Genomic DNA, 72,089 nt, shown 5'->3' on the forward strand with positions numbered 1-72,089 from the left:
CGAAGACAGTTGTATAAAAATGTAGCTTATGAGGGGTGACAATGGGATTGGGAAAGCCATAAGGACCACACTCCACTTTGCCTAGTTTATGGATGGATGAGTAGAAAAATAGGGGAAGGAAACAAACAAACAAACAAACAAAGGCACCCAGTGTTCTTTTTTACTTTAGTTGCTCTTTTTCACTTTAATGATTATTCTTGTTATTTTTGTGTGTGTGGTAATGAAGGTGTCAGGGATTGATTTTGGTGATGAATGCACAACTATGTAATGGTACTGTGAACAATCAAATGTACACTTTGTTTTGTATGACTGTATGGTATGTGAATATATCTCAATAAAATGAATATTAAAAAAAAAAAAACCTCCCAACAAAGAAAAGTTGAGGGCCAGACAGGCTCACTGAAGAGTTTTACCAAACATCCCAAGAAAAATTAACATGAATCCTGCTCAAATTCTTCCAAAAAATTGAAGAGGAGGAAACACTTCCTAACTCGTTCTTTGAGAACAGCATCACCCTAATACTAAAGTCAGATAAAGATTTCAAAGAAAAGAAAATTATAAACTAATATTCCTTGGGAACATAGATGCAAAAATCCCCACAAAATGCTAGTGAACTGAATCAAACAGCACATTAAAAGAATTATACAATGATCAAGTGGGATATATCCCAGGAATACAAGGGTGATTCAACATAAGAAAATCAATGTGATATATTACATTAATAGAATGAAGGAATAAACCACACAATCATCTCAATTGACATGGAAAAAGCATTCAACAAAATCCAGGACCATTTCTTGATAAAAACACTTAGAATACTAGGAATAGAAAGAAATTTCCTCAACATGATAAAGGTCATATGTGAAAAACCATCAGTTAATAAGTCAAGGATGACCACTGTCACCACAATTATTCAACATGGTACTGAAAGTTCTAGTGAAAGTAATTAGGGAAGAAAAAAGAAATTGAAGGCATCCAAATTGGAAAGGAAGAACTAAAACTTTTGCTATTTGCAGATGATGTGATCTTATATAGAGAAAATCTTAAAATATCCACAACAAAGCTATCAGTGCTAATAAATGAATTGAATTCTGCAAATTGGCAGGGTGCAAGACACACAGAAATCAGTGGTGTTTCTATATGTAGTTACAACAACAACTAAAAGAATCAAATATCTAGGATAAATTTAACCATGCTACATGCTACAACATGGTTGAACTTTGAAAACATTATGCTGAGTGAAATAAGCCAGACATAAAAGGACAAATATTGTGTGATCACATTTATATGAAATACTTAGAGTATGCAAATTCTATGAGTCAGAAATTAGAATACAGATTACCAAGGCACAGATGGGGTAGGGAATGGTAGAAGGGGGGTGTGCCAGTTTGAAAGTATTATGTCCCCCAAAACACCATGTGCTTTGATGCAGCCATGTGGGGGCAGATGTATTGGTGTTGTTTAGATTGGAATTCTTTGATTGTTTCCATGGAGATGTGACTCAATCAACTGTGAATGAAATGTTTGGATAATTTCCATGGAGGTGTTACCCTGCCCATTCAGGGTGGATGTTAATTGGATCACCAGAGTCATATAAAGGAGTTCACAGATAGAAGGACCTCAGAGCAACTGAGAGTGACATTTTGAAGAGGAGTGCAGCCTAGAAAGGAATGTCCTGGGAGAAAGCCATTTTGAAACCAGAACTCTGAAGCAGATGCCAGCCACGTGCCTTCCCAGCTAACAGAGGTATTCCAGACACCATTGGCCATTCTCCAGTGAAGGTACCTGATAGTTGATGCCTTACCTTGGACACTTCATGGCCTTAAGACTGTAACTGTGTAAACAAATAAACCCCCTTTTATAAAAACCAATCCATTTCTGGTGTTTTGCTTTCTGGCAGCATTAGCAGACCAGAACAGGGGGGTTAATGCTTAGTTGGTACAGCGTTTCTCTTTGGGGTGATGGAAAAATTTTGATAATAGATGGTGTTGACAGTAGCACAACATTATGAATGTGTTCAACACCACTGAATTGTATATTTGAAAGTGGATAAAATGATTAAGTTATAGAGATTTTAACAGAGTAGAACTATACAATGCAAAGAATGAACTGCAATGTAAACTATGGACTATAGTTAATAATATAATTATTATAATGTTTCATTGGTTACAATGAAAGTAACACTAATACAAACTTTTAACAGAAAATTGGAGGAGGGGTATATGGGTACTCTCATGATTTTTCTGTAAACCTACAACTTAACTTATCTAATTAAATAAACAAATAAATAAATAAATGTGGCAAGTTGGTGATTTACTGATTGATATGATGAGATTTCACCTAATCTTCATGACAATAATCTTGCAATTTTTCAAAGTGTCACTTAAAAAAACTCATTATTTTCTAGCTATTTCCATTAGAGTAAGGATAGACAATAGAGAGTGGGAAATATTTGTGACATTGAAACTAATAATATAATTCCCCCTTTTAACTAAAATCTAAAATCACCTGACTTTAAATATGTTATGGCACAATATTAGGCAGCAAAGCTCAAATTGCATTTTAATGGGTGTGCTAGTTTGGAGGTAGGTATCCCAGAAAAAATGTTCTTACACTTAATCCACTCCTGGGTGTGAACCCATTGTAAGTATGACCTTTTGTTGAAGTTACTTCAGTTAAGGTGTGACCCACCTCATTCAGAATGGGTCTTAATCCTATTACTGGAGTCATTTAGAAGCAGAATGAAATTAAAGAGAGATGTATTGAGAAAGCCACAGGAAACAAGAAGCTGAAAGTCAAGAGAAACTGGAAGAGAAGGAGGAGGCCAGGAGAGGCTGCCACCTGCATTGCCATGTGACAGAGAAGCCAGGACTGATAACTGACAGCCAGCCCCAGAATGCCAAGTCTTTGAGAAGAAAGCATCACCAGGTGATGCCTTGATTTGGACTCTTTTCTAGCCTCAAAACCTTAAGCCAACAAATTCCCATAGTTTAAGCCAACCCATGACATGGTATTTGCATTACCAGCCAAAAAACTAAAACAATTAATTTTCATGAACTAGACCTCAGGATCTTACATGGACTTATAAAATCTGAGTTAAAACTCTTAAATATAAGGAAAGGAAAAGATTTTTCATTCCATGGAAATAATGTCTTGCTGCACTATTATTTTTTTTTTTAATCTTCATTTTATTGAGATATATTCACATACCACGCAGTCATACAAAACAAATCGTACTTTCGATTGTTTACAGTACCATTACATAGTGGTACATTCATCACCCAAATCAATCCCTGACACCTTCATTAGCACACACACAAAAATAACAAGAATAATAATTAGAGTGAAAAAGAGCAATTGAAGTAAAAAAGAACACTGGGTACCTTTGTCTGTTTGTTTCCTTCTCCCATTTTTCTACTCATCCATCCATAAACTAGACAAAGTGGAGTGTGGTCCTTATGGCTTTCCCAATCCCATTGTCACCCCTCATAAGCTACATTTTTATACAACTGTCTTCGAGATTCATGGGTTCTGGGTTGTAGTTTGATAGTTTCAGGTATCCACCACCAGCTACCCCAATTCTTTAGAACCTAAAAAGGGTTGTCTAAAGTGTGCGTAAGAGTGCCCACCAGAGTGACCTCTCGGCTCCTTTTGGAATCTCTCTGCCACTGAAGCTTATTTCATTTCCTTTCACATCCCCCTTTTGGTCAAGAAGATGTTCTCCGTCCCACGATGCCAGGTCTACATTCCTCCCCGGGAGTCATATTCCACGTTGCCAGGGAGATTCACTCCCCTGGGTGTCTGATCCCACATAGGGGGGAGGGCAGTGATTTCACCTTTCAAGTTGGCTTAGCCAGAGAGAGAGGGCCACATCTGAGCAACAAACAGGCATTCGGGAGGAGGCTCTTAGGCACAACCATAGGGAGGCCAAGCCTCTCCTTTGCAGCAACCGTCTTCCCAAGGGTAAAACCTGTGGTAGAGGGCTCAACCCATCAAACCACCAGTCCCCTATGTCTGTGGTCATGTTAGCAACCATGGAGGCGGGGTAGGCGAATACCCCTGCATTCTCCACAGGCTCCTCAAGGGGGCACTACATCTTTTTTTTTTCCTTGTTTTTCTTTTTTTTTTTTTTTTAACTTTCCCTTCTTTTTTAAATCAACTGTATGAAAAAAAAGTTAAAAAGAAAACAAACATACAATAAAAGAACATTTCAAAGAGACCATAACAAGGGAGTAAGAAAAAGACAACTAACCTAAGATAACTGCTTAACTTCCAACATGTTCCTACTTTACCCCAAGAAAGTTACCTAATATAGCAACATTTCTGTGAACTTGCTCCTACTATATCCATCAGAAATTAACAGACCATAGTCATTCCTGGGCATCCCCAGAACGTTAAATAGCTTATCTGTTCTTCTTGGATTATTGTTCCCCCTTCCTTAATTGCTCTCTATTGCTAGTTCCCCTACATTCTACATTATAAACCATTTGTTTTACATTTTTCAAAGTTCACATTAGTGGTAGCATATAATATTTCTCTTTTTGTGCCTGGCTTATTTCGCTCAGCATTATGTCTTCAAGGTTCATCCATGTTGTCATATGTTTCACCAGATCGTTCCTTCTTACTGCCGCGTAGTATTCCATCGTGTGTATATACCACATTTTATTTATCCACTCATCTGTTGAAGGACATTTGGGTTGTTTCCATCTCTTGGCAATTGTGAATAATGCTGCTATGAACATTGGCGTGCAGATATCTGTTCGTGTCACTGCTTTCCGATCTTCTGGGTATATACCGAGAAGTGCAATCGCTGGATCGAATGGTAACTCTATATCTAGTTTTCTAAGGAACTGCCAGACTGACTTCCAGAGTGGCTGAACCATTATACAGTCCCACCAACAATGAATAAGAGTTCCAATTTCTCCACATCCCCTCCAGCATTTGTAGTTTCCTGTTTGTTTAATGGCAGCCATTCTAACCGGTGTTAGATGGTATCTCATTGCGGCCTTAATTTGCATCTCTCTAATAGCTAGTGAAGCTGAACATTTTTTCATGTGTTTCTTGGCATTTGTATTTCCTCTTCAGAGAACTGTCTTTTCATATCTTTTGCCCATTTTATAATTGGGCCGTCTGTACTATTGTCATTGAGTTGTAGGATTTCTTTATATATGCAAGATATCAGTTTTTTGTCAGATACATGGTTTCCAAAAATTTTTTCCCATTGAGTTGGCTGCCTCTTTCCCTTTTTGAGAAATTCCTTTGAGGTGCAGAAACTTCTAAGCTTGAGGAGTTCCCATTTATCTATTTTCTCTTTTGTTGCTTGTGCTTTGGGTGTAAAGTCTAGGAAGTGGCCTCCTAATACAAGGTCTTGAAGATGTTTTCCTACATTATCTTCTAGGAGTTTTATGGTACTTTCTTTTATATTGAGATCTTTGGTCCATTTTGAGTTAATTTTTGTGTAGGGTGTGAGGTAGGGGTCCTCTTTCATTCTTTTGGATATGGATATCCAACTCTCCCAGCCCCATTTGTTGAAAAGACCATTATGACTCAGTTCAGTGACTTTGGGGGCCTTTTAAAGATCAATCGGCCATAGATCTGAGGGTCTATCTCTGAACTCTCAATTCGATTCCATTGATCTATATGTCTATCTTTGTGCCAGTACCATGCTGTTTTGGCAACTGTGGCTTTATAATAAGCTTCAAAGTCAGGGAGTGTAAGTCCTCCCACTTCGTTTTTCTTTTTTAGAGTGTCTTTAGCAATTCAAGGCATCTTCCCTTTCCAAATAAATTTGATAACTAGCTTTTCCAACCCTGCAAAGTAGGTTGTTGGAATTTTGATTGGGATTGCATTGAATCTGTAGATCAGTTTGGGTAGAATTGACATCTTAACGACATTTAGTCTTCCTATCCATGAACATGGAATATTTTTCCATCTTTTAAGGTCCCCTTCTATTTCTTTTAGTAGAGTTGTGTAGTTTTCTTTGTATAGGTCTTTTACATCTTTGGTTAAGTTTATTCCTAGGTACTTAATTTTTTTTAGTTGCTATTGAAAATGGTATCTTTTTCTTGAGTGTCTCTTCGGTTTGTTCATTTCTAGCATATGGAAACATTACTGACTTATGTGCATTAATCTTGTATCCCGCTACTTTGCTAAATTTGTTTATTAGCTCTAGTAGCTGTATCATTGATTTCTCAGGGTTTTCTAGATATAAGATCATATCATCTGCAAACAATGACAGTTTTACCTCTTCTTTTCCAATTTGGATGCTTTTTATTTCTTTGTCTTGCCGGATTGCCCTGGCTAGCACTTCCAGCACAATGTTGAATAACAGTGGTGACAGCGGGCATCCTTGTCTTGTGCCTGATCTTAGAGGGAAGGCTTTCAGTCTCTCACCATTGAGTATTATGCTGGCTGTGGGTTTTTCATATATGCTCTTTATCATGTTGAGGAAGTTTCCTTCAATTCCTACCTTTTGAAGTGTTTTTATCAAAAAGGGATGTTGGATTTTGTCAAATGCTTTTTCAGCATCTATTGAGATGATCAATTGATTTTTCCCTTTTGACTTGTTAATGTGTTGTAATACATTGATTGATTTTCTTATGTTGAACCATCCTTGTATGCCTGGAATAAACCCCACTTGGTCATGGTGTATGATTTTTTTAATGTGTCTTTGGATTCGATTTGCAAGTATTTTGTTGAGGATTTTTGCATCTATATTCATTAGGGAGATTGGCCGGTAGTTTTCCTTTTTTGTAGCATCTTTGCCTGGTTTTGGTATTAGATTGATGTTAGCTTCATAGAATGAGTTAGGTAGTGTTCTATTTTCTTCAATGTTTTGAAAGAGTTTGAGTAAGATTGGTGTCAGTTCTTTCTGGAAAGTTTGGTAGAATTCCCCTGTGAAGCCATCTGGCCCTGGGCATTTATTTGTGGGAAGATTTTTGATGACTGATTGGATCTCTTTGCTTGTGATGGGTTGGTTGAGGTCTTCTATTTCTTCTCTGGTCAGTCTAGGTTGTTCATATGTTTCCAGGAAATTGTCCATTTCTTCTACATTATCCAGTTTGTTGCCATATAGTTGTTCATAGTATCCTCTTATAATTTTTTTAATTTCTTCAGGATCTGCAGTTATGTCACCTTTTTCATTCATTATTTTGTTTATATGGGTCTTCTCTCTTTTTGATTTTGTCAGTCTAGCTAGGGGCTTGTCAATCTTGTTGATCTTCTCAAAGAACCAACTTTTGGTGATATTTATCCTCTCTATTGTTTTTTTGTTCTCTGTGTCATTTATTTCTGCTCTAATCCTTGTTATTTCTTTTCTTCTACTTGGTTTAGGATTGGTTTGCTGTTCATTTTCTAGTTTAGGATTGGTTTGCTGTTCATTTTCTAGCTTCTTCAGTTGATCCATTAGTTCTTTGATTTTGGCTCTTTCTTCCTTTTTAATATATGCATTTAGTGCTATAAATTTCCCCCTTAGCACTGCTTTTGCTGCATCCCATAGGTTTTGGTATGTTGTGTTCTCATTTTCATTCATCTCTACATATTTAGCAATTTCTCTTGCTATTTCTTCTTTAACCCACTGATTGTTTAGGAGTGTGTTGTTTAACCTCCAGGTCTTTGTGAATTTTCTAAGTCTCTGATGGTTATTGACTTCTAATTGTATTCTATTGTGGTCAGAGAATGTGCTTTGAATAATTTCAATCTTTTTAAATTTATTGAGGCTTGTTTTATGTCCCAGCATATGATCTATTCTGGAGAAAGTTCCGTGAGCACTAGAAAAGTATGTGTATCCTGGTGATTTGGGATGTAATGTCCTGTATATGTCTGTTAAATCTAATTCATTTATCAGATTGTTTAGGTTTTCAATTTCCTTATTGGTCTTCTGTCTGGTTGATCTATCTATAGGAGAGAGTGATGTGTTGAAGTCTCCTACAATTATTGTGGAAACATCAATTGCTTCCTTTAGTTTTGCCAGTGTTTCTCTCATGTATTTTGTGGCACCTTGATTGGGTGCATAGACATTTACGATAGTTATTTCTTCTTGCTGAATTGCCCCTTTTATTAGTATGTAGTGGCCTTCTTTGTCTCTCAAAACATCCCTGCATTTGAAGTCTATTTTATCTGAGATTAATATTGCTATACCTGCTTTCTTTTGGCTGTAGCTTGCATGAAATATTTTTTTCCATCCTTTCACTTTCAGTTTCTTTGTGTCCCTGTGTCTAAGATGAGTCTCTTGTATGCAACATATTGATGGTTCATTTTTTTTGATCCATTCTGCGAATCTATATCTTTTAATTGGGGAGTTTAATCCATTTACATTCAATGTTATAACCGTGAAGGCATTTCTTGAATCAGCCATCTTATCCTTTGGTTTATGTTTGTCATATTTTTCCCCTCTGTCTATTAATATCCTTTTTTGTACCCATACCGAATCTCTTTAGTACTGAACCTTTCTCCAAGTCTCTCTGTCCTTTCTTTGTTTCTCTGTCTGTAGGGCTCCCTTTAGTATCTCCAGTAGGGCAGGTCTCTTGTTAGCAAATTCTCTCAGCATTTGTTTGTCTGTGAAAAATTTAAGCTCTCCCTCAAATTTGAAGGAGAGCTTTGCTGGATAAAGTATTCTTGGCTGGAAATTTTTCTCACTCAGAATTTTAAATATATCGTGCCACTGCCTTCTTGCCTCCATGGTGGCTGCTGAGTAGTCACTACTTAGTCTTGTGCTGTTTCCTTTGTATGTGGTGAATTGCTTTTCTTTTGCTGCTTTCAGAACTTGCTCCTTCTCTTCTGTGTTTGACAGTGTGATCAGTATATGTCTTGGAGTGGGTTTATTTGGATTTATTCTATTTGGAGTTCGCTGAGCATTTATGATTTGTGTATTTATGTTGTTTAGAAGATTTGGGAAGTTTTCCCCAACAATTTCTTTGAATACTCTTCCTAGACCTTTACCCTTTTCTTCCCCTTCTGGGACACCAATGAGTCTTATATTCGGATACACTATTATTAACAAAGGACCCCTGCCTACTCTATTTTGCATCTAATAGTAAAAGTTACTATATTTAATTTTTAAACTTTTCATTAGAGAAATTTCAAAAAGAAAAATTTCAGTTAAAACAGAATAGAAAAGTAAGCTACATTTTCAAATCACCCAATTTCAAAATTATCAAGATGGCCAATCCTGTTTCTTCTATCACCCCTGTTGTAGATTGAATTGTATTCCCCCAAACCACATGTTCAAATCTTCACACCCAGTCCTGTGAATGTGAGAATGTGAACTTATTTGTAAATAAGATCTTTAAAGATGTTATTAGTTAGGATGAGGCCAAGCTGGATTCAAGTGGGCCCTAATACAATATGACTTGTGTCCTTATAAGGAGAGGAAATTTGGACACACACACACACACACACAGAGAGAGAGAGAGAGAGAGAGGAATGGGGAGAGAGAGAGAGATGGCCTTGTGGTGGAGGCAGAGATTAAATTATGCCGCCACAAACCAAGAAGTGCCAGGGATTGCCACCCACCCCCAGAAGGCAGCTGAAAGGCAGGGAGCAGATTTTTTCCCCTCAGGAGGAGGTATGGCCCTGCTGACTCCCTAATTTCAGACTTCTAGGCTAGAGATAATAAATTTCTATTGTTTAAGCCAGCTAGTCTGTGGTTCTTTGTTACAGAAGCCCTGGAAAATAAGACAAATCTCATTCCCAGCCCCTAGATTATTTTCAAGAAAATTCCAGGAAAATATTTCATCCATAAATATTTCATTATTCAACTTTAAAAGATAGGTATTCTTTAAAATAAAAAGATATCTTTATCACATCTAAAAATAAACAATTCCATAATATTATCAAATATCCTGTCAGTGTTTATATTTCTCTGATTTTCACATATATATATACATATATATGTCATATATATATATATACAATTTGTTTTTTAAATCAGGATACAGGGTCTATACATTATAATTGTTTGATGTGTCTCTATTTCTTAAATTTCTGATAAATTTTTGAATTTTTTAATCCTTCCATTTGCAAAAAAAATCAAGGATGGGGTAACATACTTTTCCATAGAATTAAATAATCTTAGTATTTCCATACCTGATTTAGCATGTAAGCAGTGCAAGCACTTGCCCATCTCTGGATTTGAAATGCCCTGAAATATCACCCCAGTTATCTTAAAGGAGAGCAACAAGTGCTCCAAATGTTTTCAAACCAAATTATATTCAATTACTCTTAATTACAAGAAATTCTTTATTGGGGTGTAATATTGCAAAAATATATAATAAAGATAGGTATCAAAATTTCCTTTTGAAAATCATTGCTTTTCCCAGAACATTTCCTTTTATAGTTTTTAAGGCCCATTTCCTTTTATGGTTTTTAAGGTCCATGTTGTATATTTTGACACTTAAGTCCAAACCCAAATGTGTGGTTTACTTCACCAACCATTAAAAAGTTTTCTTTGACTAAAAGTGCTAACTGCTTCTATTATCCAGGTGCTAATACATAGAGAAAAAGTAATTTGCACTTTCCTTCCTCTCCCCTATTTATTCTCTGTGCATGTCCATGTGTTTCCATATAAGTTTATAAAATGTTATAACATTTTCTGATGTTAATATAACCACAGCAACTTTTTCAAGATTAGAATTTGTTATGGTATACCTTTTTCTGTCCTTGTACTTTCATTCTACCTTTTTATTTAAAATATGTCACTATAAACAGCACTTGCTTGGATCTGGTTTTCTCACAGTCTGACAATCCTCTTTTATTTAGAGTACTAAGACTATTTATATTTAATATTACTCTGTTATTTGTTTTCTATTTGTCCTATATTTTCTTTTCTCTATTACAGTTTTATTGAAGTATATTCACATACCATACAATCCACCCAAAGTATACCATCAATGGCTCCCAGTATCATCACATAGTTGTGCAATCATCACCACAATCAATTTTAGAACATTTTCATTACTCCAATAATAATAATAATAGTAATAATAATAATCATATAAAATAAAACCCCAAATATCCCATGCCGCTTACCCCCATCCCCATTGTTGACCCCTAGTATTGATGTGATACATTTGTTACTGTTGATGAGAGAATATTAAAATATTACTGTTAATTATGGTTCATAATTTGCAATAGGTGCATTTTCTTCCAATTACCCCTCTGTTTTTAACTCTTTGTAATAGTATCATACATTTGTTCTAGTTCATAGAGACCTTTTTAATATTTGTACTGTTAATCAAGTTGTCATCCACTAGAAGATTCACTGTGTCATATATTTCCATGTTTTCACCTCTGGCTTTCCTTCTGTTAACATACATTACTCTAAACCATCCCTTTCAACCACATTCACTCACAATTCAGCACTATTAATTACACTCACAATATGTGCTACTATCACCTCTGTTTCAAAATGTTTAAATTCAACCTAGTCAAACATTCTGCACATATTAAGCAACATCTCCCCATTTTCTAGCTTCATTCTATCCTCTGGTAACCTTGATTCTAGATTTTATGTCTTTTGAGTTTACATATTACAATTTGACCCTATTAGTGAGATCACACATTTGTCTTTTGGTCTGGCTTATTTCACTCAACATAATGTCCTCAGGGTTCATCTATGTTGTCGCATGCTTCAGAACTTCATTCCTTCTCACTGCTAAAAAATATTCCTTCCTATGTTGTTCTGGTTTGCTAATGCTGCCATTATACAAAATACCAGAAATGGATTGGCTTTTATAAAGGGGTTTATTTGGTTACAAATTTACAGTCTGAAGGCCATTGAAATGTCCAAATTAAGGCATCAACAATAGGGTACCTTCACTGAAAAACACTGATGGTGTCCGGAAAACCTCTGTCAGCTGGGAAGGCACAGGCACATGGCTGGCACCTGCTCCAGGGTTCTGGTTTCAAAATGGCTTTCTCCCAGGATGTGTCTATCTAGGCATCTGGGGATGTTCTCTTAGTTTCTCCCAGCAAACTCCAGACTAGCAAAAGTCTACTTTCAATGGCCATCTCCAAAATGTCTCTCTCAGCTGCAGCACTGAGCTCCTTCTGTCTGAGCTCTTACAGGACTCCAGTAAGCTAATCAAGACCCATGCTGAATGGGTGGGGCCACATCTCCATGGCAATAATATAATCGGAATTATCACCTACAGTTGAGTGAGTCACATCTCCATGGAAACTTCCTAATCAAAAATTCCAACCTAATCAATACTAATACATCTGCCCCCACAAGGTTGCATTGAAGGACACGGTGTTTTGGGGGACATAATACATCCAAACCATCACGTATGTATATACCACATTTTGTTTATCCTTTCTTCTGTTGATGGACACTTGGGTTGTTTCCATCTTTGGGCAATTGTGAATAATGCCACTATGAACATCAGTGGGCAAGAGTCCCTGCTTTCAGATCTGGGAATATCCTGAATAGTGGAATTGCTGGGTCATAAGGCAGCTCTATATTTAGCTTCCTGAGGAACTGTCAAACCATCTTCCACAGTGAATGAGTGTTCCAATTTCTTCACATCCTTTCCAACATTTGTGATTTTCTGTTTGTTTAATAGTGGTCATTCTAGTAGGTGTGAGATGATATCTCATTGTGGTTTTGATTTGCATTTCCCTAATAGCTAGTGAAGTTGAGCATCTTTTCATGTGCTCTTTAGTCTTTCAATACTTCCTCTTTGGAAAAATGTCTATTCATGTCTTTTGCCCAGTTTTTCATAAGGCTATTTGTCTTTTTATTGCTGAGTTGTAGGATTTCTTTATATATTCTGTATATCAAACCCTTACCAGATGTGTGGTTTCCAAATATTTTCTCCCATTGAATCTGCTGTCTTTTCACCCTGTTGATGAAGTCCTTTGAAGCACTGAAGTGTTCAATTTTGAGGAGGTCCCACTTATCTATTTTTTTTCTTCTGTTGCTTGTGCTTTGAATATAAAGTCTAGGAAACTACTTCCTATCACTAGATCTTGAAGATGTTTCTCTATATTTTCTTCCAGGAATTTTATGGTACTGGCTCTTATATGTAGGCCTTTGATCCATTTTGAATTAATTTTTGTATAGAGTAGGAGATAGGGGTTCTTTTTTATTCTTTGGATATGGATATCCAGTTTTCCCAACACCATTTATTGAAGAGACTATTCTGTCCCAGTTGAATGGATTTGGGTGTCTTGTCAAAAATCAGTTAACCATATCTTTTCTGGAGGAATGAAAATGTTCTAAAATTGGTCATGGGGTTGTATGCACAACTATATGATGATATTGTGAACCAGTGATTGTATACTTTTGGATGGTTTGTGAATATATCTCAATAAAAATGCATTAAACAAAATCAAGTGACTGTAGATCTGAGGGTCTATTTCTGTACTCTCAGTTAGATTCCATTGATCAATATGTCTATCTTTACGCCAGTACCATGCTATTTTGACCACTGTGGCCTTACAATATGCTTTAAAGTCCAGAAGCATGATCCCTCCCTCTTCATTCTTCTTTTTCAAGATGTTTTTTGGCTCTTCTAGGCCCCTTACCTTCCAAGTAAATTTGATCATTAGATTTTCCATTTCTGCAAAGTAGGCTGTTGGAATTTTGATTGATATTCCATTGAATCTGTAGATAGATTTGGGTAGAAATGATATCTTAATGACATTTAGCCTTCCAATCCATGAATACATGATGTCTTTCTATTTATTTAGGTCTTCCTTGATTTATTTCAGCAGTGTTTTATAGTTTTCTGTGTACAGGTCCTTTACATCCTTAGTTAAGTTTATTGCAAGATATTTAATTCTTTATTTGCTATTGTAAATGGAATTTTCTTGATTACCTCCTTGGATAGCTTATTACTAGTACACAGAAATCTTACTGGTTTTTGTGTGTTGATCTTGTACCCAGCCACTTTGCTGAACTCATTTATTTGCTCAAGTAGCTTTGTCATAGTTTTTTGGGGATTTTCTAAATAAAAGATCGTATCATCTTCAAACTGTGAAACTTTTACTTCTTCCTTTCCAATCTGAATGCCATTTATTTCTATTTCTTGCTTAATTGCTCAAGCTAGAATTTCTAGCACACTGTTGAATAACAGTGGTGACAGTGGTCATCCTTGTCTTGTTCCTGATCTAAGAGGGAAAGCTTTCAGTCTTTCACCATTGAGTACAATGTTAGCTCTGGGTTTTCATATATGCACTTTACCATTTTGAGGAAGTTTCCTTTGATTCCTGCCTTTTGAAGTGTTTCTATCAAGAAAGGATTTTGTCAAATGCCTATTCAAATGCATTAATTGAGATGATCATGTGGTTTTTCCCTTTCAATTTGTTGATGTGATGTATTATATTAATTGATTTTCTCATGTTGAACCACCCTTGCATACCTGGAATAAAACCCACTTGGTCATGGTGTATAATTCTTTTAATGTGCTACTGGATTTGATTTGCAAGTATTTTGGTTATTTCACAGTCTGACAATCCTTTCTTTCATCTAGAGTATTCAGACTATTTATATTTAATGTTATTATTTATATGGTTGGGTTCACATCCACCATTTTGCTATTTGTTTTCTATTTGCCCCGTATATTTGCTTCCTATCTTTTTTTGAATTAAGTAATTTTTGAATTAAGTATTTTTTAATGGTAATTTTAGTGGTTACAATAGTATCATTAATTTATCACAGTTTATCTCTTTTTTTTTGTTCTACATCTGTTATATTAATAAAGAAAAAGATGATTCTGAGAGAAAATAACTAAGCCCATTGCTCTGTAGTCCTCTAAACAAAGCAACCTGATATTGAGCTGAGGGTAAGTATTACAATGTTTTTTTTCAGTATAGTTCAGTGACTTTCCATTTTTTTGGCAAGGATAAGCCTTGTTCTGGTTTCTTTTTAGGAGGGATATATCCACTGAGATGAGAAGCCAAACTCCATTTTTCATAAGATGCTTTTACTTTGATCTTCATTTTCTTCTTGTCATGATCATGTACAATAGCATGCCTAGTGAGACTTTGTTTCATTGCCAACCTTTTACTCAGCCAGCATATTCACACATAAATGGGCACTTTTCCTCATGAAAAGAGAAAATGTGGCTCTGGAGATTGAACACAGTGTGTAGGTTCTCCCACAGCCTTCCCTGGGACAGTGACACACATCCCTTTCTAGGGCATGAGTCTTCATATGTTGCTTCAGATAATCCTTGTGTTTGAATGTTTTTTGGCATGTTTCACAAGTTGTTTCCTTTTTATGGGTTTCTCTCCCATGTTTCAGAAGCTCCATCCATGTTTTTGCCACAAAGGATCATCCCTCTTTGATTCCTCTGCAGAAGTGTTATCTGGTCCTCTGTCTTGGCAAACAACCAACATGGGGTCTCAATAGTTTCAGTGTCCACAACCTAGCTTTCTTGAGTCTACCAGTTTTGTTTCATCCTTCTCATGTGGCTTCAACCTGCTGGGTTGAACCAAAGGGTTTTCCACATCTTTCCTGATTGCTCTTACATAGTGGCTCATTGGTATGCTGACACTGGTGGATTTTCAGCTGCTCATGTTTCTTCAAGGTCTTCTAACAACCTTCAAAATCGCATATGTGGGTTTTTGCTGATTTTCATTTTGCCCTCAAAACAGGATCCTAGTTGGATTTTGTGTCGAATTTTTGATCACAGCTACTAGTTCACAAACAAACGGCTTCTCTCCAGTGTGGATCAGGATGTGGCGGCTCAGATGGTAGACCCTAAAGCTTCACCACACCCTCCATAGTCACAAAGTGTCTCTCCCCTGCCGTGTGCTTGCAAGTCTTGTGGTAGTTGGCGCCTCAGTCTCGGAAGGACCAGACGAACCTCCAGGGGAGCAAGGGGGCTGCCTGGGTGAGGGCTGGGCCCACGCCGGGCTGTGTAAACGCATCGGGGATGATTGGGAATAACTAGACCGAGGTTGGCGGCTCCAGGGCCACCTGCCACCGCATCCCGCCGCCGCGCCAGGGTCTGGCGCGCAGCCACGGAGTGTGAGGCAGAGAGTATCACAGTCCATCTCAAACGAGTGATTTAATGAAAACACTTCACATTCAATGTAAGAAACTTATGACAGTATACTTTCCATTTGCTACCCTAGCACATTGTGTTATTGTTGTCGTATATTAAGTCATAAACCCCACAATACATTATTATTGTTGCTTTTAACAGTCAATACACTTTAAGGAAATCATGAAAACCCATCTTTCATGTTCACCTATATATAGTTTTTAATTCTGAAATAAATTCAAAGTTATAGGAACAGTTGCAAAAACGATACTAACCCCATACACAGAACTCCATCATATCCTGACCCCTCTCCCCGGATAGCCCAACCCACCAACTTTAACATGCTGTCACATCGCTATTTTTTTCCCTCCCTCCCTCCCTGTCTATCATCCACCATCTATTGCTCTGTCTTCTGAACATATGAGAGCTAGCTGCACACATCCTTGAACATACACTATAATTCACATATACACTTCCCATGAACAAGAACATTCTTTTATGCAATCCCATTAAGCACAGCTAAGAAGTACAAGAGATTCAACAATGATAGAAAGCTTACTTTCTATATTTCCTTTTCCTTATGTCTCAACTGTGTCCCTTTGAGCCTCCTGTCCTCCATCCTCCACTCCCTTCCAGGTTCATCCTTGGCATTCAATTGTCATCTATTTAGACTTTTTTTTTTTTTTTTTTCAATTGTGGAAACATACATGCAGCCTAAATCTTCCCATTCCACCCCCTCTCTAGCATTCCATTAGTGGGATTAGTCACCTTTAGAATGTTGTAATGCTCTTTCCCACCATCCATTACTAGAAATTTCCCTTCACCTCAGACAGCAACCCTACACTCATTTCTTAACTCCCCATTGCCCCTTCCCCCATTTCTCTTAACCCATACTCTACTTTTCATTTCTATATGTTCACCTATATATTTAATTTCTGGTGCTCTTTATTTCTTCTTGCAGAATTAGATTTCCATCTGGGATCATCTCCCTTTAGCATTTCTTTTAGTACAAGTGTGTTGGTGCCAAATTCTCTCAGCTATTTTGTTTTTCTGAAAATCACTTTCTTATCCCTCATTTTTGGGGGCTATTTTCACTTGGTATAACATTTTAGGCTGCCAGGGCTTTTCAAGTACTTTTAGTACTTTAAAGATGCCATTACATTTTCTTCTGGCTTTCCTGGTTTCCAATGAGAAATCGTTTATCATTCTTATTGTTCCACTGAATGTACCTTTAAGATTTACTGGTTTTCAGTTATCTGACTCTGATATGTCTCAGAGTGTCTTTTCTGTGTGTTTTTCCTAAATGTGTTCATTTAATTTCTTGGATCTGTGACTTTATGTCTTCCATCAATTTTGTAAAATCTTTTGTAAAATTTTGCCTAATCTCTTCAAATATTTCTTCTGTCCTATCACTTGTCTCTCTTTCTGGGACTATACTAACATGGATTTGCAAACATTTTATTTTTTCACACATTGTGGATGCTCCTATATTTTTTATTTTCTGTGTTTCAATTTTGTATTCTCTATTGAACTGTCTTCAAATTAGCTGATCCTTTCTCTCCTGTATCCGTTATGCTGCTGAGTTCATCCATTGAATTTTTCATTTTAGATGTGGTTTGTTCTTTTTTTTCACTTCAAGAATTTTCATACTGTCCTTTTAAAAATAGTTTCCACTTCTCTACTGAGAATTCTCACCTGCTCACCCATTTTGTCCATCTTTAGGTTTTTTTTAATATTTATACTAACTGTTTTAAAGACTTCATCTTTTAATTCCAATATCTGAATCATCTGTTAATCTGCTTGTTTTGACTGATGCTTCTCTTGATTATGTCTCACATTTCCTGCTCTTCTGTATATTTAGTGATTTTTTATTATATACTTGATGTTATGGATGATACATTGTAGAGAATCCGTATCCTTTAAAAAGTATTGACATTTATCTGTTTTTCTGGCAGGCAATTAAATTTTTCGCAGAATATCTTGATCTCAGAGATAGTTGGTTTTAATCTTTGATAGGAGAAGTCAGTTTTGTTTTGTTCCTAGCCCTAGTGTGTAGCCCTTAGTCCTGAAATGTTGTCCTTAGTTCGGTGGAATGCCACAGGTGTTTACCAAGCCCTTTCAAGTTGATGGAACTTGAACTCAAAACTGTCTTTTCAGCACTGGGCAACTGCTGAAAAAGTTGCTTAGCTTTTTAGCTTTCTAGCTGCTGATTTCTGCTTGGTTCTTTAGGGTTTCACCCTGCACCTGTGCAGTTTTATGAGTCAGCCAAGAATGTGAGATTTTTTTTTACACAGATTTAGGATCTGTGGATCCCTCCTTTATGGGATTTTCCTTTCAATTTCCAGCCATTCTGATAGCCTCAAACTTTGAATTCTGTCTCTTCATCCCAGTAAAATTGCTGCTTTTTGTATAAATTTTATTTTACATGCCCTGAGTGAACTTGGGAAAAAAGCCAGATAAAAGCCACCTAGTTTGCATCCATTCTTTCAAAGATTATGTCCTCCCAGTTTCTGTCTGCTTATGTTTGCTCTATGATGTTTTCAAACAGTTGTTCTTAATATTTTATACAGATTTTATAAGTGATATAAGCAGAGGAGTTTTTCCCATAGAAATAACTTTGCAAAGGCCTAAAACAGATCTTGCAAAATATTTTCTCAGTGTTCAAGTGCATTCAGAACATAGATCAACATAGAAAAAAGTCCAAAATCCTTACCTATTGAGAAGAAATTATTTGTGCACTGATAGGACAAAATAATTTTGGTCACTTCTACTTCTTACTATCCCCAAGTTATATAAATAGTTATAATATAGTTGACACATTCTACATAATTAAAGAGCAATAATCCAGTGTACTTTCTTCATCCTTTACATCTTACCTTCCCTATGTTTAGTATCTATGACATTATATTGTACTTTCTAATAATTCACTTGTTTATAGTGACAACATAATTTTATAAACATGCCAACAAGTAAAAGGAGAAGTTATTTTCCACATTTTGATATGTGAAACAAAGAGAACCCTTGAAATTTTCAATAAAATGAAAGTAATTAAAATTAAAGAACAAGTTGCTTCTCCAAAATTTTGTAATAACCCTTTTCTAAAACCATTACTGGGCTTGAATAATTGCCAAAGGAACTGGGCATGAAACACTGCCTGGGCAGCTTAGTATATATGTGTGTTTGTTAATACCATTTTAATTGGTTTTTGCAAATAAAGAAAATTTCACCTGACACATAGCAGAGCAATCACAGGAAGATAATCAAGCCAAATGAAACACTTGGAGCACTACCATATCCTGTAATAAAACTTTTAGCTTGGTTTGGAAATGATATTTGCAAGGTTTCCACTCTTCTCAATCTATTTTTTTCATTTCTATTTCCCCCAATTCTTCCAGTTCTACTTACAGTATTTACTTCAAATTTCTTGTCTCTTGATGCTCAGTCCTCTCTTATAATTATCATGAAGAAAAAGAAAGTAAAACATAGTTCTTAGACCCCAAGTGGGGGAAAAAACATCCTTTTCTTTCAGAACAACCAAAGCTGACACAGCTTTGAAAATGAGTTCAGTCAGCCATTCTAGGAGCCAGAGTAAAATAAACACTTCATTTTTCCTTCAATGCAAAGTGCTATGATACACAGAAGTCCTGATGATTGCTTTGAAAAGACTGCTGGGTAAATATTTACAAACTATTTAGAATCTCAATCCTACTCCCACTTTTGAGCGAGGGTTTCCAATGATTCATAGAATCACAGAACCTCATATTTGGAAGAGATGGTAGAAATCATTTAATCTAATTGGTAGCACCCATCATGAGAATTTTCTTTAAAACACCACTGAGCTATACAAATGTATAGCTATTAATCCATAAATACAGATGTGCAAGAATGTGTAACTCTTCATTTTTAAAGATCAACTTACACACATATCAGTGCCTCCTTGTGACAACCCATCATCAAGTTCCTAGCCTTTACCCCCAAACCCTGTGAACATAAAAAGTTTTCAGGGATTTATGAAGTGCCAAATATTCAAGGACATCCTTATAGTACCACAAAAAAATGCCCATGTTTGCTTAATTTCCATGTCCAGTTTTGGGGCTGTTTTAGGGAGGGCGCAGCCCACAGACAAACCATTCAGCCTCCCCTGAGATCTTCCCGCCTTCCTGGGGTACTTTTATAGAGTGGGAATCAGGTTGGTTCTAATTTGGGGGCAAGCCACCCTTCTATTCCCTTTGCAGTCTTCCAAGATAAGTCTTTCTCTCCTAAACCTTAAAAGTATTACTTCTCTCTCTCCCCTACTACTGGAAACCATTCATTTGGTTTCTTTCAAGCTTTCCTTAAGGTCAGGAAGAGCCCTTATCATCAATCTTCCCTGCAAATACCCTATTCAAACAAATTGAAAGCTTGAATACCTACCTGAAATGGGGTTGGTTGGCAGGGAAGACCAAGAAAAAAGATAAATATAGGAAGAACAAATGGAAGTTTTACTGCCATACCTAGTAAAATGAATTTTTTTCTTAATTTCCTTCCCAATATTTGAAGATACCTGTCATGTTTGCCCTAAATCCTATCCAATTAAGAAAACATCCAATTTCCTTCAATTTCCCCCCTAAAACATAGTTGACAGAATTTTTACCCCCATCTCAACCTGCTGTTGTATGTCCTGTGTCCAAGTCTCTCTTAAAATATACTGCCAAGACCTAAACACAATAGCTCACATGTGATCTTACCTAAGAAGAACGTAGTAAAGTCATTGTAGTCATTGTTTTGAGCAATACACAATTAATAACATTTAAGATAATATCAGTTTCCTCCCCCAAACACATCATACTGTTGACTTGTATTGAATTGGCATTCAAAGTAGAATTATTTGGTGTGTTATTCTTTTTCTAACATTTTCTCCATAATGTATGTACACTGATGCATGAAGTTGTCAATATATAAAGGAATTCACTTACATTGCTACCACAAATTCTGAGAGAAGTTGTCATTTCTTCCCAAGGATTCTATCACTTCATTTCATCAGCCATGTTTTTCTTTGTGATTCAAAGGAATTTCAGCTTTTTGAGAGCTCTTCAACAAAGCAAGGGAAGAAATGATCAGATGCTGGCTTTTCCATAGAATCAGATTTACAACAGCTGATTAGAAAGTTGAAGTCTCCCACCTTTTCAATAATTTGCCTTTATGTTCATTTGATTAAAGGGCCCTCATTAAAATCTTCTTCCTGTATTTATGGAATTAAGATGTCTAAGGTGGAGTAAAGCCCCACCAATTTAGGCTAATTAGAGGAAAGGCCAGTGGAATTAGAGGAACATCAAGTATATTTACTAACCAAAAATATGCTAATAAGTAGAAAAAATTCTTTGGAATTATTTTAATTAGCATACAAATAGTTTGTATGCCATTTTTATAATGTTTGCCCTTAGTTTTCTCTTAAGTAGCATTATTTGCTTAGAAAGCATTTTTACCATTTTACTGCAACTTAAGTCCGGTGTGATTATTACAAATTACAACACAATGCATGGCACATTAAAGATGATCAATAACTTTTAATTATTCTCTACTTCCCCTCTTCCTTTCTAAGATACCTGATCAACACAAAGGACAATAGAATGCTTACATTCCAAGATCTAGACATTTTGCTTCTCAGTGAAAAAGTTTAAGAGATAAGAATGGTATGGCCCTGAAATTGTAGTCAAGATAGACAAAGTTTTCTTCGTAGGCAATTGTAGGCCCACCAGAAATTTCTAATTCACTGGTTCTTAACTTTGGCTGCACATTACAGTCATGCAGGCAATGTGCAGGCAAAGGTGAGAACCAAAGAGTGAATTCAGTTTTTCCAGAGCAGTGTTTTCTGCTACTGCCACAAATCAAAGGGCGATCATCTTGTGTACAAAATGTAGACCAAGTGGCAGATTATCCATCAGCCTAGTGGGGAGAGATACAGATTAAAACAGTAGTAACAATAATTCATTCACAAAAAGAAAAACAAAGTATGCAAATCAAGAAAATAAAGTGGTATCCAATTAGCCTATTGATGTATCAAGGGAAAAAGAAAATCAGGTTATAAATTCTACTAAAAAGAGAGCTATAATTTAACATAAAGTAAAAGTGAATCCTTAATTTTGACAAAACTTCCATAATATTTGAGCTGATGGACCCTTCGTTATACAAAGACAGTAAAATATTACAGATATTATCCTCATTGTTATTAACAATTCTAACAGTTTCATAATGGAGGCCAAACTGTGACTCCAGCTGATGAAATGGAAACTTTCAACAGAGAGAACTGTGAAATAGTATTTCTGAGTCATAGTATTTCACAAAAATGCTGTTCCAGAGACAAATGAAGATGAATCAAAAAATAATTACACACAACGCCACAGTAGCATCCCATTTCCTCTTGTCTTCAAAATAGGGTTATCCTCTTCCTGTTTATGGTGGAATCTGATTTATCTTGACCTATCAAGAGTAGAGCTCAGTCACCTTCAAGAATTTGCTTGAGAATAATTTAAAACAGCACCGCTGTCTCTCCACCTTAGCGTAACAGACTACCTGCAGAGACAGCACAGCCAGAATACCATAGAGTGTCAAAAGCCCAAAAGTCCTGAGGTCAGAATTAGAATAAAAATCCCCTTGGCCACCTGCTTGCTCTGTTACCTGGGGCAAGTAACTTAATATCCTATTACTTGTGATTTCATCAACCACAAAATAGGTATCATATTATAAGTATTATAATAACAATACCTACTTCCTCGGGGTTTTGAGGGAATTACCTACAATCATGTGTATGGAAACATTCCAGCACAGTGCCAGGGACATAGTAAGCATTCAAAAACTGCTTTTTATTATTTTGTCATGGATTAGGAGGCCATTTCTGAATAAGCATCAGGACATTTGTTACTGGAAATGCCAGTGGCAAAACCTTGTGTTTGATTGTGTACGTGGCAATAGTAAGCAGAGCAGAGCTTCATTTGTCCTCCAAGACCCCCCTTTGGTCCCCCATCACCAACACAAAATTGCCTTTCTCTTATTAATTAAAATTTTGTTTTATCATACATGCACAATTTTTTCTAGTTTATTTTGACAAACAGTTTCAATAATAAATAAAATAATTTTTAAAGGAGGCCATGCATGTGTGAGTGGAGAAGGAATGCCATAATCCAAAGATTATAATTAATACAATTCTGTACACATAAGATAAAAAAAAAAAAAACACAAGTTGCAATGGCACCACTCATCCACCGACTTCCTGCTTCCTAGAGGCCATCTCTCTTTGTTTTTCTTTAACGGTTTTATTCATACATCACACAGTCCATCCTAAGTGTACAATCAATGCCTCTTGGTATAGTCACATAGTTATGCATTCACCACCACAGTCAATATGAGGACATTCTCATTTCTTCTGAAAAAAAAAAAAAAAAAAAATCCCATACCCATTATAGCCCCCATTATTGACATGTAGCTTCAGTATAGTGCCTTTGTTATCATTAATGAAAGAATATTATAATGCTATTAACTATAGACCTTACTTTGCATTAATTGTATAGTTCCCATATACCACCCTATTATTAATGCCTTGTAATAATGATGTATGTTTGTGCTAGTTCCTGTAAGAACTTTCTTATATTTGTACAAATAACCACCATCATCAGTCATTTTAGATTTCTCAAAGTTATACAGTCCCAGTTTTTATCCTCTAGCTTTCCTTCTGGTGACATACACGATCCTAGGCTTCCTCTTTCAACATATTCACACTTACAGTATTGTTAATTACACTTACAGTATTGTGCTACCATCACACAGTATTGTGCTATATCCATTTCCAAACATTTACAATCAAACTTACTAAACATTCTGTACTCTGTCAGCATCAGTTGCCCAATCTCTACCCTCATTCTATCTCCTGATAACCTGTGCTCTCAAACTTAACTCAGAGTTTGCTCTTTGTAATTAGTTCATATTAGCAAGACCATGCAGTATTTGTCCTTTAGTTTCTGGTTCATCTCACTCAACATAATGTCCCTCAAGGTTTATCCCCATATTGTTGCATGCATCATGATTTCATTCCTTCTTAACAGCTGTATAATATTCCATTGTATGTATACACCACAGTTTGTTTATCCACTCGTCAATTGATAGACATTTGGGTTGGTTTTATCTACTGGAAATCATGAATAATGCCATTATAAACATTGGTGTGCAAATCTATTCGTGTCCCTGTTTTCAGTACATCTGAGTATATACTTCAGATGCTTTTTATTTCTGTGTCTTGCCTAATTGCTCTAGTTAGAACTTCCAGCACAGTATTGAATAAAAATGGTGACAGTAGGCACCTTATATTGTTCCAGATCTTAGAGGAAAGGCTTTTAGTCTTTCCCCATTGAGTGTGATGTTAGCTGTGGGTTTTTCATATATGTCTTTTATCATGTCAAGGAAGTTTCCTTCTATTCCTATCTTTCAAAGTGTTTTTATCAAGAAAGGATGCTGGATTTTGTCAAATGCATTTTCTTCATCAAACAAGATAATCATGAGCTTTTTCTCCTTTGATTTGTTAATGTGGTGTATTACATTAATTGATTTTCTTGTGTTGAACCACCCTTGCATCCCTGGTATAAAACCCACTTGATCATGGTGTATAATTCTTTTAATGTCCTACTGGATTTGATTTGCAAGTATATCGTTGTGTATTTTTGCATCTATATTCATTAGAGAGATTGCTCTGTAATTTTCTTTTCTTGTAGTATCTTTGTCTGGCTTTGGTATTAGGGTGATGTTGTTTTCATAAAATTAGTTAGGTAGCTTTCCCTTCTCTTCAATTTTTTTGAAGAGTTTGAGCAGTATTTCCCATTAATATTTCTTGTAGGTCATGTCTCATTGATGAACTCTCTCAGTTTCTGTTTCTCTGAGAATATTTCAAACTCTTCCTCATTTTTAAAGGACAGTTTTTCTGGATATAGTATTCTTTGCTGGCAGTTTATCACTCAGTATCTTAAATATATCATTCCACTTCCTTCTGACCTCCATGGTTTTTGATGAGAAATCAACACATAGTCTTACTGAGCTTCCCTCATATGTGAAGGATCACTTTTCTCTTGCTGCTTTCAGAATTCTCTCTTTGTCTTTGGCATTTGACAGTCTGATTAGTAAATGTCTTGGAGTAAGTGTATTCAGATCTATTTTGTTTGGGGTACATTGTACTTCTTTGAACTGTAAATTGATATCTTTCACTAGAGTTGGGAAATTTCGGGCTATTATTTCTTCAAATATTCTTTCTTCCCCCTTTCCCCTCTCTTCTCCTCTGGGACACCCATGATGCATATATTTGTGCACTTTTTTTAAAATTTTATTTTGAAATAAATTCAAAGTTACAGGAACAGTTGCAAAAACAATACAAACCCCATACACAGAACTCCAGCATACCTTGTCCCCCCTCCCCTATACGCCGATCCACCAATTTTAACATGCTGTCACACTGCCATTTCTCTTTCCCTCCCTCCCTCCCTCCCTCCCTCCCTATCATCCATCATCTATTGCTCTGTCTTAACATATGAGAGCAAGTTGCACACATCCTTGAACAAACACTATAATTCACATATATAATTCCATGAACAAGAAAATTATTTTATGCAATCCCATTAAGCATAGCTAAGAAGTTCAAGAAATTCAACATTGATACAAAGCTTACATTCTATATTTTCTTTTTTTTTTCTTGTGTCCCAGCTGTGTCCCTTTGAGCCTCCTCTCCTCCATCCTCAGATCCCTTCCAGGATCATCCTTGACATTCAATTGTCATCTATTTAGACTGTCTTTTTTTTTTCCAATTGTGAAAACATATATACAGCCTACATCTTCCCATTCCACCCCCTCTCTAGCATTCCATTAATGGGATTAATCACATTTAGAATGTTGTAATGCTATCACCTTCCCACCACCCATTACTAGAAATTCCCCTTTACCTCAAACAGCAACCCTACACTCATTTCTTAACTCCCCATTGCCCCTTCCCCCAATTCTCGTAACCCATACTCTACTTTTCATCTCTATAGTCATATTCTCTGATAATTTCTTTGTGTTTACTGTGGGGCTTAAATTTAACCTCTTAAAACCATAACAATCTTGGTTTTCTTTGATACCAACTTAACTTCAATAGGACACGTAAACTATGTTCCTATACTCCTCCATTCCCCCACCTTTATATAGGTCTTGTCAAAAATTACATATTTTACATTGAGTCCAAAACCACTGATTTGTCATTAGAGTTTGTGTATTTTATATCATGTAGGAAGTAAATAGTAGAGTTACAAATCAAAAATTATTGACTTCTATTTGTATTCCATTGTGGTCAGAGAATGTGCTTTGAATATATTCAATTGTTTTTTTTTAATTTTTAATTTTTTAAATTTTTAATTGAGGCTTGTTTTATGTCCCAGCATATGGTCTATTCTGGAGAAAGATCCATGATCACTAGAGAAAAATGTGTGTCCTGGTGATCTGGGATGTAAGGTTCTATATATGTCTGTTAAAATTCTCTATCTCTCTCTCTCCTTTCTTTGTTTCTCTGTCAGTAGGGCTCTCTTTAGTATCTGAAGTATGGCAGGTCTTTTATTGGCAAAATCTCTCAGCATTTGTTTGTGAAAAATTTAAGCTCTCCCTCAAATTCGAAGGAGAGTTTTGCTGGATAAAGTATTCTAGGTTGGAAATTTTTCTCCCTCAGAATTTTAAATATGTCATGCCACTGCCTTCTCGCCTCCATGGTAGCCGCTGAGTAGTCACTACTTAGTCTTATGTTGTTTCCTTTGTATATGGTGAATTGCTTTTCTCTTGCTGCTTTCAGAACTTGCTCTTTCTCTTCAGTATTTGAGAGTCTGATCAGAATATGTCTTGGAGTGGGTTTATTTGGATTTATTCTATTTGGAGTTTGCTGGGCATTTATGCTTTGTGTGTTTATATTGTGTAGAAGGTTTGAAAAGTTTTCCCCAACAATTTCTTTGAACACTCTTTCTAGACTTTACCCTTCTCTTCCCCTTCTGGGACACCAATGATTCTTAAATTTGGACATTTTATTTTATCTATAATATCCCTGAGATCCATTTTGATTCTTTCAATTTTTTTCTCCATTCTTTCTTTTGTTCTTTCATTTTCTGTTCTGTGGTCCTCGAGGACACTGAGTCATTGTTCAACTTTCTCTAATCTTGTATTATGAGTATCCAGAGTCTTTTTAATTTGGCCAACAGTTTCTTTTATTTCCATAAGATCTATTTTTTTTATTTACTCTTGCAATTTCTTCTTTATGTTCTTCTAGGGTCTTCTTTATGTCCTTTATATCCTGTGCCATGTTCGTCTTCATGTCCTTATATCCTGTGCCATGCTCTCGTTCTGTGATTGTAGTTCTTTGATTAATTGTGCCAAGTACTGTGTCTCTTCTGATATTTTGATTTGGGTGTTTGGGAATGGGTTCTCCATATCATCTGGTTTTATCATATGCTTTAAGATTTTCTGTTATTTTTGGCCTCTTGGCATTTGCTTTGCTTGATAGGGTTCTTTCAAGTTATGGAAAATACCAATGTAATTTTTCAGATCTACAACTTGGTGGCATACACTTTCTCTAACTAACCCGCAGATGGTGTCTGCGAGTCACCTATTCCCTTCAAGTCAGTTCTCCTCACCTTTGTCTTTGTGGTGTGTGGGGAAATGATTCTTGTGGGGTTCAACTGGTGAACTCACTTTAGGTGTGTTGTTGGTGCTGTTCACCCTGAATGTGGGGCGTGTGTCTGGGTGGTTAGGGAGGCACAGCAGCTTTAATATTCAAACCTCCCAGGTGTTCCCGAAGATTCAAGGCTGTTGCAAGAGTCTAAGCCTTCATTTAAGTTTTGCCCCAGATTTTCTCTGCTGCTGACCCACAAGTCCCCTGCATTGACGTCACATCCCTGGGTTTTCTGAGCGGTCCCCCCTTCTCAGCTGTGATCTTCCAGGACCTCTGCTGAGGGAAGGCTGTGCTACATCACAAGTGCATGCCGTCCCTCAAGAGAAGCCCCAGGCCACCGGGCCATGCAGGGGCACTCCCAGCCTGATGCAAAGATGGCTGAATGGGGCGTCTTAACCCCCCTTTTCGCACAGCTCCACCCTCCCAGCTCTGGGACAACTAGCTGTGTGTGCACCCAAGGCCACTGTCCACGGCCAATATTGTGGCATGTGCATGGTGCTGTGGGATACACTCCCTGTCACACTGGGTTTCCCGGCATGGCTCTTGGCTGTGGGTCCGGCCCCAGGCAGGAGTGTCTCCAGCCCACTGGGAAGCCACCTGCAAGCAGTGTGGTTTCTTTCTCCTTTTGGCTCTCCCCTCTGCCCCCCTGGCCCTGAGGGAATCAGCAGAAGTCTGTCCTCCAAGCCAGACACTGAGAAGTTGGCGCAGCCCGCTCCTGCCGTGCTTCACTGCGCGGTTCTCACCATTGTAACTGCAGCCGCTCCTGGGTTTTTTTTTTTTTAAAAAAAAGGACTAGTCCGTCTCCAGCCACCAACCCCCAGTTTCCCCAAGTGCATGGGGAACTTTCAGCTGGCTTACTCACTCGTTTTAGAATGCAGAGTCCCAGTTTCACCAAGTGCATGGTCCCTGTGGTTTTAGCAGACCTTGTCCAGGTCTGGGTCACTTTCTGGTTTTTATCTAGTATTTTTCATGGAGGTGTTTTTTTGCCCTGTCTCACCCAGCCACCATCTTAAGTTCTCTCCTATTTGTGCACTTGTACTATCATTCAATTCCCTGAGAATCTGCTCACATTTTTCTATTCTTTTCTCTATCTTCTCTTTTGTGTGTAAGTTTCAGATGCTTTATCCTCTCATTCACTGTTCCTTTATTCTACCTATTCAAATCTGCTTCTGTATGTCTCCATTGTATTTTTATCTCTTCAATTGTGTCTTTTATTCCCATAACTTCTGTTTTTTGCATGCTTTTGAGTTCTTCTTTATGTTCAGCTAGTGTCTTCTTCAAATACTTCATCTCTTTTGCCACATTTTCCTTCATCTCATTTAATTGATTTACAAGATTTGTTTAAACATCCTTAATTAGTTCTTTCAACTCCTGTATCTCATCTGAACTTTTAGTTTGTTCCTTTGACTGGGCAATATCTTTGTGTGTCCTAGTGTGACCTGTGATTTTTTGCTGGTATGTAGGCATCTGGTTTTCTTTTTTTTTTAAGAACTTACTAGTTTTATTAAGTGTGATAATGCTAGATGGTTAAATTAGAAGTCCTTATTAGAAACACAAACTTAAATATGTACATGGGTAAAATGTCATGATGTCCAGAATTTTCTTTGAAAATACTCCAGAAAGAAAAAAGTGTGCATATTGGGGGATGGGGGGGGATGAGATAGATGAAGCAAAATTAGCAAAATATTGATACTTTTAAGAGTTGGTATTTATTATACTATTCTCTCTAACGTTCTGCAGGTTTTAAATTTTCATTAAAATAAGATAAATTATTATTTTCTTGAACTCATGAAGCCTTTTCAGTCTTCAGAAGTCTTCCACTAAGGGTTATATATATATTTTTTTTATCTTCATTTTATTGAGATATATTCACATACCACGCAGTCATACAAAACAAATCGTACTTTCGATTGTTTACAGTACCATTACATAGTCGTACATTCATCACCCAAATCAATCCCTGACACCTTCATTAGCACACACACAAAAATAACAAGAATAATAATTAGAGTGAAAAAGAGCAATTGAAGTAAAAAAGAACACTGGGTACCTTTGTCTGTTTGTTTCCTTCCCCTATTTTTCTACTCATCCATCCATAAACTAGACAAAGTGGAGTGTGGTCCTTATGGCTTTCCCAATCCCATTGTCACCCCTCATAAGCTACATTTTTATACAACTGTCTTCGAGATTCATGGGTTCTGGGTTGTAGTTTGATAGTTTCAGGTATCCACCACCAGCTACCCCAATTCTTTAGAACCTAAAAAGGGTTGTCTAAAGTTTGCATAAGAGTGCCCACTAGAGTGACCTCTCGGCTCCTTTTGGAATCTCTCTGCCACTGAACCTTATTTCATTTCCTTTCACATCCCCCTTTTGGTCAAGAAGATGTTCTCCGTCCCACGATGCCAGGTCTACATTCCTCCTCGGGAGTCATATTCCACGTTGCCAGGGAGATTCACTCCCCTGGGTGTCTGATCCCACGTAGGGGGGAGGGCAGTGATTTCACCTTTCAAGTTGGCTTAGGTAGAGAGAGAGGGCCACATCTGAGCAACAAAGAGGCATTCGGGAGGAGGCTCTTAGGCACAACCATAGGGAGGCCTAGCCTCTCCTTTGCAGCAGCATCTGGTTTTCTTGATATGTTTATTCTGGAGGTCGTTTTCTCTCTTTCACCTAGGGTTTTCTTGTTGTTTGCCTTTGTGCTATAACTCTTCTTCAACACTTGAATCAACTCATTCAAAACCTCTGGAGTAGCTTGTGTTTAACTGATCAGAATTTTTTAAATCCTTATTTGACTTTTGCCCTGCATATTTGGAATGAATTTTGAGATTGCCCTATTTGTGCAATTCTTTCACCCAGGAAAAAGGTTTCTCTTCCCTCTTTCTCCTCAGGGAGTGTTGATCTGTTCTGTATGGTTTTGTGTTTTTTGTTTTTCTTGTTTGTTTTGTTTTTGTTTTGTTTTGTTTTTTTGCCTCTATATGTTGTTAGCACTCATTTCATATCTCTAGCTACTTTTACCTGGAGGGCTGATGCTGGAAGGAGTGTTCCCCCAAAAAGGACCTACCCCAGTCAGCTTTTCCCAGAAGAGACAGGTCCAAGACTCATGAAGCAGATGGAGATTGGTACCAAGGTTCCTTGGGAGAAGACCCAGCAGAACTCCAATCTTTTCTGTGAAGTCTCCTGATTCTGTGCTTTTGCTGTCCTGCTCAGAAGATGGTACTCTTCAGCCTAACGCTCCCCACAGGACTAGGGTGGAACTGTGTCTTTAATTCTCAGCCAACCCCACTCATGCCAGGGGCGTGGTTGAGATAGGTGACAGAAAGCTAGTTGAAACTGTTGCTGTTTTCCTAGCCCCTGGTGCGTGAATTCTCCTAATAGCAGCCACAACCTCTGCTGGGGCTTGCCCCCCACCTTTCTTTAGGAAGAGCCACCCTTTAGCACTCTGTTCCCTGCCAGCTGGAAAAGTTACAGTGACTATCACACAGTCCCACTTCTGCCCCTGCCAGTGTGAGATTACTATAAAGGCTATGTGCCACTTTTTTGCAGGTTGAAACTGTTGCTGGTATCCAAGACCCTGGGATCTAAATTCTCTAAATGACAGCTGCCACTCGTATGGGGCCCTGCCCCTCCTTTCCTTGGGGAAGAGCACCCTTCAATGAACTTTCTCTGCCACCTGAGGGGTTACTGTACCTCTCAGTCAGCCCTGCTTCTTTTCCTGCATTAAAATAAAATACAATAAAAAAGTCGGACAACACCACCAACACCAAGAATCCCCATACCCCTCCGCTTATATTCCGGACACCATTGGCCATGGTCCAGTGAAGGTACCCTATTGTTGATGACTTACCTTGGACACTTCATGGCCTTAAGACTGTAACTTTGTAACCAAATAAACCCCCTTTATAAAAGCCAATCCATTTCCAGTGTTTTGCATTCTGGCAGCCTTAGCAAACCAGAACACTGACACTCTGTTTATTTCAGCGTATGGGCAGATGAGTAGAAAAATGGGGACAAAAAGTAAATGAATAAAAGGGGGGAGAAGAGGTATGGGATGTTTTGGGTGTTCTTTTTGATTTTGTTTCTTTATATTGCAGTAATGAAAATGTTCTAAAATGGACTGTGGTGATGAATGGACAACTATATGATGATATTGTAAGCCATTGTTTACATACTTTGGATGGACAATATGGTGTCTAAGTATATCACAATAAAATTGCTTTTTAAAAAAATGTAATGCATATCCTCAAAGGGATTTAATAATGGAGAAGAAAATGCTAAAAAGGACAATTTGTGGTTATTCTGGTTTGCTAATGATGGCTTTTTGCAAAACACCAGAAATGGACAGGCTTTTATAAAGGTGGTTTATTTGGTAACAAAGTCACAGTCTTAAGGCCATAAAGCATCCAAGGTAATGCATCAACAATTGGGTACCTTCCCTGGAGGATGGCCAATGGCATCTGGAAAACCTCTGTTAGCTGGGAAGGCATGTGGCTGGCATCTGCTCCAGAGTTCTGGTTTCAAAATGACTTTCTCCCAGGATGTTCCTCTCTAGGCTGCAGCTCCTCTTGAAAATGTCACTCTCAGTTGCTCTTGTGCTTCTCAGGAGCAAAAGACTGCTTTCAAAGGCCATCTCCAAAATGTCTCCCTCAGCTCCTGTGCATTCTTCAAAGTGTCCCTCTTGGTTGTAGCAAGCTCCCTCCTTCCGTCTGAGCTTATATAGTGCTCTAGTAAACTAAACAAGGCCCAAGCTGAATGGGCAGGGCCACACCTCCATGGAAATTATCTAATCAGAATTATCACCCACAGTTGGGTGGGTCGCATCTCTGTGGAAACACAATCAAAGAATTACAATCTAATCAACACTAATACATCTGCCCACATATGATTGCATCAAAGATAATGGCATTTTGGGGGACATAATACATTCAAACTGGCACAAGTGACATATGAAAAAAATTAGAAAATAGACTGTAGGCTTATATCAATATTAAATTTCTTGAACTTGATAACTGGCTACATAAGTGAATATCCTTGTTCTTAGGAAATGTACATGACAATATTAAGTGTTCAAGGAGAATGATATGTACAACAAAAACCATTGACAGAGAGAGAGAGAGATAGGGAAGGATTGACAAGATAGAGAGAATGGTGTGGCTAATGTTATAAAATGTTAGAATTCATGACTCTGGGTATCTGCGAGGATAGGGGTATGTTGGAGTTCTCTGTATGGGGTTTGTATTATTTTTAACTGTCCTGTAAGTCTGAAAGTGTTTCAAAATGAAAAGTTTAAAAAAGAACAACAAGAGAGACCTCATATCAATAACCTAAGCTTCTTTCTTAAGGCACTGGAAAATCAAGATAAAACTGAACCTAAAGCAAGAAGAAGGAAGGGTATAATAAAGAATATAGTAGAAATTAATGAAAAATAGAGGAAATCAATGAAACCAAAAGCTGGTTCTTTGAAAAGTTCAGCAAAATTGATAAACCTTTAGCTACATTGTCCACAGAAGAAAGAAAGAAGACTCCAGCTACTAGAATTAGAAATAAATGAGGATATATTACTACCAACCTTATAGAAATAAAAGGATTATTAAGGAACAATTTTATGCCAATAAATTACATAATTTAGATGAGGTGGGCAAATTCCTAGAAAGATACAAACAACTGAAATGAGTCAAGAAGAAACAGACAATCTGAATAGAGCTATAATAAGTAAATACAGTGAATTAGCAATCAAAAACTACCCACAAAGAAAAGCCCAGGCCCAGAGAGCTTCACTGTTGAATTCTACCAAAGATTTAAAGAAGAATTAATACCAATTCACTTCACTGTTCAAAACCTCCAAGAGCTTCCCATTACATACAGAATAAAACCCAAACTCCTGAATCTGCTGACCTCTGCCAATTTCTGCAATGCTCCAACTGCATAGGACTTCATTCTGTTCTTTAACACAACAGGATCTCGTTTGAGCCCTAGGGCCTTTGTTCTTTCTATTCCTTCTATGTAAATGCTTTTCCTCCAGATACTTGTAAGTCTTGCTTGCTCTTTCCACCCAGGACTCAGCTCCTTAGAGAGTCCTTCCCTGATCACCCTAGCTAAAGTACATTCCCTGTGTAAGCAGAGTGATGGCCTCCTAAAGAGGTTCACATCTTAATTCTCAGGTCCTCTGAACATGTTATGCCACATGGCAAAAGGGAATTAACGTAGAAAATTGAATTAAGGTTGCTAATCAGATGACTTTAAAATAAAAAGATTATTCTGGATTATCTGGGTAGGCTCAGTATAATCACAAGTGTCTCTAAGTGAGGAAGAGAGAGGCAGAAGAATAAATAAGAGTGCTGCGGCGTGAGAAAGACTTGATCTGCCATTGCTATCTTTGAAGATGGATGGGGAGCCGTGAGCCAAGGAATTCAGCTGAAAAAGTCAAGAACACAGATTTTCCTTTGAGGGCTCCAGAAAGGCGCACAGTCCTGCCAGCCCCTTGATTTTAGCCCAGTGGTGCCAATTTTGGACTTCTGATCTCCAGAACTGTGAAATAATAAATTTTTGCTTTTGCAAGCCACTATGTTTGTGGTAATTTGTTAGAGCAGCAATAGGGAACTAATGCACACCCCATTTTAGCTTCTTCACTGCACTTACCATATCTGAAATAATCTATTTATTTACCTACATAGGATCTTCCTGCTATAGAATGTAAATTCCATGAGGGCAAAGACCTTGATTGTCTTGCTCACTGCAGTGTCTCCTGGACCTTAAAGAGCACTGAACAAAAATAAAATATCTCTTGATTAAATAAAAACAGGAAGAAGCTAGCAGAAAGTAGAGGGGTTATAGGACAGTTGTTCCTGTGTGTTTGACAAGCAGGTATAACAGAATAATAGGGTGAGGTTCAGCAGTGAGTAACAGATGCAAAACAATAGTGGTTTAACAGAGAGTTTCTCTTTCCTGGAGAAGTAAGGAGTTGGGCAGACCACAGTTGGCACAGCACTGCTGCCCCAGGAAATTCTCGGGGACTCAGTGTTCTAGTTTGCTAATGCTGCCAGAATGCAAAACACCAGAAATGGATTGGCTTTATAAAAGGGGGTTTATTTGGTCACAAGGTTACAGCCTTAAGGCCATAAAGTGTCCATCAACAAAGGGTACCTTCACTAGAGAAAGGCCATTGGCATCCGGAAAACCTCTCTTAGCCGGGCAGGCACGTGGCTGGTGTCCCCTTGCTCCTAGGTTGCGTTTCAAAATGGCGTTCTCCAAAATGTCTGCATCAGCTTTCAACAGCAGTCAAAATGTCTGTCTCAGCTCCAGCTAGCTATGAGCTCCTTCTGTCTGAGCTTATATAGTGCTCCAGTAAACTAAACAAGGCCCATGCTGAAAGGTCGGGGCCACGCCTCCATGGAAATTGTCCAATCAGAGTTATCACCTACAGTTGGGTGGGTCACATCTCCATGGACACTGAACCAGTAGGTTCCAACCCAGTACACACTAATACATCTGCCCCCACAATAATGCATTAAAGAATATGGCTTTTTCTGGGGGACTTAAATATAGACACCGGCATACCCAGGTTCCCTTGAGCTCAGTGTTTCTCCATTCTTAAGGTGGAATCCTTGTCTTCATAGTCTGAGGTGGCAGTCGCCACATCTACATTCTAGGCAGCAGGATGGAAGAAGAAGGGAAGAAAAATGGGTGATGGGCATATGCCAGCTGTCTTTTAAGGATCTTTCAGAAGCTGCCACAGAATTCTTCCCATTTATATCCCACTGGTTAGAATTCAGACACATGGCTACACACGGTCATGAGAGTCTGGGAAATATAGTCTTTATTTCAAGTGACCATACACCCATCTAAAGATGGGAATTCTAAGTGAAAATGGAGAATGGGGTTATCAGCTAGCAATCTCTGCTACATGCAGTAATCATTGAGTGACAGGACTGAAATATAGGAGACTTTGGTAAGCGGGATTCCTCTTTTTTAAGTAGACTGTTTCAAATGACAAGGACTAAGAGTGGCTGAGAGGGTCATTATTAAATGAATTAATAAATTGTTTAATAGATATGGTAATTTCATGGGCCAAATAAAGAATATTCAGTGTCAACTGGAAGAGAGTTACACACAGAAGAAAGATGGTGGACTGGGAGACAGGGGACTTGGGGTCTAATCCTCATCTGCAACTAACTGGCTTTGTGACCTTATGCACAGCACTTAACCCAAATGCACCCTGTGCCAGTTTGAATGTATCGTGTCCCCAAATGCCATTATCTTTGTGGTCTTGTGTGGGGCAGAAGTTTTGGTGCTGGTTGGATTTGCTTGGAATGTGCCCCACCCAGCTGTGGGAGATGATTCTGATGAGATGTTCTCATGGAGGCGTGGCCCCGCCCATTCAGGGTGGGCCCTTATCGGTGGAGCTATATAAATGAGCTGACTCAAAGAGAGAAAAGAGAGTGCAGCTGGGAGTGATGTTTTGAAGAGAAGCAAGCTTGCTAGAAAGGAACGTCCTGGGAGAAAGCCGTTTTGAGGCCGGAGCTTTGGAGCAGATGCCAGCTGCCTTCCTAGCTAACAGAGGTTTTCCGGAGGCCATTGGCCATCCTCCAGTGAAGGTGCCCGGTTGCTGATGTGTTGCCTTGGACGCTTTGTGGCCTTAAGACTGTAACTGTGTAGCGAAATAAACCCCCATTTTATAAAAGCCTATCCATCTCTGGTGTTTTGCATTCTGCAGCATTAGCAAACTAGGACACACCCTAATTTTCTTACCTTTAAAATAAGGGACTTGATTATAAAGTTCCCGAGATCCCACCATTCCATATGTATGATTAGAGCATTGTCAGGTGATGTGTTCAGGTACAAGTAGAAAAGGAAAGGCAATTTGACAGATTTTTTATTTTTACTGCATTGATTTTAACAGACTTTCCTCACTTCATGAATTTTGGAGTTATTTTTGCCAGCTGCTTTATTAGACGTTGCTTTATTTCTTTTCTGATTTCTTTCCATCTATAACTGCACTTCTCTATATAACCCTATAATTTTCCACCAGTGATTAGCCTTGTGTGAAGGACCTTGTCTCTTATACCCCTGATAACATTAGGGAAGTAGATAAATAAACTCTTAAGACTGAGGTGTCTTCTGATCATCCTGATAATTTTCTCAGAAACTAATCTTTTCTCCTGTCTTTTAAATGCTCTAATGTGGAGCTCAGGTGCTGACCAAAAGTCAGCAATAGTAGCCAAAGCATTTCTTTTTTTTATTTTTCCCCCAGAGCAGTTTTATTGAAATATATTGACATATCATGCTATCCATCCACATGCACAACCAGTGGTTCACAGTATCATCACATAATTGTACATTCCTCAGTATAGCATTTCTTTAGTGCTTAGGATTCAAGAAAGACACCTGCTCAAACCTGATATTTCCATACAGGCTTGAGGTCCTTATTTATCCTGACTTGATATGAATAAATGTATTGCTTACTGGCTTGCCTGCCCGTCTCTGTCTCTAGATAATGCCAGTTGTTGCCAAACTCTATTAGTCAGAATCCTATGAATAGACAATACTTCACCTACCTTAAACAATTTCTGATAAAATGTCAGTTTTCCTTTGTTATTTTCCTTCACACTCATAGACTCTATGCTCCATACTTTTCTTTGCTAACTCTTCAAAGGCCTTCTGTTTCGAGTTCTCTTTTTCACCTCTCCCGTTATACAGTTTAATTTAATTTATTTCTCTCTCCTATGACGCCTTAGAGGTCAGGGTGATTAAAAATTATTCTATCCAGAGTGTATGTTACTCTACAACTTACCTTTATTTCGTGTTTTATGCTTAGTTCATCTTCACTGGCCACAAATCACCACAGAATTAGTGTATTTACCTATAAAACTGAGGAAAAGTTGCCATCCAGGAAAAACACATCTTATATACTGCTCTCTTCTAAACCCAGGCAGTACTCCAACTTAATTCTTCAGAGCGGTTTGGTATTAATGCCTCAAAACAGCAATTTTTTAAGTCCAGTGGCCTGGTTCAGGGTTCCTGGGAGGTAAAAAGCAAACAGATCAACCTGGTGAGTGGAAATCAAAGGTTGAATGCTTACTTCAAGTGAATTTATCAGCGGTCATAAGGTAAAAAGGCAGTAAACACTCTTAGACAAAGACGAAAATATGGGCCTTACTCACAGTGTGGCAAGACTTTGGGTCATACGTTAATCTGTTCAGCTATGCACAGGACAGACCAGAGACGGGGAAGGGAGAGAAAGAGATGGTGAGCCACCTTACCAAAGCCCGCTGGGCCCAATGCACAGGTTAGCTCAAAATGGGCAGAGGATCACAGAGCCAACTGTTACTAAATCTTACTTTTTACCCACCCAAATTGGTCCAGAATTATCAATTATAATTTTTAATACACTCTCCCATATTCTCATTTTCATTTTTACCCACTGAAATCTGGGTTATATTCCTTCTACTCTACTGAAACTACATAAAATAAATTCACCAATGACATCCTACTTGCCAAATCCAATGGCCTCTTATTAATCCTGATCTTACTTGATATTTATTTTGCATTTAATGCTGTTGTCAACTCAGTCCTGGAAACTCTTTTTCTCTTCTGCCTTCCATGACAGCATCCTATGCTGGGTTCCCCTTAGGTCTCTGGTAACTCCCTTTCAGTCTGTTATGATCAGTTCTCTTTCTCTGCCTGCATTTTCTCAAAATACTGACGTTCCATTCTTTGAAATTTGCTCTGTAGCTACTCATTAAATTTTACTTTGAAAGTTATCACCTTGCTGTGTGTATGTTATATTTCACAATAAGGAAATAACTGAAACTGTGGAACTGTGCTCTATAACAGTCTTTGAAATTTGCTATATAACCTCTTGTTAAATCGTACGTTGAAAGTTATCACCTCTCTGCATCTATATTTCATAATAAGGAAATAACTGAAATTGTGGAACAGTAACCCATAACATTCTTTGAAATTTGCTATGTAACTACTTGTTAAATTGTACTTTGAAAGTTATCATCTCTCTGCATATATATTTCACAATAAAAAAAGAAAAAAGAAGAAGAAAACAAATCTGGTCCAATTTGGAAGTGTCTAGGTTGAGAAACCCTGCCTAGATGGGACCTTATTGCTGAAAGAATGTGATAGTCTCTGATAATGAAGCTGTCTCTTTTTATTATTGTAAAAGAAAAAAATACTGATGTTTCCAGTGCCTTCTCTTTAGCCCTTTATTCTCCCCTCCACTCTCTGGTTTTAGGTACCATCTACACATAATTATATGTAATATAATTACTGATAATTCTTTACCCCCAGCCTGGATCTCTTATCTGAATTCCAGAACTGGATAGCCAAACTTTCAGTAGACATATTCAATTGGATGACTCACAGGCATCTTAAACTTAATATGTCCATAATTAAACCTTGTCTCTCAACCTGTTTCAATGCTGCAACAACTCCTGTTTCCTCCATTTTGAATACTGGCTTCATCATCAATAGCTTTTCCTTAACTAAAAATCTGTAATGAGGATATTTGCATAGCCTCAAAGTTCCTCCCTCAAAATAATGGGAAAACAGTAACTTAACACTAGAGAAATCTGGCAGAGCTATCTTATCCAAATGATAAAAGTTAATATCACCAGTAAAAACATATCATCCAGTTTTATGTTACAATAATTGTTTAAAATAGAGATAGATGATGATTGTACAGCTAAGTGAAGGTAATGTGAGAAACTATTTATCTTGGGACAGAATGTATGTTATATGAAATTAGGAACCCACTACTTAATAAATCAGGTCTTCAATCTTGAGGCTTGCCCTTGTGAAACTCTGGGCTGTAAATAGGAAGCTAAGCCTTCCTATAGTTATGCCTAAGAGACACCTCCAGAGAACCTCTTTTGTTGCTCAGATGTGGCCTTTCTCTCTCTAAGCCCAGCTCAAAAAATAAATTCATTAACCTCTTCCCCATGTGGGACATGATTCCCAGGGGAATGAATCTCCCTGGAGATGTGGAACACAACTCCCAGGAATGAGCCTGGCCCTGGCAATGAGGGATTGAAAATGCCTACTTGACAAAAAGGGGGAAAAGAAAGGTAACAAAATAAGTTACAGTGGCTAAGAGATCTCAAATAGAGTTGAGAGGCTATCCTGGAGGTTTCTCTTATGCTAGCTTCAGCTAGACATCCCAAATGGCCACAGTATGCCATGCCCTTACCAACAGTAGTCCTGAAATACTAGGTCCCTGTCTGAGTTTCTACGAAAGATTCACTCACTAAGCTTTATCTCTCAGAAACTTAAATCCACCAGGGTGATCCTATGCCAGAACAAGTCCTAAAACCCAGAGGCAACAGCCTCTTTAAGAACAACAATTAGATGCAGCCCCCTTCCCCATAATGTTGACACCCTCTTTCAATATGAACAAGTTAGGGTGGTCACTGCCTAGAACCTCAGAAGACTGAGAAAGTGATTAAATGAGAGGAAGGCGTAGCAACAGACAAGATAGGATTTAACAAAGGATTATGAATACTCAAACTTTAAATGTAAATATAAATATATATGCCAGAAGGAAATAATTTAAATGGTGGAAACGTAACCCATAACAAGTCTTTGAAATTTGCTCTATAGCTCTTCGTTGAGTTGCGCTTTGAAAGTTATCAGCCCTCTATATATATCCTATATTTCACAAGAAGGAAAGAACTGAAACTGGGGAAATGTAACCCATAACGTTTTTTGGAATTCCCTATATAACTGCTTGTTGAGCTGTTCTTTGAAAGTTAACACCTTTCTGTATATATATTATCTTGTACAATAATGGAAATAACTGAAATTGTGGCACTATAACCCATAACATTCTTTGAAATTTGCTCTCTAACTACCTGTTAAATCATCTTTGAAAGCTATCACTGTTATGTATACATGTTAAAGCTCACAATAAAAAACACATAAAAAACAAAACGTATCATCCACTAAGAAGGGCACATTACCTCTGTATTACTCTTCTCCCAAATTCATATCCTCAATTTTAATGTGAGAAAACATCAGACAAACCCAAATTGAGGGACATTCTAGAAAATACCTACCACTTCAAAAGTGTCAAGGTCATGAAATATGAGAATTGGATAAAGATAAGAACAATAGTGGGAAAATTGGTGAAATCCAAATAAAATTTATAGTTTAGTTAATAGTATAACACCAATGGTAATTTCTTAGTTTTGATCATTAAACTATGATTAGGTAGGATGTTAACACTTAGGGGAAGCTGAATGTGTGGGAACTCTATACTATGTTGCAATTCTTTTGAAGGTCAAAAGTTCTTTCAAACTAAAAATTTTTAAAAAAGAGCACCTGTAAGCTACCCTAGGTTTCTCCCTCTCCTTCATATCCCCTTGCTGCATGTAATCACCAACATCTGTTCATTCTACTTCCTGTGCTCTTTTTTTCAATGTAGAGAGAAGCTTTTTTTCCCCTATTTTTAAAGTAAAACATGTCTATTAGAGCAATACAAAAAATATCATCAAATCTAAAGAAGAAAATTTAAATACCCCCACCCATAGAGAGAACAGTTACTATCCTTTCAAACATCTCTTTGTTTCTAACAGCCATACTGTATTTTGTCTGACTAAGAAAGAGACATGTGTGAATGATTCTCTAGCATACATACTAGAAGTGGGATTGCTGAGTCAGAAGGTGTGCCTATTTTAAATTTTAGTACCCATAGATCCTGCCAAATTGCCCTTCCCGGTAGCTGCATCACTTTGCGAGAATGCAATTTTTCCCACACCTTTGCAACCTAGGATATTATTTGTACATTTCCAAGAATAAATTTTTACAATGTCTTTGAGGGTAGGAGAGGAGGCATGGGTCTAACTACCTCTCATCCAGACTTTCAACCAATCCCCAGCATTCTACAACACACCTTACTCTAATTTCCCCTGTAGCATGGCCTCCAAGCATTGAGTCTTTCTTGCCTTCTGAAAAGTAATCAGCCAGCTTTTCATTAATGCTCTTCAGAGATACTTAGGTGACAGCTTCCTTCGTCTGTCAAGTTATTCACAACACTTCAAATGCTTTCCATCTTGGAAATAGCCATATCTCATCTCTTTTTCTCTCTCCTTGTGGATTAATATCTCTTTTGTTCCTTTCTGTCTTTTTAGTAGGTTACAGGAGGGAATGAAGACAAACTTACATCAATCTGCTATGTTCAACTAGAAGTCTGAGATAAAATCTCTAAGTCTAAGCAGGGAAAGGCTTGGTGAAGACAGATAGAAAGGCAGTAGTTCAAAGCAATATTCCCAACAAAATATCCATGAAAGTAAGGAAGCAGACCTGCACAAGGCTATCTTTGCTGCATAATTTATAGTTGTAAAAAATTGGATGGAGAAAGTTTGTATGACTATCAGCAAGGAAATGGTTTAATACATTGTGATTCATCTATAGCTTGGAATAACTGTGGAGCCATTAAAAAATGAAGTCAATGTTGTTCTGACAAGGGAGAATATTTACCTATACTTTTAGTGAAAAAAAAGCAAGTTGAGATTTTATATGTCTGTAAAAATCATGGCTATTGGATTTTCAAGAAAGAGACTGTTAGAGGCCCCTTGGCTTCCCTCCTGGGAGGGCAGCCACCTGGACTTACCCATCCAGCCAAGGCTACACACCTTAGGAGAGGGGTAGTTTCCCAAAAGAAAAGCAAAGTGCTTTTCTTGGCAGCACCAAGAAGAAAAAATACCAACTATGGTATGCATGGTCTGATCCTATAAATTTTGTTTAAAGGCCAATATGCACACATACATACATACACATATATTTATCAAGATTACCCTCAAGAAGTAAGAATGGATGGGGATAAGACGGAAGGATGTGGTCATTTTTAAATTTAATCAATTCTGAATTGTCTGAGTCTTTAAAAGAACACATGCCTTGAAGACACCATGTTGAGTCAAACAAGCCAAATACGAAAATACAGATATTGCATGATCTCACTTTTATAAAATAAGACTTCACTTATATGAAATACCTAGAAGATGTTCAGACAGATAGTAGTTTATAGGTTACCAGGAACCAGGGAGGTGGGGCAGGAAGAGGGAGTTATTTCTTAACAGGTGAAGAGTTTCTGTTTGAGGTGATGCAAAAAGTAGGGGTAATGAATATTAGTGATGTTAGCACAATATTGTGAATGTAATTAATCCTACTGAACTGTACACTTGAAAGTGGTTAAAACGGGAAACCTCGAGCTGTATATTTGTTACTACAATAAAAGTTAGTTTAAAAAAGAACACATGCTATTTTTATAAACTTTAGAAGTCAACTTTAAAAAGAAGGGGGAAAAATAACAACAACAAAAAAAAAACACACAAAAAATAAAAGAAAAAAAGAAAGGGGAAACATAGGGCTGTACAAACACAGCGAACCGTAATGTAAACCATGGATTATAGTTAATAGTACAATTATAAAAATGTTCTTTAATCAGTTGTAACAAATGTACCACATTAAAAGGTGTTAACATTAGGGTGTTATATGGGAATTTTTAAAATAAAATTTTATTTTAAAAAACTCGGAAAAAAATAAAGAAGAGGGAAAGAATTCTGGGTAGAAGTCACAGCATGTGAAAAGGCACAGAGCCATGAGAGAATGAGATGTATTTCTGGAGACTTAAGTAGTCCCATTGTCTAATGCATAGCTGTGTGTGAGACAGTGCAAGAGAAGAGACTGCTGAGATAGGCCACCCTTTGCTGAGTGTCTGTGTTGCATTAGGCATTGGGTCTACAAAGCCTCGTCATCATTGCATTGAGGACCTGCAGACCTGGTAACTGGCTGCAAAGGGCCTGGTGAGCCTTGCCAAGGGGTTGACCCTTCATCCCAAGGGCAGTGAAGAGCACTGGATGGACTTGAAGCAAACCCAAATGACAAAACCAGATGTGCATTTTAGAAATATCACTTCAGCTGCATACAGAAAATTAATTGGAGAAAGTAAGATTAAAGACAATATCTCAATTGAGTATTTTATAAAATCTTTCTGAAATGATACTAAAGGCCAAAATCAAAACAAAAATAAATTTAGATTTAGTCATAAAATGTTTATTTGAACAAATAAGAGCACAAGTAAGTCTACATATAACCTGAAAAATAATTTCATTGCATAATAAAAAGTGCTAGTATTTTCAATATACAGAGAACCCCAACAAAAAAAATAAGACTACCAATTCTAAGAGGAAAATGGGCAAAACCAATGAATAAGCAATTCAGATGAGATAAATGTCTAAAAACATTCATTGTCAATAGCAATCATAAAAACAATAAGATATTTTCCCCTTTTCAATTTTCCAAGATTATAAAGTATAATAATACTGAATATTTTTCTTGAGTACAAGGAAACAGGCATTCACAAGACTGGTTAAGTGTAAATTAGTATAACTTTTTCGAGGCTCAATAAGGAAACAGAAATTTTGAATTATGTGATAAATGAACTAGACTTAACAGACATTTACAGAACATTGCACCCCAAAACAGCAGGATATACATTTTTCTCAAGTGCTCATGGATCATTCTAAAGGATAGACCACATGTTGAGACACAAAGCAAGTCCCAATAAATTTTAAAAGTTTGAAATTATACACAACACTTTATCAGATCATAATGGAATGAAATTGGAAATCATAACAGGTGGAAGGTTGGAAAATTCACAAATACATGGAGGCTAAACAACACACTCTTTTTTTTTTAATTCATTTTTATTGAGATATATTCACATACCATGCAGTCATACAAAGTGTACATTCAGTTGTTCACAGCACCATTATACAGTTGTGTGTTCATCACCACACTGTGACATCCCAGTCACAGTGTCACCCCTCATAAACTACATTTTTATACAATCGTCTTCAAGATTCATGGGTTCTGGGCTGTAGTTTGATGGTTTCTGGTATTTACTGCTAGCTATTCCAATTCATTAGAACCAAAAAAGGGTTGTCTATATTGTGTGTAAGAGTGCCCACCCGAGTGACCTCTCGGCTTCTTTTGGAATCTCTCAACCACTGAAAATTATTTCATTTCCTTTCACATCCCCCTTTTGGTCCAGAAGATGTTCTCCATCCCATGATGCTGGGTCTAGATTCCTCCCTGGGAGTCATATTCCACATTGCCAGGGAGATTCACTCCCCTGGGTGTCAGATCCCATGTAGGGGGGAGGGCAGTGATTTCACCTGCCAGAGAGAGGGCCACACTTGAGCAACAAAGAGGCATTCAGGAGGAGGCTCATAGGCCCAATTATAGGCAGGCCTAGCCTCTCCTTTGCAGCAACAGTCTTGCCAGGGGCAAGTCCTGTGGTAGAGGGCTCAGCCCATCAAACCACCAGTCCCCTATGTCTGTGAGCACATCAGCAACCATTGAGGTGGGGAAGCCCAACACCCCTGCCTTCTCCACCAGCTCCTCAAGGGGGCTCTGCATATATTTTTTTAATTAACTCTTTTTTAAAAAATTAACTCTATCAAAGATTGTGGTGATGAACGCATAACTATGTTATCATACTGTGGACAGTGGATTGTATATCATGGATGATTGTATGGTGTGTGAATGTATTTCAATAAAACTGAATTTAATAAAAAAAAATAATAAAAATTAACTCTATCAAAAAAAATTAAAAAAAAAACATACCGTAAAAAAACATTTCAAACAAAATATAACATAACAAGGAAGTAAAAAAAGACAACTGACCTAAAATAACTACTTTACTTCCAACATGTTCTTACTCTACCCCAAGAAAATAACCTAATAGAGCAACATTTCTGTGAACTTGTTCCTACCATACCCATCTGGAATTAACAAACCATAGTCATTTCTGGGCATTCCCAGAACATTAAATTTACCCACGATAGCTTATCTGTTCTTATTGGGTTATCATTCCCCCTCCATTAATTGCTCTCTATCACTAGTTCCACTACATTCTACATTATAAACCATTTATTTTATATTTTTCAATGTTCACATTAGTGGTAGCATATAATATTTCTCTTTTTGTGCCTGGCTTATTTCGTTCAGCATTGTGTCTCCAAGGTTCATCCATGTTGTCATATGTTTCACAACATTGTTCCTTCTTACTGTCGTGTAGTATTCCATCGTGGGTATATACCACATTTCATTTATCCATTTATCTGTTGAAGGACATTTGGGTTGTTTACATCTCTTGGCAATTGTGAATAATGTTGTTATGAACATTGGCATGCAGGTATCTGTTCGTGTCACTGCTTTCAGATCTTCCGGGTATATACTGAGAAGTGCAATTGCTGGATTGTAGGGTAACTCTATATATCTAGCTTTCTAAGGAAGTGCCAGACTGACTTCCAGAGTGGCTGAACCATTATACAGTCCCACTAACAATGAGTAAGAGTTCCAATTTCTCCACATCCTCTCCAGCATTTGTAGTTTCCTGTTTTAAACAACACACTCTTAAACAACCAGTGTGTCAAGGAAGAAATTACAAGAGAAATCAGTAACTATCTCGAGGTAAATGAAAATGAGAACACAACATATCAAAACTTACAGGATGCAGCCAAGGTAGTGCTTTTCCAAAGCTTATTGCGTCAAGATGCATCAATAATTTGTAATTGCTGCGTAATTTAAAAAGTTTACTCTTAGGACTTTACCTTATGTAAATAATTCGGGGTTTACAGGGATACTCATCACAGCATTATTTATAATGGCTGAACATTTAATAGAAATACCAACATCCTACAATAATGAACTATGGTTTACTTGTAAAATAGAATGCTATACAGATTTTACAGAAGTAAATTTATTGATATAGGATGGTGGATATTATATAGACAGTGAAAAAAGGCAGTCTACCAAGCATCATATGTACAGTGTAATAACACTTTTATAACACACACACACACACACACACACACATATCATTAGAAGGATTTATACCAACAGCTAAACAGTATTTATTTCTGTGTGGTAGGGATATGGGAAGTTTTTATTTTCTACTTTGGGATTTTCTACATTTTCCATATTAATTGCAATAAATACATACTGTTTTTGTAATCAGAAGATCCAATAAAAATTATTTCAACATAAGGGCAGAAATGTCATAGTCAAGAGGCTAATGCAATGATTTATGCCAGCAATCAAGAGTTTACACCAAGGCAGTGCAGAGGACAAGGAGAGGAGGGGGAGAATTAGAAGGAGTTTTTCCTGATTCACTTGAAGGACCAACTTTCACTCCCCAAAATGTTTATGGTTAGTTGTGAAGGGTTGTTAGGTTTGAGTTTTTAAACTTAGTTGTATTTTGATTCAGCATTTATTCCCTTCAGAAAATGACAGACCAAAAAGGAAGAAAACGTGAAACACATATCAGACTACAGACTAGGCCACAAATGTAAATATCAGAATCTTGAAAATCTCAAGCTCTTCTTTCAATTTTTGTCTACATTATAGCTTCATTCTATCACCTTCCTTGCTTCCACCTCCTAAATAAAACGTCCCTGTAATGTCTTCTCTTTACTTTTGGTTACTCCAAGCTACACTCCCATGCATCTAAGGACCTTTCCCGTTGGCCACACAGAGCTGCAGGTCTACCTCAGCAGGTTCTGGAATTCAGAATGGTTACCTGAACATTGATAGTGCCACATCAAGATGGAAGAAAGTCAAGTTGCAACCTTCTTGAGTTCTTGTCATTTTAGCCAGAACAAAATTACAAGTTCCTTGGTGCCTCTTGGATATAGTATGCCCTGGGCAATTAGTTGGGGAGCCTTATATATTCTGGTAACATAACTACATAGTTTGTGGCACCAGTCAAACGCCAGGCTGCCATCACATTTAGTTGTAGGGGTCTGTGCATGTGTAATTTGTTTCAATCTGAGAGGGTTCCTGGGTCATTAACAGTGCATGAGCAGAACAATCAGCATGACTCAGCTCCCAGAGCTGCTGTATAAAGAACTTTCCAGTTTGGTGGGTAGAACAGAAACAGTGACTTGGAGCCGCCTCTCTCCCTGAAGCCGTGTGTGTATCCTCTTCTTCTTCATTGTGCTACTTGGCAGATACAGGTTTATCTTAAGAGGGAGAAGCATATTGCGGGGGAAGAGAGTGGGGGAGGGAGAGTACTCTTGGCCGGCCAGCAATAATCTGCATCACACAGGATTAAGAGGGACAAATAAAGGCCCGAGGTTCCAAACTGCCTCTCCTACTTCTAGGGCTTTCATAGTTTTATATTAAAGCAACAACAACAACAACAAACTGGAGTTTCAAGTTATTCCAGTTAACAGGGTAGTATTTCCTTTATTTCCTGCTACAACTTAAAGCAAAAAAAGAGTATTAAGCTCGTTTAGATTTTGCAGTATATCGGGCAATCTGGAAAAGCTCTTTTAAATCCGTGGAGTAAGGAAACATAAACTATACGTCTTAGGCAACAGGTAAAGATGCATGTTCCTTGAACAATAATGTATTTTATGAAAAGGCAATGACCTGAGACAAAGCTTTTAGTCAATGAGAGTGGTAACATAGTTAGATAACTAGAATTTTAGAGGTTTATCAAGCAATATTGTTATTGCCCAGTCAGCACCAAAATTACAGAAAGGGGAATCAACTCAAGTTCAATTTTTCTTCTTGGGGAAACACAGAAGTGCTAGAAATAAACTTTTCATCACTTGTGGGGTTGTGGCTAGGGAAGAATAATCTGGTAGTGGTTTTTTTTAGGTACCTGCTCAAATCTCCTAGTTACAGAACATGCCTGATGCCTGTGGCGTGGAACATCCCCTCCCTCTATCCCACTCCCCAGCTTCAGCTACAACATTGGAAGGGTGATGGTGATGGAAAGAAGCTGGGGACCCAGGTCAGACACAAGGCAGAGCTCAGCAAAGCTTTGTTGGATTCGGGTCGAGTGTTCTCTAGCCTTCTTCCTCCTTCAACTCCTGGCAAGGAATTGAGAATTGGATTTCTGGATTAGGAGTTATTTGTCAGGCATTAAATATCTGGTCCATAGTAAATACTCAACTCAAACCAGAATGACAACTCATTATGAATCTTTTGTATATCCCCTACAATACTCTGGAACAGTTTCTCCAGCTACGTTTTACCCCAATTGTGAAAAGATTTAATTAGCTCTTCACATAGGGTTGCCAGTTTTAGCAAAAATATTTTAAAAAGGCTGTCCAGTTAAATTGGAATTTTGAAAGGAAAATGAATAATTTTTTAGTGTTTGTCCCTAATACTTCATGGACACACTTATACTAAACTTGTAATTGTTCTTTATCTGAAATTCAAATTTAACAGAGTGTCCTGTATTTTATCTGGCAACCTTGCCTCCATGGTTTTCTTTTAACTCCCTCTCCATACTCACCCTCCTCTCCTCCACAACATCCTCCTCAACACCTCCCACCCCCATGACTCCTTTGTTTATAGTGGGTAAAATGTAGTCAATTCAAAACATAAGTATCTCATTAAATAATTGTGCCACAGTTAGAAATTATGCCACTACTATGAAACTGGGACACTATCCTTGCTTTTTGGGTTCACATGGTAAGAAGCAAGTAATTTAACTTTTCTGGTCTTGATCTGTAAAGTGTGGAAGATGACAATAGCACTGACTTACTTCTGAGAGCTGTGAGAGCTTCAGCATTACCAGTCACCAGTGATAAAGGTAACTGCTTTCACCAGACAGAGAAGGGCAAAATTCAAAGAACCATTGCAGGGTCTAGACTTCTCTACAAGTTAAGTTGTAATGGACAAAACAGAATACATAGGGTCCAGCTATGCCCCGTGTTGGGAGCCTCCTTCAGCTCCTTCAGCACTCCTAAGAATGATTCACTTTCTCAGTAGTGTTTTCATTGCACTTAATTCATATCTATTAACAATAGTTATTGAATTCTACAGTGTTATTTATATCTGTATCCAGCACATAGGAAATGTTCTGGTTATTATTCCTTGAGTACTAATCCACAGCAAAACTTAGTTGTTGATGACAACAATTATGCACTTTGCTCACAAGAGTGCAATTTGGGCAGGGCTTTGCTGGGACAGCTCATCTCTGCTCTACTCAGGATCAACTGGAGAGGCTCTACTTTCACCCACTTCCAGTAGAGCTGGTGAATCCACTTCCAAGCAGGCTCACTCAACTGGCTGGCAGTTGGTGCTGGATATCAGCTGGGAGCTCTGCCAGGGCTGTAGGTCTGGGCCTCGACTCCCCTCTGGGGGGAACTCTCTGCAGAAGGAAGTGAACCATCTCCATAAATTCAAACATCCCACTCATTGTCTTTCTAGATCACTCTATAACCCCAGTCCAACATTGATCCTACAGTCTTTTCATTGGCTTTTTCCCCCTTCATATCCTCATTTCCTCTTAGTCACTTCCTCCAAGTCTCTCCATGACTATCTAGTCTAAATTAGTCCCCACCCCCCTCAATTACTCTATCTCATAACCATATTTTATTTTTTCACAGCACTTATCAATACCTAAAATTCTAATTCTTATGTATTTGTTTACTACTTATTGTTTATAGCCTTCCCTTCTCCTGTCCTCATGGAGCAGATCTGTTAGACCAGGGGTTGGCAAATTTTTCCGTAAAGGGCCAAATACTTAAGCTTTGTGGCTATATATTGTCTCTGTTGCAATCACTCATCTCTGCCCTTTGTGGAGCAAAAGCAACCATAGACAATACATAAACAAATGACACAACTATGTCCCAGAGAGTTCTAGCAATCAGAAATCATATTAATCCAATTTCAGTGCTTGACATTTTCAGGGCCACCCAAATAATGTAAAGCTAGGATGCAGTCTCTGTAAAGGCTGATTTACTTCTAGTCCTCCATGACTTTTAGGTTAAATCGCAGGGGTTGGTTTACAGATGTCTCTACCCTTCAGGGGCTTGTGCTCTGCTTTTTACCCCCCTAGCCTCACAGGTCAAAAGTGCAGCTCTATTTTCTCAGCCCCCTCTTCCAGATCGGTAAATACCTTTCCAGCTACCACAAATTCTCACCTTTTCCTTGATCTTGTATAGTAATTCCTCATTGTCTTATTAGTTGTTTGATGTTTGCAGAAGATTTTTAATATGTTACCTCTTTAGTTGTCATCAGAGGGAGGACTGGTCAGAATTAACTAGTCTGACATTACTGGAAGCAGAAATCCTCTTATACTTTCTATTTTAAAAAATTTTTGCTCTATATTCTAGATCACACATTTGAGTGCATTTGATTATTCGGTTGATCCTATGAGTTTTTGAAATCTTTTTCTTCTAGGAATTATATTTTAAATTTCCTAGTACTTTTTCTTGTACTCTGATTATTCCTACTGGCAGTCTATTCTTGTTTTATGGATATAATATTGTCTGGAATATCTCCTGAAGGTACCATTAGTTTAACATTGTTTTTAAATTCTTGTCTATTTCCTAAATTAGCAACATTAATTCTGGTGTTGATTATTCTTCCTCTTCCTTGCATCCTTTTGTTTCATGTTGTTTTTCCTTAAATGTCTGACAACCCTTGGATGTCTATCAAGTTTAGGAATGATGAAGTAAGTTGACTAGAATTTGTAGCTGATTTGTGGGATTCCCCTGCAGTTGTGTAGTTCTGTCTTTTTTGCTATTTTCATTTTTCTTGATTTCCACTCTCAAAGGGGAGTCTTATCGTCAGTTTTGAGATTGACCTTCCATTGGTCCCAGAGATCAACTACAGGTAAAGATGACACTATAAATAGATGACAAAAGCCCAAAGATAAAGTTAGAGTTCAGTGTATTAATGAAGTAATAGTTTTTGGATCATGAATGAATCAAAGTAGTTATGTTTTGATTCTATATTCTGTCTCTCTAGGCTTATTCCTTCTCTCTTTAGGAAGAATTCTAGAAAAAAAACAGTTATCGTTAACGGGAATAAATATGAAGGAAGAAGAAACTTTTACTTTACATCACACTTAATTTATACAACATGAATATTTTCATGGTCCTTTTTGGACATGTTTTTGTCCTGGACAGAGGAGTGTATACTAACTGAAATACCCGGGAGAGGAAAGCTAGAACATCTTTTACGATGAAGCTAAGTTCAGAGGCTTTAAATGGTGGTGGTGTTTGTTGAAAGCTCTAAGCACCCTATATGCAAATACCACAAATTTTCTTCAAGAAATTCCCACTGTCAGCAAAAATATAAATGCATCTGCTCAGGATGACAATATTGAAATGATACAGTTTACTATTATGCTATAATTAAATTAAATGCCACTGCAGGAAGGGAAACCTAGAGTAGCTGTCACAAAAATTCTAAGTAGCAATATTTTCAGCAGCTGGTGAGTCACAATTCTCCAGGAATAAACATGGCCCAAGGCAGGAGATTGTGCAGAATAGTTTCCTGTAAAATGTTTTCAGCAGCTTTTAATACAGTCTTTTACAAAGAAAAGGGGCCTAGCTTGTTCCTTGGGGCTTTGTCAAGGTAGCTCACAGCTGAAGGTGGTGGTGTTCTCTGATATGCTGCTGTTCAGGCAGTCCTTAAATTACAAATAGATCGACTTCCCAAAGCTAATTAATGCAGGTTATTTAGAATAATGTTATAACTGGTATTTAAATTCTCTGCTGACTCACAAAATACAGCTCAGGGCAAACCCTATTTCTTTTCTAAGTATTTTTGTATACATAATTCATATCAAGTATCTAACACATAATAATGATCAGTTATGATTGTGGAGTGAATAAATAGCTATATTTACTGAGAGACTGTATGGGTCAGACACTTAATGCTGACAACTCATTGCGACAGATTTTATCATCTCCATTTAACAGATGAGTAAACCGAGATTCAGAAAAGATAAGCAACTTAAGTTCACCTCAAGGCAAATAGCCAAGGAAGTATTTGAAAGCAGGTCAGTGTGACTATTGAGACAGAGCCCTCCCCATCATGCCTTACAGATAAACTGCATATGATATTCTGCTTTTATTAGCAGCTGGAAACCTGGGTCCTGTGGAAAGAAGGCATGTGACTCAGGGAAGAGGAAGGGCAGCTGTGGAATTTCTTCTGCCTTCCTTTATGCAGAGCTGGACTTAGGCAAGAATTTGAATTGGGCAGAACTTTTCTAATTTCCTTTTCGCACTTGTTTCATGATGTGCTACCATGGTTGCTGTGGGTAAGCCCTCCCCACTCCACACTAGCAAACGTTTGTCCCCATCCCAAGGTGCTCCACATTCCTTCTCCATAAAAATTCTCCTTCCCTCATTAGCTAATCTCTTAACAGGTGTTGAGAGAATCACAGTATGATCGAACCTTCCTAGAAGCGTTGCCATTTGTTAAAAGGCTACCTGTTGACATATACAATTGCTGGCAGCGCACCACCGTGAAGCTGACAAACTTGAGGCAGCATAAAGGTGACGATGGGGGAGGGAGAAAGGAAGGTACTTTGAGGTAGTTTGTGTGTGTTTTTCTCTGAAACTACAAATTCTCTTAATGTACCAGATTTCTTCATGATAGTGGCAATATCTGAGGCAGTTTTGAGTCTTTAAATTAGTGTTTATAAGCCCAGGGCTGCCTGTGAATTGTAAAAGAAATTGGAGCCTTGCTTTGCAATAGCCCATGAACCCAACCAATGGAACTACCTGGAAGCTAAAACTGATTTCTAACAAAGTCTAATGAGTTTTTCTGGTAAATAACAGCCCATAAAAGATCTAAATTAAGTTGCATTATATTGTTCTAGTAAGTACACTCATTAGAGATGAATGTTTCCACTTCATATTCATTGGATGTCTTTGACCTTTTTTTAATTGCATGAAAGAGTTTGGCTCCATTTTGTTGTTGTTCTTTATGAAAATTTCTGTTTCTCTTTTCAACTGCTGTTTTTATCTTTTATTAGGTATATCATGATGTAATGGAACAGATTGCTTTTATTATCATGAAAAATGTTTACTTTTGGGGTATAATGTAAATGTTTGAGGTATTCCAAGCTAGAGTATTCAGATCAACAAATTAAAATTACATATTCACATAGCATGTTTATGTACACAATTATTCAGAATTAATGTTCTGTGTTTCTTAATACATAGCAAATATTAAACCCATCACACACCAGACTTTCGCTGGGTGCCATATGCATAAAACAGCAGTGATCCTCAGCAGCTGCTGGATCCTTTTGTGAGCACAGTCGCTGCTGTCTGAGGTCACGGGGTAGGCCGCCGAGCCTAGATTCACACCCCCGTCCATCAATTCAGAGCCTCTTCCCACCAGCCGTGCTGGCCCCCAATCCATCTTAGTACATGTTTCATCAATGTCATTATCCTAAAGCTTATTGGAATGGAAATCTCTTGATTATTCTGATAGTAAACAAATGTCAAATTTTCAAATATAAGAAATTTGATGAAAAGGATAATATTTTAAAGTCAAAATAATAAATCAACTATAAAATATTTGTATTTTAAGCTAGGAAAGATCAGTTTTGTCAACTTTGGGGATTTTAGAGTTTGAAGAATTTTTCTGGTTATTACCAATTCAAAAATGAACATCTAGTGAAAATTAAAGTACTAAATATTGGTATAGGGCTTTATCCGAGGTCTCTTTGGAGTTTCTCCTTATAATCTCCTTATAATCTCAATTATAAGAGTTTCTCTTACAATTGATGAAATTGATCTCATCAATTTCAATTGTTTCAAAACTGTTCTTATATTGAAGACTTGAAACTTTTACATTCAGTAAATTGGTATCTTATATTGAGCCCAATTGATATTTCCTTTGGGCTTCAGACAACCTACCTGACATCTGAACCTGAAGTCTCATGGTTATCTCAAACCAAGCATGTCTGAAACTGAAGTCTCAGCTTTTCCCGTATATTCTATTTCCCAGTTTTCTCCACTAGTAAATAATATCACTATCAACATGGTTGCTCAAGCCAGAAACCTGGGAGTCATGCTTGATTTCTTGCTCCCTTTCCCCATGCATATAATCCATCAGAGAGCCCTGCTTTCAACTTTTATAATATATTTTGAAACATCCACCTCTCTACCCCCATTGGCACCATTTTGGTCCCAATCCATCTGGGTAACTGCAGTAGCCTCTTAACTGCCCCCGCTCTTTCACTCTTTCTCTACTCCAGAGTTTCTCCATTGACATTTTGAAATGGATAGTTCTTTGTTGGGAGGAAGGTGGGAAGAGAGAGGGACAGGTTTGTCCTATGCATTGTAGGATATTTAACAGAATTCCTGGCCTCTACCCTCTAGATGCCAGCAGCTCCCCATTTCCCCACTCCCTGTGCCAACTGTGACAAATATAAACATCTCCAGACCTGGCCAAATATCCCGCAGGGCCAAAATCCCCTTGGGTTGAGAACCACTGCTCTATTCCAATCCATTTTTCTACCCAGAAGAAATCATAAAATAATGATCTTCTAAATCCTAACCAGAGAATTCCACTCTCCTGATTAAAAATGCTCAATTTTCCCTGTCGGATATAGATTAAATCCAAGCTCTTTATCATAAGACTTTTCAGGTCTTGCATGATCAGACACCTGCCCACTGCCCCAACCCTGTCTTAAGCCACTCTTCCCGTCACTCACCACCTTCAGCTGACTGAATCTTCTTTCACTTTTTTGACCCTGCCATGCTCTCTCCACTTCAGGGCCTATACACATGCTGTTCTTTCTGCCCGGAGTGCTCTTCACCCATTCTGCATTTGTCCTACTCTCTCTCAGTCTCCAAGACCCAGCAAAGATGTCGCCACCTCAGAGAAGTCCTTCCCTGACCATTCCCCACCAGGACCCTATTCTCAGCTCCCGCCACTTCCTCTTTCAGGCTAAAGTCTCTGGCTCCCTGGGTTCAGCAGAGTGAGAAGTGGCATGAAAGTGTATTTGAAGCAGAGACAACAGTCCTAGAAGAGAGGCAGTAGCAAACACAAAACCCCCGGGACCAGAAGAAGTTTGGCCATTTGAGGAATAGAAAAAGGCTTGTCTGCCAGTTTGAATATATTGTGTCCCCCAAACACCATTATCTTTGATGTAATCTTGTGTGGGCAGACGTTATCAGTGTTGATTAGATTGTAATTCTTTGAGTGTTTCTCTGGAGATGTGCCCCACTCAGCTGTGGGTGATGACTCTGACTGGATAATTTCCATGGAGGTGTAGCTCTGCCCATTCGGGGTGGGTCTAAGTTGAGTCACTGGAGCCATATAAACGAGCTGACGGACAGGGGGAACTCAGTGCAGCTGAGACTGACATTTTGAAGATGAGCTACAGCCAAGAGGGACACTTTGAAGAAAGCACAGGAGCTGCAGATGAGAGACAGTTTGAAGACAGCCGTTGAAAGCAGACTCTTGCTCTGGAGAAGCTGAGAGAGGACAAATATCCCAAGTGCAACTAAGAGTGACATTTTTGAGGAACTGCAGCCTAGAGAGGAACGTCCTGGGAGAAAGCCATTTTGAAACCAGAACTTTGGAGCAGACGCCAGCCACGTGCCTTCCCAGCTAACAGAGGTTTTCCGGACATCATTGGCCATCCTCCAGTGAAGGTACCCGATTGCTTTATGGACACTTTATGGCCTTAAGACTGTAATTTTGTAACCAAATAAACCCCCTTTTATAAAAGCCAATCCATCTCTGGTGTTTTGCATTCTGGCAGCATTAGCAAACCAGAACAGCCTGTGTGGCTGGAACTTAGCGAGGATGGAGAGGGAGGCAGGGGCCAGATCATGCAGGCGGATTTTAGATTTTGCTGTGTACAAAACCTCAGAGGACATCGCTAGAAAAAACTTCACCTCTCTTGGATTTCCCATCCTGGACCAAGTCGCCAAGGACCAGATCTTCCCCTATTTGAGTATGGAACATAAAAACCTGGTTCCTGGAATGAAAAATCTAAATATGATGAATAACAAACACACATTAAAAATATAGAAAATATTCCAGGCATTTTGACTATTATTTGGACAAGGATGATGAGTAGTGCTTGATTGTTTTACTCAGCTATCACTGAATGTTCACCCTTACTTTGTTATAGCCCTTTACTGGGGTATGGGTTAACACAGGTCCATAGTTCAAGCTTTAAAGCAGGAATCACATTGCAGATCCATGGAAGGGGCTTCAGGTCTATCTATGTGACACCCTGATTTGCGCAAGAATTTTTGAACATTTTTCTTAGCAAAGTGGCTGTCATTTTCGTCAGACTTTGAAAGAGGCCAATGTGCTGGTTTGAATCTGTTGTGTATCCCATAAAAGACTATGTTCTTTTAATCCACTCTTGTAGGGGCAGACCTATTGTGGGTGGGATCTTTTGATTAGGTTGTTTCCACGGAGATGTGACCCTACCCACTCAAGGTGGGTCTTAATTAGTTTACTGGAGTCCTTAAGAGAGCTCAGAGGCAGACAGAGCTCAGAGCCGATGCAGACAGAGATACTTAGAGAGAAAACACCCAGAGACATTTTAGAGACAGCAGTTGAAACCAGAACCAGGAGAGAAGCCAAGAAATGAAATCCAGAGTTTGCCCGGAGAAGCTAAGAGAGGACCCCCAGATGTTTAGAGAGAAACACTGTGGGAGAAATAAGCAAGGACACACAGGAGCTGAGAGAGAGAAGATAAGACAGAAGCCCAGAGACATTTTGGAGAAAGCAACGGAAACCAGAAGCTAACCCCAGGAGAGGCGTATCAGATTCCGGCTGTGTGCCTTCCCATGTGACATAGGAACCCCAGATGCCATCGGCCTTTCTTCAGAGAAGGTATTGTCCTATTGATGCCTTAACTGGGACATTTTCATGCCCTCAGAACTGTAAATTTGTGAACTAATAACCCCCCATTGTAAAATCCAATCCATTTCTGGTATTTTGCATTCCGGCAGCTTTAGTAAACCAGAACAGCCAATAACCTCATCCATATGTTGAGATCCCCTACCTTGAGGCATTTACAACATAGAAGTATAAAATGCAGCATTATCTTATCTTTAAATCTCACTAATGTAGCAATGAGGATGTGATTAATTTGTGTTAAACTGTCCATTCTGCAGATTCACATTCACTGAAACTGCAACTCAAAGAACTAAAAGAATTTCAGGAGGAATCTACATGCTCTCAGGAACAGCAAAATCTTCAAAGTCTGGTCATTTTTAGATTAAGAAAACTCTAAACACTAGCAGTGCTTTGGAATAATTGAATATTTTAGACCTTGTATTTCTGCCATTCCAATTGTTGACTTTCCAGAAGGATTAAATATGAGTATTTTATTTGAAGGATAGAAAAGAAATTAGATAATAAGTAACTGAAGATTGTTCTAGGCATTGGGCATAGAATAGGAAGAGAGATGTTTTGAAGTCAAGAATATAAGGGGCTTTAATTTTTAAGAAAAGAGTGATCAGAAATAAGAAATTGATTACCATCTATTAGCATTTAGAATATCAAGAATACTTCATAGAAAACAGGGGCGAAGGCTTTACTTTGGACTTCTGTAAAAAGTAAACAATAATAATAACTGTGAAAATTATTTAGGCAATGTACTTGCTGTCAGATTTCCCAGAATTTTGTAAGTAAAAACACTCCTAAAATTTCCCAAATGTGCAAAAACTGGTAGAACCAGCCAATTAATAAATCTTGCTTGAATTATTTGCCTAGTAGTTTCCAGGAAGGAAATTCATTAATTGTCCTACTTTATGACTTCATCTGATTTCCATTTTTACTTCTCCTTTGAAAAGCCGTTAGAAAGCATTCACTATATACCAAACTTCTCATTTACAAAGTTGATTTCTCTTTGCAAAACTAAATGTTGAACCATTTCCCATTTTCCAAGCCAAATGTGAGGAAAGGATATGAGGACAGAATGTACCCTTTTTTCTAAAGGAACCAAGAGATAAGGCTTGAGGCAAAAGGGGAAATGTCAAAGAAGACATGTTAATATTTGCTATAAATCCTTGTGTATTTCCTCACCTTCAGACTCCTTACTATGACATGCATCTTATATATTGCTGTCAAGATAATCAGTCATCATGTTATGCTCATCCACAACTGTCTAACTCAAAGCCCTTTTCCAAACATCTTCCTCCTAGCTCCATCTCCCTACGCTCCATCATCTATCCTAAAACATCTTTTAACTTTCTCACAACTGTGCCTCAGCTCTCATCTGGCACATCTCCTAGTCTCCACCAAATACATCATTTTCATTCCTTATTAAGTTTCTCTCTCCTTGTCCTTTTGCTCTCAGAGCCTTTTACCTCACTCCTTATTTATGACAATTCCTTACTTTAAGATTCAGATCATCATGACTCCTTCAAATCTTTCTGACTAGATTCACTCTACAATTTTTCATTCTTTTACTCACGTCTGTCAATTCATTCAATAAATTCAGAAAATATATGAACATGTTTTCACATATATGACACTATGGATGATATAAAGCATGTAAGAAATTGTCTTTGCCCACTTGGAGATTAAAATCTAGTAAGGAAAGTAAGATATTTTAGATAACTGAATTCAAAGAGACAAACAAAGGGCCACATTATTGATATTTACAGCAGCTTAGAAGAATGAGATGACTTGCACCCTATCAAACTCACATTGCCTCAGTTTCTACACATAGAGTCATGGGCCAATGAGGAGAGGGAGGAAACCCAGGTCCAAAGAGGATGACTGACCCAGATGATAGGGTTGATCCTTGAGTGGGCATCCAACAGTCCAATGTGGTATTCAGACTTGATTTAGACCAAAATCAACTTCCTGGAAGAGTGCAACAAGAAGGTAGGTCACAGCAGCAAAAGAAAACAATGGATAATACTCAAAATTGTAGGGCAGAAACAGCATGGTTCCAGGGACTGAAGTTAGGGAGAGAAAGGGTCAGGAAGGTGGGGAGAAAGAGTGGCAAAATCTGCAAAGGCTTTTGCCACATAGGCCAGATTTCTGGGCAAGACTGTTTTCAGTAGGAAGCTAAGATAGAAGCCTGGCCCTAGCCAACACACCTGGGTTAGATGAAGGCTGCAGCCCAGCAGAACACAGAGGTGTACAAGAATCCTCTGTACCCAGCCACCCTGAAGGTGCCGGATCTGGACTTAGGAGCACACCTAATTGTTTTTATACAAGTACTTTTATTTATGCTACTTTTAAATTATTTTTTTACTAATAAATTTTTTCGCTGAAGATGTTGTAGGTTTACAGAAATATTATATATAAATATATAAAATACATAGTTCCCATATACCACTCTATTAATAACACTTTGCATTAGTAAGGTACATTTGTAATAATTTATGGAAGAACATTTTTATAAATGAACTATTAACTATAGTCTGTCATTCACAATAGGGTGCATTGTGTTGTATAGTGTTTTCTTTTAATTTTTATTCTAGTAATGTATATAAGACCCCAAATTTCCCCTTTTAACCACATTCACGTATATAATTCAGTGCTGTTAATTATATTCAGTGTTGTGCTACCATCACCACCATCCATTACCAAAACTTTACAATCTACCCCAATAGAAATTCTATCCACTTTATTCTACTTTTTTAATTGAAAAAGAATTGTGCACATACAGTAAATAAAGACCACTCAAAATAGTATTTAAAAAAATAGTTGAACCTGGGAGGTGAGTATATAGATGTCATTGGACTATTCCTTCAACTTTTTTATCTATTTGAAAACATTCATGTAAAATGGTGGGGAGGGAATAAATCAACACCCCCCTTCAAAACCCTATTGCCTACTGTTCTAGTTTGCTAATGCTGCCAGAATGCAAAACACCAGAGATGGATTGGCTTTTATAAAAGAGAGTTTATTTGGTTACACAGTTACAGTCTTAAGACCATAAAGTGTCCAAAGTAACACATCAGCAATCAGGTACCTTCACTGGAGGATGGCAAATGGTGTCCAGAAAACCCCTGTTAGCTGGGAAGTCACATGGCTGGCATCTGCTCCAAAGTTCTGGTTTCAAAATGGCTTTCTCCCAGGACGTTCCTCTCTAGGCTACAGTTCCTCAAAAATGTCACTCTTACTTGCACTTGGGGTATTTGTCCTCTCTTAGCTTGTCTGGAGCAAGAGTCTGCTTTCAACGGCTGTCTTCAAACTGTTTCTCATCTGCAGCTCTTCTCTCAGTTCCAGTGCATTCTTCAAGGTGTCCCTCTTGGCTGTAGCAAGCTTGCTCCTTCTGTCTGATCTTATATAGTGCTCTAGTAATTTAACTCAGACCCACCCTGAATAGGCGGGCCAAAACCTCCATGGAAATTATCCAATCAGAATCATCACCCACAGTTGGCTGGGGCACATCTCCATGGAAACACTCAAAGAATTACAATCTAATTAACACTGATAGGTCTGCCCACACAAGATTACATCAAAGATAATGGCATTTGAGGGGACATAATACATTCAAACTGGCACACCTACTTACCTTCCACTTCTCCCCTACCAGGGACAATCATTTCTTAAGCACAACCGATCTTGCTCCCTAATATACTTTTGCCCTCATTAGAATGACTCAGGAATTAGTTCTAAGACCAAAGTTGAAAGGGCCCAGTGGCTGAGAGGGGATAGAGGTGAGCATGGCCTGCTAGTTAAGGAAAGTCCTAAAGTTGCAGCAGGACTTGAACTAAGCCCCAAAGGAAAAAGTTGGTGGAAATGAGAGAGAGGACTTTCTGGGCCAAAGTAACAGCGAGAATAAGAAACAAATGGCAAAATGCACAAGGCCTGGCTAGGGCATGGCAGGTGGACCAGTCTAAATAAATCTGGTCTTCGCACCTCTTAGATACAACACACTGGGCTGGGCAGTGAATAAACTCTTAAAGAATAGGATTCCAGAACTCCAGGTGCTTACCATTGACTTGGAGAGAAAAAGCATGCATGAAATTATGTAACAACAAAAAGCAGTAAATAAAAAATGCTAATGAACGGTATTCAGAAGCAGGAGGAATCACGTGTGTAGAAGGCATTCTGAAAGAGAGAAAACATGAGCAAGACATTGAAAGACAGGTAAGATTTGGATAATCTGAAAGAACAAAGTAGAGCTTTTTGAATATGCGTGTGTAGTGGAGAGCAAGGTGGTTTGGGAGGCGGTAAACTATTTGCCTGGTTTTATTCCTGTTCGACAAGTATAAATAGAACTACTTACTACTTGTTTATCTTCTTTATTTTTGAAAAATGATATTTATCTTCTCTCTTGATCTAGACAATAACCTTGTTTAGCATTCTCTACTAAACCTGGTTTAGAATTGTGTGCATAGTACTAGATGCTTTCTGGAATAACTTTTATTTGCTCTGAGTTTTATTTTCCTCCTGATAACTTGCCAGCTGCAGTTTTAGATCAGGGGATTGAGGGGTTGAGCTGCTACCACCATTGCTATCACAGAAAGGAGATGTCACAGTTGGAACTAATTATCTCTGGGCACAGGGGGCAGATATTGGGAGGAGAGGCTGTATATGGAGGTAGTGAACAGAAAGCCCTGCTACTCTATTCTCTTATTTCTCCCCCATTCCCAGCTACCCTCTTTGCTTATTGAACATGGTTGGCTGACTTAGTCACAGGTGGAATTAACCAAATAGGTTACTTCTTGGGGAGTAGACTGGTCTTTACCTTTTGCCTAAAAAAAGAGATATGTGAACAAAATTTTAAGATATGGTACACACTGGTGACTTTAAGAGTATCTCCACTACTGGGCTAAAAACTCCCCCAGATCTCCTTTCAAAATCATTTTAAAAATAAATCTTTATTGAAGCACTTAGGGCCTTGTAAACTTGCTTCTATGAAATAACAACTAGAGGCCATTAACATTTACAATCACACTTCCTTATGTTTGCCTGACTTTTCTAGGATAGCTTAGGTTTTTTCTTTTTCTCCAAATTAATATAATCTTACATTTCCTAGTGTCTAAACAAATAAATGAAAAAATTGTGACTCAGAAAACCTGAACGCAAGCTTCTTTGCTGCTTCTTAGCTAATTAAGTGAAGTTGGATGAATCATTTGACCTTTGAGACTATTCCTTCAACTGCCCCTTCCCCCCAAGAAAACGCATAAGAATATGCCTACCCTATTGATTTCACAACATTGATATGATGATCAAATAAAATATGTATGTATGAATACTAGCTCACTATATAAAGTAAAGAATTAAAGCTTCAGTAAGTTAATGTACCAAATTCATCTGCTTCATCTGATTCATTTTTTATAAGTGCCCTTTACTGACATACTGTCAAACCTTGATAGATAGTATTTTACCCAAAATATTAAAATCTCCAGGCCCAGATGATTTCACTGCAGCATTCTATCAAATGTTTAAAGAATTAACACCAATTTCTAAATAATGTCTTCCAATTCATTTATGAAGCTAGTATTACCCTGACACGAAAATCAAAGATAATATATTTATACAGAATCAAACATAAGCACTTTGATTCATTCATGATCCAGAAACAATTACTTCATTAATACAACGAACTCTGATTTTATCTCTCTGGGCTTTTTTCATCTATTTTGTAGTTTCATTTTCTGCCTATAGTTGATCTGTGGGACCAATGGAAAGTCAACCTCAAAACTGAAAACTCCAGGCCCGTATGGTTTCACTGTAGCATTCTCTCAAAAGTTTGAAGAATCAACACCAATTCTACATAATCTTTTCCAATTCATTTTTTGAAGGTAGTATTACTCTGATACCAAAACCAGACAAAGATAATATAAAAAGTCCACAAGATATCACTCAACTCCTATGAGAATGGATAAAATAAAAGTGAGAACACCACATATTGACAAGGATGCAGAGAAACTGGGTCATTCATATATTGCTGGTGGGAAATGTACCATTACTATAGAAAATACCTTAGCAGTTTCTTAAATTAAACATGCAATTAACTTACAATCTAGCAATTGCACTTCTGGGAATTTATCCTAGAGAAATGAAAACACAAAAACCTGTACATGAATGTTCACAATAGTTTTATTCATAATCGCCTTCAACGGGTACATGGTTAAACGAACTGTGGTACATCCATACCATGGAATACTTCTCAGCAATTAAAAGGAAGGAACTATTGCTACATGCAACAATCTGGATGAATCTGCAGAAAATTATGCTGAGTGAAAAAAATCCAATGCAAAAGCTTGTGTACTGTATCATTCCATTTATATAACATTCCTGAAATGACAAGATTTTAGAAATGGAGAGATTAGTGGTTGCCAGGGGTTAAGAAGGGGGTGGGAATGGGAGGGAAGTGGGTGTAGCTATAAAAGAGCAACAGCAGGGATCCTTGTGGTGGTGGAAATGTTCAGGAGCTTGACTGTATTGTCAATATCCTGGCTGTAAACATCATACAAATTTTGCAAGACATTATCAATGGGGGAAAGTGGACAAAGAACTGCTCTGTATTATTTCCTATAAATACAGATGAATTTACAATTATTTCAAAATAAAAAGTTTAATTTTCAAAAAGTCAATGTGCATTCTGTAGTTGGAGACATATTTTTTAAACAGTGTATCACTGCATATAGTATGTCTCACAAGTAGAAAACTGCCTATCAAAATACAAATATGTTAGATGGCCTCAGCTCAAGAGCAGGAAAAAAAAAACAACTCAGCTCTTTTGTATGTTTCTTGTGATTACTTGGCTGTGCTATTCAAGTTCTAAGTCTATTGTCTCACTGCCAAGAGATTAACCATGTTAAGTTTTAGGCTGTTTGCTTTTGATTTATTAATTAAAAAAATTTATAGATAACTTCATGATTTGGGGAACTTTTTACATTTAAAGAAACCACTATTCAAGAAAATCTGAGAGACCCCATTACTTTCTTTTCAGGGCCATGGAATATTTAAGTCTCGGTTCTAACAGGTTATAGTAATTTCTACCATCATTCTTAATATTCCACTGTATATCCTAATAAACTGTGGTAGAATTTTGATATCCTCAGATTTGGAATACGTGGGTGATACGCTGATCATCCTGCTAACCAGAGAAGCACAGCACATTTGCTGTTTGTATTGCTGAATGGAGCTGTGTCATATTTTTTCCATGCTTGAAAGAAACAGAACAAAACTTTTGTTTGTTTGATTGTTGGCAAGAATTGGCAAGACATACTGGTTTTGATGATGAAATGCTAGTTCTTGCTTCTTTCTCACCCTGAAATAGGTTTACTGCTGGAGTTCAGCACATAAAATGATTTCAGAGTCCAGTTTATGGAAGTTCTCATATCCAGTTAGCTTTGATCAAAGTCTTCATCACTGAATATTCTCAAAAAAAAAAAAAAAAAGAGCGAGAGAACATTCTTTGAGGGATTTTGTCTAATATATCTGCTCTGTTTAGTCTTAGTACGGTTTCAAGTTCAAACCTTTGGTTCCAGAAAAGGGAAAACAAGGCTCAAAGTTAAATAACTTGTCAAAAGGTAGAGACAGAGAAGGAACTTCTAGGCCTTATACTCCTTCTGCATTTCAGGCTGACTTCCATCAGCCTATCAGACTGAAATTAGAAAATCAACTAAAGGAAATTTTTATTTCACTAACCTTTTTAGATTCTTTAATAATTGAAAAAACTGCCATGCTCAGTGCACTAAAAATTATCCAGAAAGCAATTTGTTCACCTTCCTAAATTCCTTTGGACGAATGTGCATTTATTTATACAATATAACAGCTATTCCCTAGTTTCACAACCCAAAAATCTTTATATTTTCATTTTAAAATCAGAATATGTCATTAAAGTGCTAGTTTAAAAAACTAAGTCCATAGGAAGTTTTACCATAAGAGTGTTATGGGGGTGTAAATGTACTTTTCCATGAATTTTCAGACAGAATGCACAAAAAAAGCAGTTGGTATTTATTTTTATTAATTGATTTTTGGTATTTTATGAGGTGGAACTACCCAAGAATAGATAAATTCGGAAAAGTTACAGGAAGTACATAATACCCATCGAGAGGATTTTTCCCCCAGGTATTTATTCTTTTATAATTGAGTTTTTCTGGCTATAAGTTAAATTCTATTCCAGATCTTTAAAATGCTTATAAGATGAGTAGAAAAATGGGGGAAGGCAAAAAACAAAACAAAACAAAACAAAAAGGCACCCAGTGTTCTTTCTTACTTTAATTGCTCTTTTTCACTTTAATTTTTATTCTTATTTTTGTATGTGTGGCAATGAAAATGTCAAAAATTAATTTTGGTGATGAATGCACAACTATATAATGGTACTGTAAACAACTGAATGTACGCTTTGTTTTGTATGACTGAATGGTATGCGAATATATCTCAATAAAATGAATAATAAAAAGAAAAAGGCAATGAGGAAAAACATGGAACTGTACAACACAGAGTGAACCCTAATGTAAACTGTGGACTTTAGTCAATAATATAACTATAATAATATTGGCTCATCAATTATAAATTGCTAAATGCAAATAATAGGGAAAACTATGTGTGTTTGAGGGGCTATATGGGAATTCTGAGCTTTTTGCATGATTTTTCTGTAAACGTACAACTGCTCTAAAAAATAAAATTATGAAAAAGCAAAATAAATAAATAAAATAAAATGCTTATAAGATGTACTGATGGATAGTAATGCCAAAACGTCTTTAAATTGTACTCATAAATATATAAATATGAACTATAATCATACTTTAAAATGTTTACTTACATTTTTATATATGAGAAATTAGAACCTTTTAAACCCATAAATATAAGAATCAACATGTATTTATTGAATTTCAAAGTATTATTAAATATTATCAACAATTTACTGGCTGCTAAATATGCTTGGACTATAATGTGCACCTGAAGTATAAAGTATCAGAGGATCAATCTTCAGACATTAACTTTTAACAAAACTGTTTATGGACTAAATTTTTAATCATAAATCAAAGAATAACACCAGGAACAAAAAATCAGACCTGGAACAAAGAACTAGATTTACCCTTTCTTTATCTAACAGGGTACCGTATATACAAGCACAATCCAAGAGCTGGGCAGGGTCAATATCAAAATAGGAGAGGGGCCAAAGAATAAAATTCCAAAGCAAGGATTGCAATCAGACAAGTTTTGCAGGAAAGACAATTCATTCTCCCTACCATTAATTGATCGGCATTGATACATGGAACTGTTTCTTAGGTATCACAGCAACACTGCAAAGTGGGCTTTGTTCTCTCTATGCATATGAAGAAATAGAGTTAAGGATTAGAGTGAGGGATGGAGGGGGCAGCAGGCAAGCATAGAAATTGAGATTCAAACCCAAATCTGCTAATTCCATGGTCCATGCTTTGTGTCCTCCTACCTCTCCTAAGAGTCTTAACATCTGGTTGATGATGTTGACCAAAGATTTCCAAGTGTTCATTCTCTTTTGTGGTGATAATCAACCAACCACCTACCCCCAAAATAAGGCCTTATTGGCCAAACTTTGATAAAACTATATTTAATAAGACTATTTAAACTTCCCTGCTCATAATTTAGGTAACCATCAATTCACTAAAACTGCCATCCTTGAGATGTTGGTAATAGGTGAAATTGTAGTCCTTAGCTGCACAGTGATAAGTGAATAAATAAATTAGTACATTCAATGTTATATGCTCTACTGAGAATTCTAAATGTATCCATATTGGTGGAGAGGTCTGAATTCAGAATTCAATGTCTCTTTGATTCGTCTCTTTGTAATTTGCAGTAAGAACCTTTTGTAAGCCATGCTATTAATAGTCTTTTTCATTTCCTGAGACCTCAAGCTCGGTCATGTGTATGATCCTCACCATGACCCACTATCTGTCCTCTCTCCCAAACTACACCCTACCTCCATGGTTCTAAAATGCCATTAGATGATGAATTTATGGAAACTTCCCATATTTACTAGTGTTTATTCCTGTACTTATTTTTTTTTATTTTGAAATAAATTCATACTTATAGGAACAGTTGCAAAAACAATATAAACCCCATACACAGAACTCTAGCATACCCCAACCCCCCTCCACCAATACCCAGATCCACCAACTTTAACATCCTATCACTCCACCATTTCTTTCTTTCCCTCCCTCCCTCCCTATCATCCATCATCTATTGCTCTGTCTTCTGAACATATGAGAGCAAGCTGCACAAATCCTTGAACAAACAATATAATTCACATATACATTTCCCATGAACAAGAACATTCATTTACACAATCACATTAAGCACAGCTAAGAAGTTCAAGAAATTCAACATTGATACACAGCTTACATTCTATATTTCATTTTTTTCTTATGTCCCAACTGTGTCCCTTTGAGCCTCCTCTCCTCCATCCTCAGATCCCATCCAAGATCATCTTTGGCATTTAATTGTCATTATCTATTTAGACTTTCTTTTTTTTTCAATTGTGGAAACATATATACAGCCTAAATCTTCCCATTCCAACCCCTCCCAAGCATTCCATTAGTGGGATTAATCACATTTAGAATGTTGCAATGCTATCACCTTCCCACCATCCATTACTAGAAATTTCCCTTCACCCCAAACAGAAACCCTACACTCATTTCTTAACTCCCCATTGCCCCTTCCCCACTTCTCATAACCCATACTCCACTTTTCATCTCTATGATCATATTCTCTGATACTTTCTTTGTGTTTACCATGGATCTTAAATTTAGCATCTTAAATCTATAACAAACTTGTTTTCTTTGAGACCAACTTAACTTCAATAGGACACATAAACTATGTTCCTACACTCCTCAATTCCCCCACCTTTAGGTAGTTCTTGTCAAAAATTACATGTTTTACATTGAGTCCAAAACCACTAATTTATCATTACACTTTTGTCTTTTAGATCCTGTAAGAAGTAAATAATGGAGTTACAAATCAAAAATACAGTAGTCTTGGTATTTATATTTACCATGTGATCTTTACCGGAAATCCTTATTTCTTCATGTGCTTTCAGTCAATTGTTTAGTGTCCCTTCCTTTCAGCCTGCTCAATTCCCTTTAGCATTTCTTATAGGACTGATCAACTGGTGATGAAGTCCCTCAGCTTTTGATTATCCAGGAATGTTTTCATCTCCCCCTCATTTTTAACCTCCAGCTGTTTGTGAATTTTCTAAGTCTTTGATGGTTATTGACTTCTATTTGTATTCCATTGTGGTCAGAGAATGTGCTTTGAATAAATTCCATTTTTTTAAATTTATTAAGGCTTGTTTTATGTCCCAGCATATGGTCCATTCTGGAGAAAGATCCATGATCATTAGAGAAGAGTGTGTATCCTGGTGATTTGGGATGTAATGTTTTATGTATGTCTGTTAAATTTCTCTATATTTCTCTCTCCTTTCTTTGTTTCTCTGTCAGTAGGGCTTCCTTTAGTATCTGAAGTAGGGCAAGTCTTTTATTAGCAAAATCTCTCAGCATTTGTCTGTTTGTGAAAAATTTAAGCTCTCCCTCAAATTTGAAGGAGAGTTTTGCTGGATAAAGTATTCTTGGTTGGAAATTTTTCTCTCTCAGAATTTTAAATATGTCATGCCATATCACCTCCATGGTGGCCACTAAGTAGTCACTACTTAGTCTTATGTTGTTTCCTTTGTATGTGGTAAATTGCTTTTCTCTTGCTGCTTTCAGAACTTGCTCCTTCTCTTCAGTATTTGACAGTCTGATCAGAATATTTCTTGGAGTGGGTTTATTTGGATTTATTCTATTTGGAGTTCACTGGGCATTTATGCTTTGTGTATTTATATTGTGTAGAAGGTTTGGAAAGTTTTCCCCAACAATTTCCTTGAATACTCTTTCTAGACCTTTACCCTTCTCTTCCCCTTCTGGGACACCAATAAGTCTTAAATTTGGACATTTTATTTTATCTATCATATCCCTGAGATCCATTTCAATTTTTTCAATTTTTTTCCCCATTCTTTCTTTTGTTCTTTCATTTTCCATTCTGTGGTCCTCGAGGACACTGAATCATTGTTCATCTTCCTCTAGTCTTGTACCATGAGTATCCAGAATCTTTTTAATTTGGTCAAAAGTTTCTTTTATTTCCATAAGATCATCTATTTATTTACTCTTGCAATTTCTTCTTTATGCTTTTCTAGGGTCTTCTTCATGTCCTTTATATCCTGTGCCATGGTCTCATTGTTTGTCTTTAGTTCTTTGATTAATTGCTCCAAGTACTGTGTCTCCTCTGATTTTTTGATTTGGGTGTTTGGGTTTGGGTTAGCCATATCATCTGGTTTTTTCATATGCTTTAAAATTTTCTGTTGTTTTTTGGCCTCTTGGCATTTGCTTTACTTGATAGGGTTCTTTTAGGATATGAATAATTATTCAAACACCAACCTTTAATTTGTCAGATCTACAGCTTGGTGGCATACACTTTCTCTAACTAACCAGCAGATGGTGTCCGCAAGTCACCTATTCCCCTCAAGTCAGTTCTCCCCAACTTTGTCTTTGTGGTGTGTGGGGGGCTGATTCTTGTGGGTCCAATTGGTGCACCAAGTTTGGGTGTGTTGTTGGTGCTTCCACTCTGAATGTGGGGTATGTGTCTGAGCAGTTAGGGAGGCAGGGCAGCTTTAATAATCAAACCTCCCAGGTGTTCCTAGAGATTTAAGGCTGTTCCAAGAGTCTAAACCTTCAGTTCAGGCTCACCACAGGTTGTCTCTGCCACTGACCCACAAGTCCTTGGTATTGGTTATGGTCCCTGGGAATTCCGAGTGGGTCCCTGTTCCCAGCCATGCCCTTCTAGGGCCTCTGCTGAGGGAAGGCTGCGCTATATCACAAGTGCGTGCCATCCCTCAAGGGAAGCCCTGGGCTGCCGGGCCATGCAGGGGCATTCCCAGCCTGCTGTAAGGATGGCTGAATGGGGTGTGTTAATTTCCCCCTCTTCGCACAGCTTCGCCTTCCCAGCTCTGGGACAATTAGCTGTGGGTGCACGGAAGGCTATTGTCCATGCCCGATATTGTGGCATGCGCTTGTGTTGCTGGAAACACTTTCTGTCACACTGGGTTTTTTGGCATGGCTCTGGGCTGTGGCACCTGCACCGGGCAGGAGCGTTCCCAGCCCACCGTGAAGATGGCTGCAAGGAGTATGGTTTTTCCCCCCTTTTGACTCACCTCTACCTTCCTCGCTCCAAGACAATTAGTAGCGGGTGCGCGAAAAGCTATCTTCCACGCCAGATATTGAGGCATTTGCACAGCCTGTTCCTGCCACACTTCACTGTGTGGTTCTTGCTGCCGTATCTGCAGCTGCTTTGGGGTTTTTTTAAAAAAAGAACTAGTCTGCCTCCAAATGCCAACCCATGGTTTCCCCACATTGCAGCATGGCTGCCGGACATACAGCAAGCTCACTCACTCGTTTCAGAATGCAGACTCCCGGTTTCACCAAGTGCACAGTTCCTGTGAATTTAGCAGACCATGTCCAGCTGGTGTATCGCTGGAACTGGTGTTCTGGGTCACTTTCTGGCTTTTATCTAGTATTTTTCCCAGAAGAGTTTTTTTTGCCCTGTCTCACCTAGCCGCCGTCTTAGGTTCTCTCTTCCTGTACTTATTAAGATCTTCCTGTAGGGATTCCCCATTTATTCTGAACTGAATATTAGTTTTGCTCCTAATATCAGAGAGGTATATCAATATTTTCTTTTTAAAAGTGAGATATGGTAGCTTATCAACTTCTAGACTTTTCAGAGAACCAGCTTCCAGGAGAGCAGCTCTTTTGACCTTTTGGCTTGAGTCTGTACAAACAGGAAGTTTGGGAAAGAAGATTCTTGTTAAAATAAGTTATTTCAGGGGAATAGGGCCCTATGGAAATGGATCTAACCCTGGAAAGAAAGAAAGGGGGGAGAAGGAATGAAGCAATGGAATCTGGTCCTGGAAGAATGAAGGGGTCAGATCTAGGATTTTACTCCTGGGGAAGCTTTCTCCCCTTTTCTACCTTTACCTCCCTGTTTCCCTACTATAGCCTATTTTCCTTAATTTAATTATTTTCCCCTTTCTCCATTTCTAAGCTATCTTCTTGTAATAAATCTGGATCCAAACTGTCTAGAAGAAAATAGAAATAAGAAAATGTGCTCAAACCTACTAGTTAACACAGGAAATACAAATTGAAGCAACAGTACATACCTTGGAAATTTTCAGACAGTGGAGGGATATGATCAGGATATCTTCTAAACAAGGGCACATTTGTTCACCTCAAAATTTTAATCAATGGATAATTCTCTAGGTACATTCAAGACACACATAATCCAGATTTCAAAAAATGTATACTGAAATAATGATATAACCCAGCACTGCTGTTTCCATTCTTAAGGATTCCATGGAATACTGGATTGCCAGAAGACCAAAAACTGGCATTGCAATCACTTAAAAGGTACAGCAAGGTCATGGAGAATTGGGAGTCTCCCTGTTCAGCAGTTCATAGGTGGAGGTAGGAGAAGGATTTCCATAAGTAGATACGTGATAAATTTAAAGAGAGGAGAAAAGCAGGCTGAGTCCCTAAAATCCTATACAAGAAAGTAAGAAGAAAAAGGCAGCTAGTCTAGGGCTGAGAATCTGACATGTGACTTAGCAGGAGAAGGGCCCTTGGGGACATCTTTGACATTCATTTTCT

General features: G+C 37.7%; 1 pseudogene; it reads right to left on the reverse strand.

The window, feature by feature from the left end:
* Positions 1 to 14,869: 14,869 nt before the first annotated feature.
* LOC119535211 lies at positions 14,870 to 53,886 on the reverse strand (annotated as a pseudogene).
* Positions 53,887 to 72,089: the final 18,203 nt, after the last annotated feature.

This window comes from Choloepus didactylus, chromosome 5, assembly GCF_015220235.1.
Source record: "Choloepus didactylus isolate mChoDid1 chromosome 5, mChoDid1.pri, whole genome shotgun sequence".
NCBI lineage: Eukaryota > Metazoa > Chordata > Mammalia > Pilosa > Megalonychidae > Choloepus > Choloepus didactylus.